The sequence below is a fragment of the Dermacentor variabilis genome, chromosome 7 (assembly GCF_050947875.1).
Source record: "Dermacentor variabilis isolate Ectoservices chromosome 7, ASM5094787v1, whole genome shotgun sequence".
Taxonomy (NCBI): Eukaryota; Metazoa; Arthropoda; class Arachnida; order Ixodida; family Ixodidae; genus Dermacentor; species Dermacentor variabilis.
In genome coordinates this window covers 121,582,479-121,654,567 of record NC_134574.1, presented here as the reverse complement: position 1 = coordinate 121,654,567, position 72,089 = coordinate 121,582,479, and the positions used below count along the sequence as shown (strand labels likewise).

Below are 72,089 nucleotides of genomic sequence, written 5' to 3'. Positions count from 1 at the left end.
CAGAAAAGGCAGTATTGATTGAATACTGATGTATTTGTTTTGCAAGCTTATTTACTTATATGCTTTGCACTAAAACAGCTTCCGTTGCCCCCACTGGTGAAGCATTCACAAAAAGAGTAAATTTTATGACGCTTACTTCAAATATAAAACGCTCACCGCATTTGCAGACACATCCTTCGGCAGTTTTGTTGCATTTGCGTTGAAGTAAGTTCCCGCAGGTATCTTTTTCACGTTCATCAGGACAAGGACCTGTGCTTGTAACTAGAAGATAATTGATATAATGAAAATGTGAAGAGAGAAAACATGAAAGGTGAAAGTAAAATGTTCTAATCGTATGAGACAAAATTTGGACAACACATCTAATAGACAGGTGCTTTTTAGCGTACTTTAATTATCTCTTTCGGCCATTTTTCGCGCCAATGCTCCCGTATTTTACGAGGCAATGTCAATGACCAATTAGGGAGAGCAAAATAAAAAAATGTATACGGCCAGGAAATACACTGCTGAACGAACTGTCGCAGCTGCGCAGGAATCGGTAGCAAAAATTGAATGGAGAGTTGCGCTCACAAGGCCGGCAAAAAAGTGGATTTTTTTTTTATTTTAAAGTTAACCACAGCATTTAGTAGCACCAAGGCAGAGCATACGTACAAATGAATAACACACGCGTAGTTCATGCATAGTTGTATAGTGGTTGCACTTTAAAATGTTTTGTTCTTGCTTCGAATCACGTGCGGTATACTTTTCCTCAGGGCTATACAGCATTCTGGCCGAATGATATATTGCCTTCTATCGATTCATTAGAGTGCGGGTCAGTACTACGCAACTACTCCTGGACAAATACAAAGGTTTCACAATTCCTATAAAGTAAGGACTGCACGTAAACCAAGCTATGGGTATAAATTCCGTGTTATTATATCTTTTGTTTTCATTAGAAAATGTTTGTTTAAAAATTCGGAACCACCTGCTTCTTTTCCAAGCATTCATCAAATTTCTCTTTGATGATCTATAACGTTTTTCGTGTGGTAATGGGGGAAGAAGTGTACAAGAACTTCATTTTGTCTCCAAGATGGCTTTCTGCTGTAGATTACACTATGAGAGATGAAATATATCACATTTTATCTCCTTTTTTATTTCCAAGTAACTGTACCACATCTGGCTTCGTACAGCTAAATAGCCTTAATCTTGTCGCTCCGCAGTTCAAGTTCAAGGTTATTGTTTGATTACACGTACATATAGACAGAATATATACAGTAAGAGGTCCCACAGTTTTGAACTGGAACGGGGCCTCTTTTTCTTAGTTGCATAATAATATATAATTGTATGGTAACGTTCCTAGTAACCACACCTCATTTATTAATCTATTTTGCATTGTTGAGATGCCATGGATGGATGGATGCAAAACTTTAATGAAGGTCCTGAGGTACGCGACTCAGCGCGCTGCGGGCCGCTCCCACGTTGGGACAGTCAGGCCATGCCCGACCACCGCATCGTGGGCCCTCTGGACAACCCATAGTTGCGCCCCGGCATCGGGGCTCTTGATAGCGGAGAACCACTTGTCCTCATTAATTTGTTCTGTGCCTCGTAACGAGGGGCAACGCCAGAGCATGTTGTCTAGGCTAGCGATGTCATTGCAGTGCCTGCAAGAATCAGTGGCATAGGTGTCGGGATAAAGCTTGTGGAATAAAGCTGGGCTGGGATACGAGCCTGTTTGCAATAATCTGAGGGTCAATGCGTGCGCTCTATTTAACTTCTTGTGTGGAAGGGGAAAGTCTCTCCCGCCGTGATAAAAGTGCTGCGCAATTTCATTGTATGTGGTCGGTTGATCTCTGTTCTCCACCACTGCGGGCCGGCGTTGGAGTTCTCCATGGTCGCGGAAAGGGAGACCTCGCGCCTTGGAGTGGGCCAGCTCGTTGAGGTTTGTGGGGCCTCACACGATCGATCCCATGTGAGCGGGGAACCACGTGAGAGTGTGGGTAGCGATGCTTTTGCCGTCGAGGATGCGACAGGCTTCCTTACACACAGCGCCAACGCTGAAGGCACGGATGGCTGCCCTGGAGTCGCTGAAGATATGGGCATGTTTGTCGTCCAAGAGGGCTAAGGCAATGGGCACTTTGCTCGGCCGCACGCGATGACGTGCTTCGTACCGAAGCGGCGTTAACGGTCGAACCCCTGTGGTTGATTGACACTACCGTGAAATTGTTGCTGTTGCCATACTGGGCCGCGTCAACGAAGCAGCTGCCGCCAGGGAGTTCTGTCGCGCGGCGTAGGAACGCCACCGCCCTGGCCTTCCTTCTTTCTACGTTGCGTTGGGGATGCATATTGCGCGGGGCAGGCGATATGAGGATGCTATCTTTCTGCTCTTTCGGAAGGCCCTGATAGGCGTCTTCGACAGTGGCCGGGGAGACGCCCATCTCTGTTAGGAGTCGTCTGCCTGCCCTGGTGCCGGGGAGCCTGAGAATCTGTGCCCTTTCTTGTGCTTCTGCAATTTCTTCCAGGGTATTATGAATACCCAACTGCAGGAGTCCGTCGGTGCGTGTGTAGTTTGGTAGTCCGAGCGCGCTCTTGATCCGCCTCCTTGTCATGGCATTTAGCTTGTCTCGCTCGGCCCTCTTCCAGACGTGCATGGCCGCTACGTACGTGAAATGGCATAACAAGAAAGCGTGGACCAGCCTTATCAGATTCTCTTCGCTCAGGCCTCTCCTTCTGTTAGCCACCCACCTGATTAGACCGATTATGCTATACGTCTTCTTTGCTAGTTTGTGAATGGTGATGCTATTCGTGCCCGCCCCTTCGAGTGTCATTCCCAAGATTCGAATGGACGCGACTTTGGGAATGGGATCTCCGCACTTGGTGTAGAGATTGATGTCAATTTCAGTGGGGGGTTTCCAGTTATGTGGCTTGCGGCCCTTTCTAGTTGGGCTGTAGAGAAGGAGCTCCGATTTCTTTGGGGAGCACCGGAGTCCCGTGTCGGTTAGAAAGCGCTCTTTAGTGTCAACAGCTTCCTGGAGAGCGGCTTCGACTTGTCCGTCACTGCCACCCGTGCACCAGACAGTGATGTCGTCTGCGAAGATCGTGTGACCGATGCCCTGGACCTTGCCTAGGTACCTTGAGAGGTCGACCATTGCAATGTTAAAGAGGAGCGGTGAGATGAATGACCCCTGATGGGTGCCTCTTCTGCTCAGCTCCATTTTCTCCGATTCCAAATCTCCAGCCTTGAGGATGGCGCATTGTTTGCTCAAGAAAGGTCTGACGAAGGCATGGAAGGACGAGCCTTGGTCGAGTTTGGAGATGGCGTCGAGAACGAACTCGTGACGGATGTTATCAAAGGCCTTCTCCAGGTCCAAACCAAGGATGGCTCTCGTGTCCCGAGTGCAGCGTTCCAGGATTTGTATCTTGATAAGCTGCATGGCGTCCTGGGTGGAGAGGCCTGGCCTGAAGCCTATCATGTTGTGAGGGAAAAGGTCGTTGGTCTCGATATGCTCGGCAATTCTGTTATGGATGGCGTGCTCGGCAACCTTTCCTACACATGACGTCAGTGAGATGGGGCGGAGATTGTCCAAGCTCGGCGGTTTACCGGGCTTTGGGATTAGTATGACCTTCGCCAACTTCCATTCTTCCGGTACAATTCCCTCCTCCCAAATCCGATTTATCTCATCTGTGAGAAACTCGATCGATGCGTCCTCTAGGTTTCTGAGAGCCTTGTTGTTAATTTGATCCGGGCCGGGCGCTGACCTGCCATTGAGGTCGTGTAGGGCACGACGGATTTCACTGGCTTTGAAAGGCTCGTCCAGCGCGGAGTTCGGCTTCCCTTTGTATACTGGGTATGCCGCATCACCGGCCACAGTTTTGAGCGGCAGGTACTTCTTAGCTAGCATCTACAGCACGTCCTTTTCCGAAGACGACTTCTTGGCTTCGCGGAGTGCTTTGGCGAGGACACTTCTCAGGTTTGACTTGGTGCCGGAGTCGTCGAGCAAGTGTTTGAGAAGATTCCACTTGCCTCCCGTGCGCATCTGCCCGTCGGTTGAATTGCAAATGTCGCCCCATTGCTGCCTAGACAGGGCTTGGCAGTGCTCGTCGATCTGCTTGTTGATCTCGGCCATCTTTTTTCTGAGCTTGCGATTGAGGCGTTGGCTTTTCCCCCTCTCGAGAAGTGATTGCTAGGCTTCGAGAAGGTGTGCTAGCCTGCTATCCATTTTGTCTATCTGTAGAGCCGTGTCTATGGTTTTGGTGGTGGAGCAGAAATCTTGGAGAATTAATGCGCATCACTGGACGAGACTCTCCGGCTTTTCCCCACGGGCGGCGCGGGCCCTACGAACCGCATGGAATTTGTCCCAGTCAGGGACCGAGAAGGCCTTCTTTCTTTTCTGCTCCACTTGTAAGCTGGTGACCGTGATGTAGTGATCGCTACCGAGGTCTATGAGCAGATTCGACCACACGGCTGAGCCAGCGTGTTTAACAAAGGCGAGATCTGGGACAGAGTCCCTGGTCGAGGAGGTGCCACGTCTGGTGGGAAAACTGTGTCCGTCAATAGAGAGAGTCCCGCATCTCCCGCCTCCTGCCACAGGCTTCTGCCCTTGACCGTGTCGTGCGTGTAGTTCCACGCGTGAAATGGGGCGTTGAAATCGCCGGCCACAACCAGTGGCCTAACTAAATTTCTTGTAAAAGATGAAGTTAAACAGCCTTCAAAGATAAAGCCGCGAACAGCTACGTAAATTTTCACCGCCAAATTTAGCCTCTCCTTAAAAAATAAATTTCCAACATCTGCAACTCCCTTGTCATTAGTGGTCCAGCAATGTATTCATAGGCAGTACTAGTTGACTACGGTTATCGACGCTTCGCAGTAAATCACGGACCGACGATTTCAATTGTCTCGTCCAGTTGCGCTGTAACGTAAATCTGTTCGAAACTTTTCTAATCCATTTCTGCTATCCGCCCTCCACCATTGTTCAAATACTTTCGGGCAACCTCAGTTCGATTATCTGTCATACGAAGTCAGGAAAACCATGAAAACACCTGATATGATAAGCCTTGTACAGTACCCATTTATTATGCATGATTGGAGAAAAAAATCTTACTTCCGATTTTAGGCCTTCACCAACAGCCCTCCGCAATTGGTCAAAATCTTTTGGTTGGCGCCCACTTCGCCTGTCCGTGGCACGACGTCACGAAACCGCGAAAGTTAAGGGCTTCAAATGGACATGTGAACATTCAAGATGCACTAATATGCCGAACAAAACTGAATTTTTTTTCGGAATAACCGGCGACTGCCCTATTCTGAAATGAAGGGAAGGTGGCTGCCTACCAATCGCTCTGGCCCTAGCTGCTTGGAGCTGCGGGGGAAAACTGATTTTTTTTTTGCGTATTAGTAAAATTTTTGCCTGGGAGCATAACGCTGTCGACCTCTTTGGGCAAGCACACGACATCGCTATGCAACGTTTATCTTCCCTGAGGGTTCGTTTTGGCTGCAACATTTAGCCTTGCTTTGCACGCAGCCGCGACTTTCAACATCACACCGACCAGGAATTAAGAAGTGGGCCAACAGCAAGTACCTGCACGACGCTCCTCATGAGGTTATTTGCTGTTGTGACGCCTGCCCGGCTGCGCCGAAATTCTTTCGCCTTCTGCATGCTTTTTACCTCTGGTCAGCCAATCAGATAATAAAATCCGCTCATGTAAGGCGATTCTATTCTCTTTGAAAGTGACCTAATATAACCTCCTACAAACGAGGAGAGCGTTTCACTGGCTTGTGTCGTCTGCGTGTCGCTGCGTGTCGCCGCCGGATGTTTGCTGGGGCGGGTGCGAAAATTACTTGAGGAGATCGGAACTAAGAAATATTGGAATCGGCTAGCGCGATATAACCCGAGTTCATAAAAAAGGTGATTTCATGCGTTCGTGTGAACAACTTAAAATAAAGTGTCTTTCATATATAGCACAATTATTTCTCAACATTTTGTTTCCAAAGAAATAATTCGTTCATCAAAAACAGGTCTAGAGAATACCTGGTCTTGTGAACACGCTGTTCAAGGGCACTGTGTAGTGCCCCTTCGGTAGACCTGTTAAATAAGAAAACAGCTTTTTTGAATGCGTCAAATTTGGATGAGGTGGTGTCACTGTGCTTGGGTTAAACAGGTGGCTGTTTCCTGAAAATGAAGTTGTTGAAGTTAGCGCATTCTGGTGTAGTCTCCGTGCTGCCTTTGTCCGCTGGCGCTAAATATGCTTCCCAAATATTAGGTATACTTTTCATTTATTTTGCAAGGAAAGACAATATACATTATGAGATTTTGGTTCTAATGTACAAAAACAGGAATCTAATTTCGAGAATGTGGCGAAGCTTCGATCAAAATAAATTATAGCTGCATGAAATATGTAAAATAGAGATAAACAGCCTGAAATAGACGTCAGTGCTTCAAGATACCTGTGAACAACTTTCCTGTATTCATCACTTAGTAAAAGAGGAGATTTAACCCCCTAAGTGCAGAACTTTTTATAACAAGCCTCTCCATCAATATTTACGTGGAAAATAATTGTTACGCTATTTCAAGTCACAACAGAAGTGTGATGTAATGAACGGGACCATTGATGGCTTTTGTCAAACATAGAATGCCGCGTTGGGATTGATCAAGATTGGACCATTTAATGATCAGTTCAGCCTGTCTACGTAATCAAAACGCTTGGCAGGCAGCAGAGGGCTGTGAGAATTTCTTTTACATTGTTGCAGATAATTTGGACATGCTAAATTCGTAGCGGGCATATAACGCTTCGCCTGAAGTTTTTTTGCAAACAACTCGTAAGTTTGATGTCTCACAGTTGACACCTAATGTGTATTGTTTTACAGAACGTACAGATCTTTAACATGCTCAAAGGTTGCGAAGATGACAAGAACGCAGCGTCGAAGGGACGAGGTTGTAGTCTGCATTCAGGTGGGGTGCATCGGATCCTTCAGAGCTGTTACCTTGATGAAGGATGAAACTGGGAGCTACGGGATAGTATGCAGTCAAGCGAGAGTTGTGAACCTTATTTAAGATAGACACGAAGCCGTGTTTTGTAGGCGAGGCATTGTACTTTAAGTGACACAGCATTGTTTACGCGTCAATCATGACTCTTTGGACTCATGAGTCTTTGGAAGTTCTGTGCAAGTGTTTTGCTCGAGTAGTCATAGTTTGCAAACGTTTAGAATGCAGATAGGTATTCGTACCACAGTACTGGATAAAAATAGGCGACACATTATAAATTGTGCTTTTCTCGGAAATTGTTTAAATTACACTGTGGCGTTACTTTGCGAGTAAAATACGATGCCAGTAAGCCAACAATCTACAAAACAGGCACGGTTATTCTACTTGATGGGACACAGCCTATTCGAAATAGGTGCCTCTGGCTGGCGCTTAAATATGTTATGAGATACATTTGCACATGTGAATGTGCTTTCGAGGGGCAACTGATGACCTGTAGAGGCAAATCAATAAAGCTTAACGATGGGTGTCAAAAAAAACATATAGCTGCAGCGTTGAGCCTTCCTCAACAGCAAGTTTCTACGTTTTATGGAAGGCTGCGATTAAACATTGCCTTTTGTTTTTAAGTCATTTACCTTGAGCGGCAGTGTCACTTCGTCTTTGGCGAGAAAGTTGCCTACAATGTAGACCCGTCAAGCCTGAAATGCCACGACATATACCAGGAACTACGTAAGGTATTTATCAGATAAAAAAAAGCAAGCATTACTTGGCGTGTTTGAAATTAGTAGTCGTATTTTGTCGGTATGGAGAAAGTGGCGCACTTTGCTGCATCGACAAAACATTCGAGGCCATGGCTTATTCCAGTGTACACTGTAAGTTATTTAAGCAAATATTCAGGGAAGCAAGTATTAATTGGCATGTGTCATGGTAGCGGAGCAAAATTGTCATCATTGAGAGAATGTCTACAAGGACTACGAGAGAATGGGATAAATACATTGCCAAGCTCCTACGTTCAGAACACAAAGTCCAAACGGGCATTCTAGAGAAAAAAATTGGAGGACTCTTAAGCTTCGCCTTCAAGAGTGGAACGCGACAGCGTTCCCGTTGACCCGCCAAGGGGTGTAAGACAATGGGCTACGGCGCAGCGACTACGCGCCCCGCATCGGACGCGGTGAGCGTCGAGCAACGCAGCGTTCGGCGTGACAACGAAATGTGCGCCTGAGCAAGCGAAGCACGCCTGAGCCTTAGAAACAGCTCGTTTCTAAGGCAACACCGCGTTTACTAGAGGCGCTTTTGTACCCCTTTGAAGCATCGAACTCGTGGCTCAGTGAAAAAAACTGTACAGGGACCTGTGTGATGTTGTTCTTCCCGTGCCTTTATATCGGTCTCTCTACAGAGGTAGCCATGGGCACAATGTTCTGACGCGCGTTAAGGCGATGCTAGTACCGTCAGGCGCTAAGACGTTCTTTTTTGAATTGCACTCCGGAACGCTGACTGTCAAACCGTGGCTGGCTGAAAGAGGTTTCTTTGTTCCTTGGGGCACTCATTGTACAATTTGCAGGCAGGAGGAGACAATTGAACATGTTTTTCTGCATTGTTGGGATGCCGTTTTCCTCTGGGATGTGCTCCAGCGCACAATCAAAAAGGATTTCCCCCTAGATGCGTATGGGATTCGCTACTTGCCAATAGAAAGTGATGATGGTACCCCATTCGATGTGATCATGCTTATGGCCCTGCATAGCATTTGGAAATGTAGAATTGCGGTAAGGCATGCCGATCTCGATGCAAGAGCGGCTCGAGAGTATTTCAAAGAAAGCATACGGGACTTTGTAGAGGAACAAAAGTTGCTGGAGTGCATCCCAGAGTGGTTGCCACGAGTGGAATTATTATTGGCGATAAGGGAATTTTAGCACAAGCGCAGCCGCACAAGTTCTGCGGTCGTTTTCAATATATTGTGAGTGTGCCTTTTGATTATTTGTGAATGTGTAATTTTTATCCGGGCCAACGACCGGCAATAAAGAAAAAAAAAACTCGTGGCTCAGTGGTAACGTCTCCGTCTCACACTCCGGAGACCCTGGTTCGATTCCCACCCAGCCCATCTTGGAATTTGCTTTTTATTTATGAAGTGCCTGCCGTGATTTATCGCTCACGGCCGACACCGACACTGACGCCGACGACACCGGCTTTTCTGCAACACGAGCTCCTTAACGCTATCGCGTTAAAACAATGCGTTCGGTATCCGGGGCTGTTGAGCCGTATCTAGAGGTGTTATCGTCTTGAATGTTTGGTTTGCGTTAAGTGACATGGCGACGTGACCGTGTTGGTATTTTGCATCTTTCTCTTGCTTTTGGTTGTTGTTAGTCATGCATGTAGGTATTCTCTTTCTGCGATAACTGAGGTTATCGTGCCTGGTTTCGCGTGCTTGGTTTATTTTAATAATATAATAATAATAATAATAATAATCTTTATTCAGTATAGTTAAAACAGTATACAAAACGGAAGCGCCGAAGCCACAAGAGGGCTTGTGCGGCGACAACCGGCAGCCGCGGCAATTTACGCGCCACACCAGAACTCCATCAGAAGCTGGTTGTGCATTTGGCACAACCATCACACATTATCAAAGATGCACTGATAATATCAGTACATATTAAAGGTTCTATAACGCTTGAAAAGCAACTCTCAGTGTTTTGCGGGTGGACAAAGAAAATACATCGTCCGGTAGTTCATTGAAGATAGCAGGAACATAATAGCGTCTTGTTGCTTTACCGTAGTGGGTGCGCACTCTCGGTTTAAGAAAACGAGGAACATGCCCCAACGGTACCGGTTTCGTATTTATGTGCCTGTATGCACTGCTCCAAAAATATTTAACTACTACGATTTGTTTAAAAAGATTCTCAAAAGAAGGCAAACCGGCTGTTCTAAAGACACTGCTGGGCAAATTCTCCTGTGGCATGTAGAGGACGCTTGTAGCGATGTTTTTCAAAATCCTATCAACTCGACATTTCCATGTGAAAGAGCAGTTAAAGAAACAACACATACCGTACCTTAAAACACTATACCCCAGAGCCTGGGCGATTAGTTTTCTGATAGAAAAAGGCATCATGGTTTTTAAACTAAACAACAAACATGCAACACTTCTAAGTTTCTTACAAATGTGGGTCAAATGAGTATTCCACGTCAGATCACTGTCTATGTGCACACCAAGATACTTAACCGACTGGACGCTAGCTATAGGTTGACAAGAGCACAAAGAGCAATATGAAGGGTGTAAATATATGGAAGCGACGCTTGGTACATCTTTGTGCGGGTTACGAAAACAGACAAGTCTGGATTTGGTGCTATTTATAACGGCGTCATAACCATTATTCCCATGCTGGCTGAACAGCCATAGATGCAGCACCCGTAGACACTAGTGCCGGAGTTACGTCTAGTAAATTTTGTAGAAAATTATGTATGCACCACCGTCATTGCCTGCCTACCTCTTATCTTTTAGAATCACGGTTGGTTTGTTCCCCACAACTCAGGCCCTGACGCACGGCAGGGTGCAGGCTGCAACCAAAAATGTTTTTTTTTTTTGCAGTAGCATTCTCAGGCTACTTCATAAACGTTGTGATTTGCATCGTGTTTCTAGCCTGTTTACTCCGGCGGTCTTTCTAATAAAATTTCTGCAGGAACGTATGTTGTAAAATTGTCAGCTATTGCATAGACAGTGTTTCCAGTCACTCATTCGCACGAGGCGCGTGCTCAGTGTTTCAAATAGCTGGCTGGCTTTGGAACAAGAAAAGCGTGCATGCGATTGTGGCCTACAGGTTCATTCACAGGTGGTGGTAAGGACTTTATTTCGCCAACAGAAAAGATTTTGTTGACTTTAGTAGGCTTCCAAGGTACGTGAGGCATTCACAGCGACTCGTTACTGAGGTCGCGCTAGAATTTGAATATGGTGACCAAAAATCGAATAAAGGTGACGAATGCTCACACCGCCGGCAACTGTGACCAGCAAGGCCACCTTTGCTCACATCGCCGGGCAAAATGAGTATCGGTGTTTATTGACGTCCGGTTCCTGCGCATCTGATTGGCTAAGCAGTTTCACGGCTGTGCCCGCGCGACTGTAAAAGCGAGCAAACAACGACTGGCCTAAAATGGGCGCTTTCCCAGGAACCAACCATTTCCGACTGGTTTCTTAGTGACTACGTAGGTGGCGCGACCACTGTCAGTCACCGGTGTGAATGAAGCTTGTTCATCCTGCTTTGGGTCATGAATGCATCCGGACACAGGATGATTTGCTCCGATTGTGCTGCGAGGACTGTCGTCAACGACAGTGATAGCCCGTCTTTACCCTGAACACAGACTGCAGGATTATTCTGCCCAATGGTTCATCACGTGCAGCTATCAATCATGCAGTCATGTTTTTTCGGTGACGTCACACGTCGTCCATGTCTCATCAAAGACTTTCGGAAGCCCTTGGAAGACGCCGGCGTCATCAAGAACATTGCTGTAATAGGGGCCTTCAACGTGCCAAACATCTGGCTCGTTAGCATGAAAACGCATGGCGTGAGAAAGTTTCTAGAAGCTTGAGCCTTGATTTTTTAAGCACTACCTTTGCACTGTCATCCACCCCAACAGGCAAGAGCTGAGCTGCGTATGAAGTGGCATTGGGTGCTTTTGAAGGTCACGATTTTTAACATTTGGAGGGCTGTCAGTCAATGCGGTGAAGTGCATGAGATTACCAAGTACACGTGAAAAGGGGAGCGCTCCGAACTTACTGACTCTCTAACAATGAAGGTACCACCGTGGACCGCATACCGCACCAGGTCTGTCTCGGTAGCGATACAGTGCTGATGATGAGGCCAGGTGGAACCCCTTTGTGCCTTCGCTACAAGCGAAGTTCGTGGTTTTATATCTGTGTCAGTGTTTGTTGCTTAGCTCCTTCGCTGGTACCTAAACACGCGTATGGATTTTCTGGATGAGCACAAAATCGAGATGATGGCGTCCCTTTTGCGTTCATGGGGAGAGCTGCACGGAACAGAGTAACCTTCCCTTGGTCAATGTGCTTGAGTCATCAGAGCGAGTGGTCAGAGCACGGCCACCGCACAAGAGCTAGTGTGAAACTTGACTGAACGTATTTCTGTTCGCTTCAAATGAAAGAAATGAAACGAAAACTTGCCGAACGGGACCCTTTGTCCGTTCCACCACCTGGCTAGATCTCTTGATGCCAAATTCAAAGCTGTAGTGAACGTTGATGCTGATGTTTAGTAGAGTGATATGAAAGTGCGTCCGAGCTGCTCGACTCAGCCTGATGGAGCCCCCACGCCTCCGGCGAAATATCGGTATAGCTTGGCGCTCATGCCGCCATTGATGGCGCATCATGGCCTGAGGCAAGCGCGAGGGTGGAGCCCAGCTGAAGTGCGCGGCTCACACGCGAGGCGCTTTAGCGGTGTCTTCTTCAGATTCATTTAGTGACCTTTAAACCGCATCCCAGCGGATTATACCTTAACACGAATAAAGGAGCTCCTATCTAGACACGTACGAGGGCATTACGTAATTTTTCGTACTTCGCGGGCTCTGGAGCGGCTTATCACGATCCACTTTAATAAATGCTTAGAAAGACCTATTGTATTGGTTGTTTCGGAGCCGGCCCAAATATTATCGAAAAAAATAACTTACGTACAAAACAATTATGTGAAATATTGCATGAATAACCCTATGTACTAGCGAACTAATCGCACTTCAAAAAAATATTATGAGCAACTCAAAATGACTACAAGTTCCGGGCACAATTTGTTTCAATTTTCTAACGTTTATCAGTGCAATTTCGATGAGAATGAGTCCAATTGCTCATTCAGCGAGAAAGCAGGCGTCCTGCGTCTGCAGAAGCCTAAATTTGCATTGGCTGCGCACACCATGGCACGAGAGTTCCTCAACGGTGCAGAGCAGATGACGCGGACAATCAGCGCGCCAGATGTTGCGCGAGGGGAGAGGGCATCACCGCAACGCTACATCTTCCTCGCTTTCGCTTGTCCGTACGTTCCTTGTCCGCGCAAGCGGTGGCTTGCATTCCAACTGCGCATTGGTAAGGTCAAATCAAAACGCGTTTGCTTGCTCTTGAGGAGTTGATCAACTCGAATGACCATTCAGCGGCATAAAATCGGTCAACAGTGATTTCGCATTAGCAACCCATAAGAAGTGCTTAGATGTCCTCGGATATCTTAAAGCTTTGGTGTAGTTACAGGAAACACCCGTTACGTCGGTGTCTCCAACACTACGAGAAAAGCTGTAATGACCAAGCGAAATATTCAGACCCGACTGAATGCGGCCACTCGGATTGACGTAAATATTGTATATGAATTTACTAATTTTTTTAGTATGATCTTGTACTTGCCTAAAGTTACCAAGAGAAAACTTGTAACCACCAGACGAAGGAACATTGGCGACTTTGGTGCCATATGTACCTGAAAAGAAATACAGTTACATTATAATGCCTTTTTAGCGTTAGACTCAAACATCGACCATTTAGGCGGATCAATTAATAAGTAGCCGATCAATTAATCACTAAGCTTGATTGTAGATGAAGACATAATTTCAGGTGGTTTTTACTACGAACCTGTTAGCCTATCGGCGATCGGCAGTTTTAGTGTCCGCGTCCGTTAGCAAAAATTTGGGCCTATCACGGCGCTCGACAAAGTGAAGCGAACAGTGCATACATTGTTGGGAATCACGCATACAACATTTAGAACAGCACACGTGGCAATAAAGAACAAGCACAAATGAAGCATCTGAACCACATAATTGATGATAGGGAGTTCCTGGTAAAAATGCGAAACACGTAGCGCTCGCCGCATACGTTTCCTGGTAAAGATTCATGTTGCGCAAGCTGGAGCGGCGACGGCAGTTTGCGACGTGGAGAAAGACGTCCCTAGCCTTTGTTATAGAAAATGAGCAGCCTAGTAAGTGATTTCAAGGTTGTTACAGCACTGCTATGGGCGGCCGCGTGCTGTCAAAACTATTATTACTTGTATTGCTGCCATTAGTCTAAATTACAATTACTATCATTACTCTCAAGCAATAAAGCAGGGCATACTGCCCTCAGCAGCTGTAGTTGTGGTTTTTAACAGGTTCGCTTGACATCCACTTCTGCAGGGCCGGGATGGCGAGCCAAAATTTTTCATGGTGTATCTAATCTAAGAATATTTTTTTCTATTGATACGTAAACTTCGAAGATCTCACTGATAGCTGTTTCACTGACAGAGAGGGAGAGAAAAAAAGAGTGCGTGGTCTTCGTCCAAAGAGCAGTCATGCCACACAGTCATATGTGCAGCTATTAGTAAATTCCTTGGAATTTTATCTTACTATGCAGTTAGTGGAATACTTGGTTTAAACTGGCACTTCTAATGCTATGTACCGCATGGTTAACAAGGTGTTACATTACCTGCATTCATATAAAAGCTACCATGGAAATACCTTAAGAACTTAGTGTTGTTTTTTGTATAAAATACCAGTAATACATTTCAATTTCTTGAGGTATGTGTACTTACTTGATTCAGTGTAAACGGACTCGTGGGATTTCTGACAGTACACCTAGTACGACGAAGATGTCCGTGGTATTCGTGCAGGTCTAGGAATATCTGAGGAAACGAGGCTATATAAGAGTACCTCAACTTCTCAGAAGCTAGAAATATGAACTTCTTAGAAGTCGGGCAGCAATGAATTTGCAGAATTCAAAATGTGATAGAACAATGTAGCAGAAATGGCATTGTTATATAAAAAAACATGTTTCCTCCGGAAGTCCTTCAAATGTGCTAACACGTGTTTTTGTATACAATAACTTCATAACGTGCGTCTGCTTGAAATAAATAAATATGCCGAGCTCAAATTCTCAGTTTGCTATGGTTGACGCTTTAAAGGCCATGTGTGATATGTTGCACGTTGAAATAAAGAACGGTAAGCACCGAAACTTCTGCAGAGGTACTCTAAAGAGCGACATAAAATACAACAGACATACGTCCTCGTGCAAAGTTAAAAACACAGTACATTGGTCTCCTGCTGTCACTACTTGCTATCTTTTCAGAGCTTTTGTTGCTTGGCAAGTAAAGACGTTTCTACTTGCACATTAACCTTTGTTTCAGAGTGCGAGTGGTCAACGAATACGGCCGCTGATTTAGATCGTTGATATATCTTGTCACTAGACAACACTTTCGAACGTTTTCAAAAAACCTGTAAAATATAAAGAAACTTATGCAGGAGGAAAATTTTAGTGTGAGTGTTTTGGTACCGAATCCTACTTTATGATGCGCTAAAATTCGGACATGACACATCTGCGATGACCATTCAAGTATGAAAACAGCCAAAACGCGTCATGAGGCTTGTACTGTAACCAGGTTCCTCTTTCGCGATTTCTTCTGGGCACGCAGTGCCTCTTACCCACCCCACCGTGATGTCCTGGTACATGCTCAGTGAATGAATTTGGCGACAAAAAAGGTTCATTCGAGAGCGGCACACACTGAGTGCCGCATATTCTCTGGCAAATACGCAGCGTCGAGTATCCAGCGACACTTGCCCAATGTAAGAAAAATGAGAGCCGAGGCCAGAGGTCAGACACTGAGTCATTTTCCATTGCCTTCTCCACACTCTCTTTATTTCGCTCAATACCAGCCTGCACACGTTGACTCATTTTCTAAGTCCTCCCACCCCAAAGTGTTGTAGGCGAACCCGAGTTTCTAGAGTTTTTGCGTAGTGTCTCCGCACGAACTTGCCATCATGTGTCTTGACTCGACAAGTCCGCACTATGCCGTCTTGACCAGGAAAATCTACTGCCCAACCAAGAAGGCAAAGACACCTTCAAATACTGGGTTGTTCGAAAAGAACCACGTCATTCACTTTTGGGTCACATGTGGCACCCGATGGGTAGCGATGCAGTAAACAGAGCTCGAGGAAGTTTCTTTCATCACATCCATAGCCGGTCAAGCAGTTCCTGGTGGTACCGCAACTTCGTCAGATCATCCGTTGTTGCTTGCGCACACGGAGTTCTAAACTCGGAGCTGTGTGTTGCTGGAAAAACAATCAATATACGAACAACAAGAAAATCGGCTGGGTATATTGCGGAAGCTTCCGTCGCGTAAGTATACGTGAAGGTCGCGTGCCGTGAATTGATCTGTGCTTTCCTTTCAAGAAGCACTGTCTCAGTCTGTTCACTTTTGAGGTAGCTCTGTCGAAGCAATATGGGTCGAGCGGACTTGATTGAGAGCATCAACCGCTTCCACCCTCCCACCCCTACTTCGCTCCTAGTTAATTGCGCTCCTAGCACAATTAACTTCCCCTGCAGGTAACGTGTGGCAGAGAAGCACGCAAAAGGAGAGCTTTTCGTGACATCACATAAACATATTAGGTTTGCGATGCCTTTTTCAAGGCCAATGCATATTCTGAGTATTGTTTTAGCGGCACAATATTAGCGCGTGCTGGCTAGAAATATTCAGAACGCCATGAGCAAAACTTCCGCTGAGAGCCGACTCGTCAATTCCAGGTGTTATCTCGAGTGGTTGTGCATGTGAATTGCAAAATATATCTTTTGCGGCTGTTGACAGTCAGGGCTGTTTGTTTTATATGGGGTAGTGCTCCAAAGTCAACGCCAACAAGATCGAATGGCCTCAAAGAAAGAAGCCAATCGAGCGACAAGTGCGCAGACTGACCTTTGGTGGATTCGCTGATACTTTCTTTCACAGAAAACAGGCAATTATAACGCGTTCGTTTTATCTGCTGAGCACGAATAATCTAGCAGTGCTTGTGAACTTGAAGCATGCTGCTCGCAACACTATTTCAACGCCCTGCACAGTGCCTCGATGGTTACTAACATCACTAAGTGCTGGGGTCCCGGTGTGATAATGTGATGCTTCTCCTCTTATGTCGTGCACATTTCCGTCAACTAAACCTTCCCGTCGAACTTCTTTTCTCTGGCGAATGAAAGGGTGAATTTATTTCACGACGCAGCATTTCCGTTCGAAAGACCCTGTGCGTCCAGAAGGAATGCATCTTGTTGGGTGTCAGTAATGCAAACCGTTTCGGCGTTAATGCGCACCGTCTGATATTGTATTCTCAGTCACTGAACTTCGAAATATCAATTGTCGTCGCGGTGTGGCTAAAGAAGAACGCTTGCGAATTCATGCCTCGAAGTAGTGGCCAACTTTAGCAATCGCGTCGAGTAGCCCGTGCTGCGCTGGGCTGGTACAGCCATCTGGGACTATTCCACTGGGTGCTACTCTCCCGTAAGGCTCTTGCGAATATTCCCCGAGTCAATAATTCGGACTAGCTATAATCGTCTGGACAGTAACGCCAGGTCTCCCGGCAATGCCATTTCTAATATCTTTCACATTATATTTGATTAATTGGCCTAACTTATCGTGTCGCCAATAGATCCAGCTCACTGGTGACACGTATCGTTCTTTATCATTTTATCGGGAACTGCGTTTCAAGCATTACTAACTTGAAGTTATTGCTCAGCGCAAGACGCGGCTGCATGATAGGAACTTAATGGAATGTCACTGAATCTCTTGTGATCTGATTGTGTACGCGTCGCGAATGGGTGGAGTATTTTCTGGAAGACGGCGGGCACCAGTAATAACTATGGAAACCTCGATGACTCCGTATAAAAGCCAACGCGCTTGAAACCTGCAGATGAGATTTTTGACGACCGCTGACTTTGTTCATCGCTATCGCTGTACTTTGAGTGTAACCATACTTCGTTCCAAACATAACAGTCAACGCTGTGGAGGCTAGAGAGAATTCTTGCAGTGGCTGCTTTCGCACTTGCATAGAGTCTGACGTTTTTTTACCGTATTTGTGCGCAACAGTTTCTTTATCTAGGCTCAGTAATCAAATGAAACACGTGTTAATCCTTAGAAGCAAACACATTGTGGTGTATGACTGCCAATGTGTTGTTCTAGATTATCTTTATCTTGGTTGTTCTTATCGCATTCTTTTTATTTGTAACCCGTCACGAGGAATCTCAGGGGCATGCTCGCGCGAGCGAACGCTGATGGCGCGCAGCCAAGCATGGACGGAACCCCTGGATGGGTAATTTTTCTTGTCCAAACTTCTTGCGTAGCTTTCGCAGCGTTCACTGGTATGTGTGGAACTGATTATAGCTTTCGTTGCCACAGGTTTGCCCAATAAAAGTTTTGAAGCTATAGACAGTTTTGCTGCTGTGCTTTTTCAGTCACTACTACGTGACAATACGATTGTCAAGTGAGAACATTCAAACAGGGCGGAAACTCTGACTTTCGTGATGGCAGCATGTATTTCACTAGCGCTGCTCTTACGACGTCTGCCGTGAGCGCTGCCGGGATTGTTTGTGGCCTACTCACCCACAACACGACAGCTGTAAAAGGTAGTTTATGTTTGAGTTTCCATACAACATAATTATATTTTCTCGTATATTTCAATTACAACGCGATGTTATCATGTCTGCAGGTTGTGTGCAAGTGATACTTTACCAATTTTGCGACAAAGTTTACTTTGACAAGTTCAATTAGTTCAATAATGACTTGCGCCATGCAGAGGGCCTACCAGGATGAGGATGCATGCAGGAGATCTGCGGACACGCGTGCGCGCGTGATGAACGTGTGCGCACTGTTTATTTGTCCTGTATGCGGGAGAAATCTGTCTGTTGCATCTGTCGTACAGCGTGTGCTGCGACCGTAATCGACATTACGGCTAACACTGTCCAAAAACAGTACCGCGACCCTTCCTGGAAATGGAGTTTGTGTTTGAGAAAAATAGGGTTCTGGCTCGAAGTCACTTCATCTTCGTCCGTGTTAGGAAAGAAAAGTTTTCAAAAATAAAAGGGAAGAAAATTTTAAGTAACTTTAATATTTAGAGGCTATAGCTGTTGGGCTGCCTTTCCTGTTTGTTTTCATGACACCAGCCGCCTGCTGTTAAATATAAACTAAAGCGATTGTTTTACCGATAAAATAGACACACTGTTAGCAAAATACCAATTAAGGCGTTGTTATTCACACTTGCAACAATCATATTGGCCTGTGCAAGATTACACTTCCTAGACACTTTTCATGGCTCAAAAACGTATGCTCTCGAGGGCGAATTTGATTTGGAAACATGCTTTTAGCATCCTTACTTTCTCTGAACATTACGGAAACAGGCGCAATTGTTAGCAGAACACGCTTAGTGTACTCTGACGTCATATCATAGAAGTTAACATGGGGCTTTTCCCAAAACATAAAGCTTGCATAACTGAGGGATGCTATGGCTCTTCAACACTCCAAGCCTGTAAAAAGCCATGATGTCTATTTTCAGGCTGTTGGCGCAACGTCTGTGTTCGAGCACGTCATATAGTCGTAATAAGCAACGGATGTCAACCTCCTTATTTATGTTTAAAATTATTTAATTAAATTATGGGGTTTTACGTGACAAAACCACTTTCTGATTATGAGGCACGACGTAGTGGAGGACTCTGGGAATTTTTACCACCTGCGGTTCTTTAACGTGCACCTGCTGCTGTCTAGTGCTTCCAAGTTTTTCACATATAGTATTATAGATTCTACAATACCTGCCATGTAAGAAAAAGAAGGCTGAGCGTTGGAAAGGTAGCACTTTCAACTAGCTATCTGTAGTATCGCGATTCGAATCTAACCTCCTTGATTTGTTTTATTTTCTTTACTTTTAAAATCATCTGAAATATAGTTCTCAGTTGCTTCCGTGGAAGCACGAAATGCTAGGGCCGTGATATAACAAATGATATTGTTGCGAAAATAGAATGTGGTGTGCATTAGAGCCAAAAGCAGATTGGTTGAAACGGCTGAATTGTAAAATATCACGTTTTCATATGGGGGTATTAATTTGCCTAAAGACCCTTCTTTGTTGGTGTAGCGAGGTGAGTTATAGGCATGAAAAAACACTCTTAGCTTGCAAAGTGCCTCAATGGTCGCTTCTCACTATCGTTAACCCCTTTGAACATCTCGCTGCTCAGTGATAAGGACTGCCAGCGTCGCTGAGGAGGCATTAGGGTCCCAGGTCGCTTCTCTGACTATGACATTTTCTCGCAATGCAGCCCGTTCATTGTCTCTAGAGGTACCGTGGAACTATCCTCATCCCGCGGTGATGAGCCACTCGAACCTGCAGGTGGTCCAACGGTGGGACAACAGGAAGCGCTTCCATTTTGTCCAACACGGGCTCTCCGTCCACCTCTAGGACTTTTTGTCCAGGGCATGTGTGGCGGAGGTGGCTGTCATGTCTCTCTCGGCGTTCTTATGTAACGTCCCTCAGCTTGGGATTGAGAGCAGTGATGCATATCTTCAACTCGTGCGTGGCGGAAAAAACATGCGATCACTCCAGACAAACCCGGTGCATCTTTTCCAGACAGTTGTATTGCGTCTTGGTAGGGCCACACTACACTGCGCACTAGCGAGATGTCCTTGTACCAAGTCAAATCGCAATCAGTATGGGTATCAGGTCATTAACACTTCTGCTATATGTGTTTGGAGACATGCAGTTGTTCCTTCCATCTATGTTCTATCTACTTGGTCCAAGTAACCGTACGTTTCTACTCGTGAACTGGAATTTCGAGTACTCCGACGTGGCGTGCATGGGAATTTTGAAGTTTCGCGCCAGCGAGGCGCAGCTATAATTTTTTTTCCTTTTTATTGCGGTGTGCAACCATGAAGGACGTATTTTGTCTTGTTTAGACCTGTCTTCGTACGGATTCGATTATGATATATTGTCAATGTGTGAAGAGAATCTTATATTGACATTGTTGCTCCTTTTGAAATCTTTAGAAGGCCGCCAGGCACCGCTCATAATCTCCTCACATGTCTCTACGGAAGAGCGTACGCAAGACAATGGAGCACTAAGAACTACCTACATTGTTGATAAATGTCCGTCAATTGCTTTTGCCGCGAAGTATGTTGAATCTTCAGTGCTCGTTGAATATTTCTTTAACATTCACAATTTTCAATTAAATGAGCGTTCCTGGCAATTGTTCTAATGAGGCGCGATCATTATCGTGAAAAATGTAATCTCTCAGTTCTGATCAATCGCAAATAATTTTCCTCCTCTTTCTAGGTCCAAGAGGAGCAGATAACATGTAGCAATCGATAACCAAAATGGGAGTAATGATACATTCGCTACACAGTTGTAAGAGTTCCAGTGGAACATATGTCAAAGTTGGGCGGGACTTGACTTTTGAAAGTGAGCCCTGACGCTTACCACCATTGGCAGTCCCCTACATTATCTAGGCCAGCATCACTACCCAGAATGGTCAACGCTGCTGGGCTCGCTCCTTGGGAAAGTGTATTAATTGTTTTCTCGCGATGAGAACGCGAACTACTAAAAGCACCTAGCAGATATACGAAGCGGTCATAGTTACCATGGTGTTCAAGACTTTAAAGAACCGCAATAACCGTCAGCCCTCCTGCGTGCTTCGATAGAAAAAAAAGATTGCAGTTTCGCCCGAAAGGCGAAGCACAGATTGCGTAAGGAAATTATTAGAGAGCCACAAAAAGTAAGGATAGTTGTCCTATAATCTGTATGAACTTGTAAGCATTCACTTATTATCTAAATCAACAAGCGTGGTGTCAGCGTGCACAGGTAAACATCAACACATCACATTCGATGACTGCGGACATTCGCTTTCATAATGCAGGCGGGAGGAAGCGCGGCAGCAGCAGCGACCGAATTTACCTTCATGCTGTCTGTCGCTTAAACGCAAACTGAGCAGTGAGAACAGAGCATGCGCAATGGTATCAGCCCTCGGCGCATCTCGACTTGCCACAGCAAAGGCTTTACCACGTGTGGCCACTCAGTAAGCATTTGCTGCCAGAGTACAACGTCACCCCCATTCCTTCCCCTCACCCCGACGCCTGGCGCGCAAGGGAAGACAGTGTGCTCCCTGCCCAACGTCCTCCCTTGCGCGCATATGATCTAGCCGCGATCGTCAGCTCTCCTCGCACGCTTTCTCTGGCAAACACACAGTATACACCGCGCAGCGACGGTGATAAACTTATCAAAAGGCTCTTAATTTTATTTTAATTGATGTCCTATGACCTGGTTCTTCCCAACCAGATGGTCTTTCGTCATAAGCTTGACCTATATTAATATATAATGGCGATATTCTGAATTACATCATTGCAATCATACTAGCTATGCACCCTACTTTCCTGTCGTTGGTTAGAGGAAACATGCAATTACATCATAAAACCTAGGTTACGTGAACAAATGGTGCCGTTGTCGCACCCTGCAAAACGCAGTCGGCACTAAAATTTTGCTCGTCGTTCACAGCGGCATGGCTCCGCAGTTCTTTCATCTATCCGAGCTGTAGTGGTCGCCTATGAGAGAGCTCACTGAACCATAGTATATATATATATATATATTTATATATAGTTCACCGCACTCAGTGCTGTGCATACAAGGAGCTATAAGGCTTGCAAGAGCGCAGTTTGTAGCAGAAATTTGGTAGTTTCTCAGCTATAGTGTCCCCGGGTTGAACAGATAGAGTTCAGAAATGACAATAAGAGTTTCGGGCACGAAGGTAGTGAGAGGCCAATAAGCGCCCATCAATTCAGAGAACTACAGACCCACTACAATTATGAAGCATGTACAACTAGAAGATTAGACAGCTGAACCCACGGTATCTGATTATCAGTGAAGTATATTTGTTTTGTAATGCGTGAAAAAATGTCCCTTATGTATCTTGATATGTTATTTTTGTACCCCAGAGGGAATACGCCCTCAGCTTCACCCACAATACACCACACTACTGCTGCTTCCTCGTTTCAGCATACTCAATATTTTTCTTAGCTTTCTGGTATTAGAGCGATGGTGAACTTGGCTTCAGCCTCAGATTCCTTCATTGTTGACTCCTTGAGGCAGAATAGCGCGCTGTCTGTTTAGTCTAGTTCTTTATTTTTGCATTTTCTTCATTTGCCGGTTGCTTTATATGAAGACGTTCATTAAATCGTGTACGACCTATTCATTCACTACTTGTCTATTCTAATTAACTTACAATTATTGTTTATTCTAGCGCGCACTCGGTAATTCATGTAATAATGCTTCATTCATTATACATGTATCATCATATGCACTTGTTATGTGATTACAACAAAACCCTTTTCTAGTTACTCCAAACTACTATTTGTGGTAGGTTCAGCCATTTTAGACAAGTGTAATATGCTTATATGTATGCCCTTCCTGCCAAAATCCCCGCTGGGATTTGCAGTATGTCTGAAATCAATAAATAAAATAGAAATGTGTAGTACATTATGACAATCAAATGCAAGAAAGGTAAAGTTTCACTTGCATAATAAGACAAATATTACAGTCACTGTATAAGAATTCCTGCATGCACAACATGCAATAAAAACATATAAAAGGAGGAACTCGAACTTAAAGTTTATTATGGACATGGCATATCCATGAAGACCTTCGAGCAGTACGTGCGTAGAAATAAGCCACTGTTCCAGAAGCATTCATCCACTTGGCGTGGCAACTGTAAATAAAATGTAGAATACCCACACTGTTATTTGAAGGAACAGGTGAAAGTGAAATTTATTTGCCTTGCCACTAGTTTACATTCAAAACGTGTATCATTCGCAAGAAAATGCATTTGAAAGGCCTAAATCCGTTAAAAAGAATGTCCATGTTCAGGAAAGTACAACATTAGGCTACTTTAGATGTCTTTTTTGCAAAGTGAACACTACATTCACGTTTCAAAAGCAAATACGTCATGGTACATCTGTCGATTTTGCTGAAGGTTAGGGATACCTCAGATTTCTGGGTAAATTACGGCAACGTGAAAAAAAATACCACCGCTCTGATGAGCCGTGTAAAGGCGAGTTTCATAGCATTGGTGTGAGACGCTCCTACTTCCCACCCTTAGTCGCAAACTGCGCTACAGGAGTGGAATGAATTCTGCAGGGCGACTTTACGATGGTCAATAAAACGTGTATTGGGATAGTTGTTTCGTAAACAGCCGACTGCGCTGTGGCAGCTTGGGCGGTTTTGTATTACCTAACATTGAGGCTGAGGAAATGAACAATAATGATTCCGCTTTCTAAGAGCACCCTAATGTAAGCACGTTTATTTTGAACGGTGCTCGCACGCTACCAGTCTAGATTGAAGCTTCCTTGGATCCATTACGTTCCTTCTGATTTTCCTAATGTTAAAGGCAAAGTGCCGACGTAAGAGAAACAGCCTTGCTTTCGTATGGTCTCTCAGCCACTGACCTAATGTCAGGAACGTCATTAAAAGCTGTGTCTAAGAAGCTCATCTTGATCTTGTTGGTTAATGCTGATAGAGCACTTCGTCCCAATCCTGTCGCCTTGACGAGATTGAGTGTTGATTCTGCCTATGATGAACCTAGTAGTATTAGTACTGGCGCACAGGATTGCAATGGTATGCTAGGCATACGCAGATATACATACATCGACAAACATTACTACAAAAGTGATCACTCTATTTAATCGGTGTTTGTAATAAATAACATATACCAAACAACACGACATACAAAACTTAGCATAACAAGACTTCCCGTAACAGTGCATAACATGTGCCATACGAAAAACTATATTGACTGATCTTTCTGGAAGTCGGAACACCAAGTTGATGTTAACCGCCACATGGAACAAATAGAACACACACACACTAATAAGAACGAATAATGGGTACCCATGCCATGCACCAAGAGTCCACCACGTAGCACAAAAAAAACATTGACATCTCTCGAAAATAATTATGAAATGGGTTTGAGTGCTGCTTGCAGAGTGGGCAAATGTCTTTGTAACATGTGGATCTAGCGTAGCCCCGTGTTCTTTCTTTACTATCTGTCTTCTTAGCCTAGTAATAACCACTTATTATGCTCGTTACCAAGTAGCCAAATTTCTGCCTTAACTATGTCAATTTCGAGTGAGCGCTCGTTGCAGGTCCACAGAATGCAGGCGAAAGGAATCTTTGAGAAGCCACAAGTAGATGCGTGAAGTCGTCTAGACACCCTAGATAATTTTGTTGGATTCTTGTGCTACTGTCAAATTATATCTTTTTTTCAGTTCGTTATAAAAAAGCAAAAGCAATAGTTCACCAAAGCTACAATTAGGCTTGTGGGATGACCCGGGCAGTGGTAGCACTGTAAACAATGTTTAAATTTGACATTGTAGTGGACAAAGCTTCGATACACACAAAACAGAAAACAAGTTCGAAAAAGCAAGCACGCGCAAAGGCCACCAGACCACGCTATATCGCCGCAGGCCGCTGGCATCATATCCGCAGACGAATAGACCATCTGGCAATTGTTGTAGTTAGCAGCCCAAGTCGGGAATTGAAGCCACAACGCGGCAAGGGAAAAACATCAGCGAAGTTTATCGGTAGCTGATGCTGCTGGCCAAGGCATGGTTAGCATGTCTACATAGTGTTCACTATTCTAACATACGGTACTTTGTCGGTAACTGTGTTGATGGGATTGCGGGCGTGACATCATCGGTACTCTTCGTATCTGCAGTGGCAGCATTTCTCCATATTTCAGTGCAATTGCGTTTGTGTTAGCGTTTTGGTGCCCCCTGAAGGACTGTAGGCGATCAAGATTATTACTTATTCCACACTTTGACATTTGAACAATTTTCAGTTGCTCTAATATCAGAAATTTTACAACTATGCATTTAGGTTAATTTGCACAAGCCACTCCGCATATTAACCTGTTTTGGGACAGCATACATATTTTTTCAGTACAATTGAAATTGCACCGTCCTATAAATAACTGAAGTGGTCAGAAATTGTCTACAGCACATTTCACTTGTCTAGTTAAGCCATTTGTGTTAATAACGTGTTACGTGTTGTAAAACGCACACTACAATCTGTTATAAAAAGTATGATGTATACTTAATAATATTGTCCCCCTAGGGTCTGGGCATCAAATTATTTTTGGGCACTTCCCTCGTGAAACAAGACTAATGACTTTTTTGTCGAAGGAAATGAAGTGCTTAGAAGTAGTTCGCAACATTTAACCCTTCTGTACCACAGTCCATTTAGTTTTGAAAACGTAGATTGTCCAACCAACGTTTGAGTGTCTCACTGAAAACTTATATGGTCCCCACTTCCCCGCAAAACGAACAGAAGCAGGAAGTATAAAGGGGCCCCGTGGAGGCCATGAATAATTATTTGGCTGCATTTTTCGCCACAGCATCGAACACCAATGGCATAGGCAGTATTTGGCCCGTGCAATCATAAGGGCAGGGTCTGCGGACCATAACCTCGAGGTACAGAAATTGGATTTATTGTGAACTAAATGGGTAAATCTATATGCAGAAAAGAGGAATAATGAGCAGTAATCTAGCTAGCTTTTCTTCACGAACTCTATTGAGCGATATTCAGGAAGCATTCCACAATAAAATTAAGCTCGCTTATCGCCAGTTAGTGCGCATTCCCAGAACTCTTCTCGCTTGAGGCGTTGAAACCTTTAGATAGAAGGCAGCACCAAAGAAATGAGATAAATACACCCCTTTGCTGGTGAGAAGTCTTTTCGCGCACAAAATAAAGTAAGAGGCATATGTCACATTGTCCTAAAAATGGCAGGCCCAAACAACGGAGCCACGACCGCCGTGTGACTATCGTCTAGAGCCACCGTTATATTTAGCGGTATGACAAGGAGTCCTTTCATTCATTGAAATCCTTACGTTACTTTGAAGAATAAATTTACCATAATTAATGAATCTCATCTAGCGCCACGCCATGGCGACAGCTTCCACGCTGACGATTCGATGGCATTGGCTGGTGGAGACTTCAAGTGACCTCACAACACCGCGCATGACAAAGCCATGATTACCCATCAGCCAACGTTGAAGTGGTAGGGAATGCGCAAAACGGATCGCCAAAGGTATTCCAGAAACATCAGGTCATCAGAACCTTGAAGGGGCTATTTTCCAAGGACAACGTCAGGTCCCCGTGCCTCACGTCAATAAGGAATGAGGCCCAAGCATGGACAGGCAAATAAAGCCACGTACTGACATTAGGGAGGAAATGTCTTTGCGAACCCTCCTAGACATACTATAGCGTGGTCGCTGGGGCCATCTGCCGTCTTGCCGAATAAGTTATACTTAATGAAATCACCATCATCAGCCTGGTTACGCCCACTGCAGGGCAAAGGCCTCTCCCATACTTCTCCAACAACCCCGGTCATGTACTAATTGTGGTCATGTCGTCCCTGCAAACTTCTTAATCTCATCCGCCCACCTAACTTCCTGCGGCCCCCTGCTACGCTTCCCTTCCCTAGGAATCCAGTCCGTAACCCTTAATGACCACCGGTAATCTTCCCTCCTCATTACATGTCCTGCCCATGCCCCCCCCCTTTTTCTTTTTCTTGGTTTCAACTAAGATGTCATTAACTCGAGTTTGTTCCCTCACCCAATCTGCTCTTTTCTTATCCCTTAACGTTACATCCATCATTCTTAAAAAAAGTACGCAGATTTAACGCACGTGCCGAAATCTATTTAAAACGTAGCTTTTGTGAACTGGTTTGTTAGGTACAATAAAGTTGCCCATTTTGTTAATGTATATGTGGCGTTGGCTTGTGCTTTCGCGCGTTTGTTCAAGGCTGTGTGAGAAATGCAATATTATAGTGCTTACTTTAAGTGTACCAATCGGTTCTTCGGCGATTCGTCGTGGTGGGTATGTTTTAAGTAAGAAAATTAAAATGATTATTACGGCGCTATGATTATCTCAAATTTCTAGCTGTCGTTGACATGATATGTATCGCCCACTAGTTGGACAATCCCCTGCACTGGATATGCACCATAGTTTGTAAATCATCGTCATAACGGACATGTGAACACGAATACTCGCCGATGCTTCGTTGTGGGCATGTGCTATAGCAGGGAAATTATCACGTACTAAACACGGCAACACACGGTTTGGCCGATCCCAGTTGTTCTTGGCACAAGAGAAGTAGGCATGCGATTGTGCCGCAATGGTTAGAGCATCAGGATGGTGATCTATTGGCTGACGTGCGGACACCGCCACCGGCCGCAAAATATTTTTTTTATTATTGAAGAGGACTATACTTGGCGAAAACCCTAATACCTACCGACCAACCAACCCAGGCGAAACCATGGGATTGCAGTCAAAGAAGCTTCACAATCAAAGTGAAATACTTGCATGATGGTGGGATCAAACTTCTGTCTTCCAGGAGGAATTACCGATGGCTTATTAGGCCACAATCGCACGCAGACTTCTGTTGCGCCAAGGCCAACTAGCTCTTGGAAATGATCGCCGCGTGTCACACAGCGTGACACTGTAGCTCGTGGGCACATTTGTGGGCGCCACCTTCCTTTACACTACACAGTGAGGAATGAAGCGGGTCAATTTCTAGCATTTTATTACCCACTTCACGAAAGTTAGCTTCACACTTATTTCACATGTGTTGGTTCTGGACTATACTATTGTCACACTGCAAGCGTACTGGCCACTGATTTTGATGCCGCGCAGGTAACTGAAGAACCGGGTATGAAGAATTCAGATCTGGACTATCTGCATAAGCTGCAGAATTTTTTGTTCAACTAGAGAAATAATAAATTGGTACTTGCAGGAGATTTCAATCTGCCAACCATAAACTGGTCTAACGAAAACCTTGGATGTTCTGAAAATGCTGACGCTATCTATGATATAATGTTGTCCCACAAGCCTCAGCAAATAGTCACCGAACCAACTACACTACATGGTTCTACTGAGTCAATCTTAGATTTAGTATTCATAAAACGCTCTTTTTGTGATTACACAGTATCTGTTCATGACGGGATATCTGATCACAAGTTAGTAGTAGTATCTTTACCTGTAGTCCACGGACGTATAGAAAAAGCAAAGCATAAGAACGTAAAAGAATATTCAAAAGCACTGGATGAATCCATCCTTGATTCCTTGGAATTGGCTTATGAAAGCTTTGAGGGAACCAGTGTCACACAGTTATAGAACACGTTCAAGGAACACTGTAAATATTGTATCAACAGCTTCATACCCGATAAGAAGAAGCGCTTAAAGAAAGCAAATCCCTGGATAAATCGGCACATTATTCACCTAAAACGAAGGCTTAAACGGCTGAAAAAAGCTAAGAACGCCAGTTCTAGTCAGTTAGCTATTTTAGCAGACGAGCTTTCTTCTAACATTAAATCAGCAAAAGAACATTACTTTACAGAAAGCCTTCCACAATTTATACGAAATGATCCCCATAAATTTTGGGATCACCTTCGAACTTCCCACAAGCAAATAAATCAAATCACTGTGCATAACAACGTGATTACGTGTCCTCAATCAATTGCTACGCATTTCAATGCCTACTTTCATTCTGTATTTTCTGAAGAAAGTGCCAATGAACATGTCTTTGACCTTCCACCTGAAGAATCAATCACAGTATCCTACGAAGGCGTTGTTGAATCCCTACTCCGGTTAGATACCAAAAGTTCGCATGGTCCAGATGACATACCAAACGCCTTCTTACGCCGTTATGCTGAATCATTAGCTCATTTCTTAGCAAAAATTTTCTGTTTATCCTTATCGTCTTTTTCATTGCCACCCGACTGGCTAACAGCCAGAATTGTGCCTGTGCATAAAAAAGGGGACCGCGCGTGTTTAAGCAATTACCGTCCGATTTCTTTGACGAGCACCTGCTGCAAACTAATCGAACACATTATCGCTAACCAACCCCATACTTGAAATAATAAACTCTAAAGGATGCTTGTCTCCATTCCAACACGGCTTCAGGAAAGGTTTTTCAACTGTCACGCAGTTGGTTACTGCTATCCATAACTTTATTTCCGTATTAGATAAATCTGGACAACTGGACATAATTTTTTTAGACTTCAGCAAAACGTTTGATAAAGTTCCCCATAAGAAACTTCTTAAAAACTGAAATTAATGGGCGTGCCTTTGACTTTAGTAAACTGGATTGCTTCCTACCTACAAAATCGAACACAGTTTGTGGATATTGGTGGCATCTCTTCCACGTTACTCCCAGTGACATCTGGCGTGCCCCAAGGAAGTGTACTCGGTCCACTGTTATTTTTGGTTTATATAAACGACATTGTGTGTTCCATTGATAGAAATGTTAAAATTGGTTTATTTGCCGATGACTGCATGCTGTACACCCCAATAAGTTCTGTGGCTTACCAAATATCACTGAATGATGCTTTCCGCGAAATTGTGGCCTGGTGTGACAGATCAGGAATGGTCTTCAATTCTGATAAGACTGTGCTTTTGCGCATGACAAGAAAGAAACTTCCTATCCCGTTTAGTTACTCTGCTTTCGGCACTACTATCTGGGAAGTCGAAAAATACAAATATTTAGGCGTTTTAATAAATTCACAGCTTAACTGGAACGACCATGTTGATTACATCTGTTCATCTGCGTTAAAAAAACTTGGATTTTTGAAACAGAAGCTCAAAGGAGCACCCACTCATGTTAAACTATTAGCCTATAACTCTCTTCTTGTTTAAACCAAACTTGTTTAAATACTCATACTTTCCGCGCGCAATAAGCCATTGGAATGCACTGCCTGAACAGATTGTCTCAAGTGACAGTTTTGAAAGAAATCTTACAAATGAATTTTGATGTGCTGATTGATGTGCAATGTATTTCCTTTGACTTGTTTCGCTCATTTGTGTCGTGTATCAAACCTTTTGTCTGTGCAATAGCTTCATGGCGTTTGTAAATATGCCTTGTTATCTGCCCTTCCTGCTTGGACCACATGAGGTCTGCAGTATTATGTAAATTAAAGAAACCAGATGTCCGTGGAAGAGCCATCGAGCAACCATGAATATTCATGAGGTTTCGGACGGAGCTCATTTTATCTAGAGAGCCGCGGCTCTCTGAACAATTCACGCAAAATGACGGCAGCAATACATTGAACTTCGGCGTTTCCGCTGCTGCTGCTGCTGACAGTTTCGATTTGTTGTTATCATTCATAAGTTCCTTAGAATAGAATATTGAGGGTGCGTCCTTCCTTTAGAGACTATTGGTGACATTAATGTTATTAGCAATCGATCTTATTGTTAGTGCCTTTTGCAAATGAAACAAATTATGGGGTTTTAGGTGCCAAAACCACGATATGATTATGAGGCACGCCGTAGTGTGCGACTCCGGAAATTTGGACCATCTTGGGTTTTTTAACGTGCGCCTAAATCTAAGTACATGGGTGTTTTCACATTTCGCCGCCATAGAAATGTGGCCGCCATGCCCGGTATGCAATCTCGCGACCTCGTGCTTAGCAGCCCAACATCATTGCCACTAAGCAACCACGGCGTAGTATTTACTGGTGCTATCCTTTATATAATGTATAATGTGAAACGCGCCTCATATACAGTAGCACAAATTCAGAGATCCAAGGCAGCATCAAAGAGGCTTATTGAAGAGCAAAACATACCAAGTGACACATACCTATCGAACGAAATTGGTGCCAATGAAGTTTGGGGAAGAGCACCACATACTCAGTGTCAAATAAGCAGTTATAAAAGGTGGCATTGAAGTGGTTCATTGATCAATAAATAGATGAATAGCCACATCAATTTACCGATACCTGCGAGAAGTTCCCCAAAAATGGCAACAACTACACAATTATCTATAGGGTGGCACGATCCTGAAGCCCAGAACTCCTAGTGTTGGCTTTTACAGAAATAAAACAGTTACTCACCGCAACTACATGTACAGTCATTATGGCCATTTGAGCAACGTACTACATACGGAAACTGACACTTCGTTGCGAATACTTCTTCGCAAGTATTTGTCATTTGTGCTGAAATGAAGAACAATTGTACAAATTTTCCACTGAGGAAATCTAAAGCATAGATGTCTCCAAACACCCTTTTATCACCAGTGAGAGGAAAACGGTGGAAGAAATGGCAGCACAGCTACATCTATAATGCTAACATATTATCTGTATTATGAAAGGCCTTCATTAAATAACGTATTTTTTATTTATGTAGGGGAGACGTTGTAATGCATTGAATAAATGTATTGTAGCGTGTATAGTTTGTCTATCGCCTGATATGGCAAATAATGTTATAAATATTGTAATCGATGTGAACAAATTTCCTAATGCAGCAGTTTCCACTCCCTGTGAAGAAGATTTAATTTGAGATATTTAGATCACAGATGGCTAGAACGTTGGTCAGTGACCCAATCCAAAGTACAGACGAATAATGTAAATTGTCAACAGAAATGCCTGTGCTAGGGGTCGTTAATTACAAGTGTTGTCGCAAATATGAGTGGTAATGTTCCTATCTTTTCTCTTCGACCTTATTGCCCTTCCAACTGTCCCTAAAATTCTTTCATAACTTTAAATTTTAAAGCTAATCTCTGGGCTTCCATTTGAAACCCAAGAAGCGACGGTTCGAAAGTTAGTAACTGGATCCCATTTACGATCTCGTAGCCCATACCGGCCAAAGTGTTTTGCCTAATAGATGGCAACAAAAAGAGGTAAACTCACGATCACAGAAGCATGTGCTAGAGAAGAGCACCATGAATGAATAGTAATTACTGCCCGTTGGGTGATCTTGGTATTGAATCATCTAGAGTTAACACCACAGGCAGGCCAAGTAAACAGAATTTGCTCAGTCTAAATCACAAACTACATTTTTCGCTGAGAACCTTATGTGGTTTCAGACTCACCAAACTTCTACTACTCAACCGGGCTCATGGGGACTCACACTCACAAAAACTCTATTCAACAGGATTCGCTGGAGTTCATATTCGCTATTTTTTTCCTGCTCAACTGGGCCTTACTCGGAATTAGACTCACCGAAATTTGACCTAGCCGGGCTCACTCCACCTCCCTCACAAGAATCAGTCTCATTCAGGCCTAATTGGCCTACACACTCTAGTATGTTCGAGCTTTCTCTTGAACTAAGCACCCCAATGAATGAAACACCTTCGTATGAGGCGAATATGTAGTATAGGTAGAGCAAATACAAAAAGTTGCAGTCTGACAAGTACAAGAAAGTTTGTTATTTCCAATTCGTCGTGATGTCGTGTAAGAAACAATTAAGTGTTACGCGCAATCTTGGCAGTGCTGGAAGTATTTTGTTTAAAGATAAAATTGAAAAAAGTGATATTCAAAAAATTTGAAAATAACATTTGTGTTTGTGCTTGTGCGTGTAGATATCTGAGGTGTGCAGGTTCCATTGTTTTAGTGGCCCATGTGTGCGTTTTCCACAGTACAGGAGAGAACCCATTCCTTTGTTTCTGTAACTGTGCTGTATGAATGCCTGCCATGTACAGAGAAGCGGACGCTGCAAAGGTTGCGCACTAAAAATTTGACTTTAAGTAAAGCCCCTACGTAGCTACAATTCCCGATAGCACCCTCGAAAAGTCCAGATCACTGTTTAGCTTCTTGAGTTGTCGGACATTGTGTTAGACACTGTGAATTTAGCAAGTAGTACTCGGTTTAAAAAATCCTTAGGAGTTTTTTATATGACGTAACCTAACATGAGTGCAGATGCTAAGTTCGAGTAGTGACACTGCCGACGTTCACATTTGTTGACAATCGCACTGAAAGCAGCACCAAACAGAGGAAAGAACTTGCTGCCACCACGTTATGCTTAAGTGGTATTTTTCGTCGCTTAGCGAGCTGCGTTCATGTGAGAGAATAGACCACATAGAGCCAGACGAGGGTGGGTTGCAGCAAGGGTGGCACTGAGAGCTACCACATATCAAACAGTTTTCAAAACACCTGGCAATCATTGTCATGAACTCCATGACAAATTCCCTGGGCAATATTTTCGTAGAACATGTTTTGGGTTAGAATGTGAACAAGCCAGAGAATAAATAATGGAGTGCAATTTCCCCTAGTGAAGGTCAAAGAACTGTTGTGAATAAGAATCCTGGGGCCCTATAACATAAAACTATTCCAATATGTTTTTATTCCAATCTTCTGACGTCAAATTTGCGTAACCGCTGACGAAAGCACCTGGCGGTTACCCGCAGGGTAGTCTGCGCAAACCAATCAAACGCTCTCCTCGTTCATAGGAGGTCACTTTTGTTTGCTTGAAAAAGGAATATCATTGCCTACACTGAGCGGCTTGTCTTAATTGGCTGACAAGAGGCGAGAAGCACGCTCAAGTGGAGAGGGACTCGATAGGGCCCAGCAACTGCACTGAAAGTCGATAACCGGATGAAGAAGGTGGTGCCGGCGTCTGCGTTTGTTCAGCTTTCCCTTGCTTAGCTTGCGGTGGTTGGTCGGAAATCGCGGCGGCATGCAACGGAAACTTAAGAATGAAGCTAAAACGGATCCACAGCAAAGAAGAGTTGGCAGAATGAGGTCTCAAAGTGCCGAAAGTGCTCCAAAACGTTACACGACTACGGAAAAACTTTTATTATACGCAAATAAACCCATGCTATCCGACAGGTGCGAGTACCCAGCGCTTGAGCGATCGGCGGCAGCCATATTCTATTTTTTTCGCAACGGGGCAGCTTGCGGCTATCCAGAAAAAAAATCTGTTTTGTTCGGTATATTAATGCATTTTTAATGCGTACACGTCGCTGTAACGCGCTGAGTTTTTTGGGTTTTGTGACGTCGCGTGCCGGCAGCTGAAGTGGGTGCAGCCCGAAAACTTTTGACCAATAGCCGGTGGCTAATGGCTAAAAGGCGTCGAATCAGAAATTTCTTTTTTTCGGCCAAATCATGTATAATCAGTGTGTTGACGTCATCTGAGATGGGGAGCTGTCGCAGTTTTCGTGACGTCGTGTGACAGACAGATGAAGTGGGGGTGGTCCAAAAAAGTTTTTGACTGATCGCGGAGGGCTGATTGCAGAATTGGAATAGAAAAGTTTGTAACAGTTTTACGTTAGAGCGCCCCTGTATGTTATAGTCATATTGGCACTCCTCTACCTTAGATATAGGTAGTTTAGATTCAGCCTATTGGCGGCGAGGAGTTACGGAGTCGCCATCTATCGGAAGCGCCTCGCTGGCGTAGTATGAGGGATCATGCGGCGCGCTCCTCATAGGTTTTGCTGTCAGCGCTCACTGAAAACACCACGCGCGAACTTTCCCGGACATTTCTATAAGTACTTTCGAAATGAGAGAAGTTTCTTACTGTCTAAACAATAATCTTGGGCAAACTGAAAGCACACAATCGTTTACAGGCGCTATCTCCTTACCGAATACGTACAGTGAACGCCACTGCGCGCGGTCGCCGCGATGGAGTCTCCCGAACCGGCTTCTTGCGTGAAAGGTAGGTAAACGCTGAGAGAAAACTATGTGAAATAGGTTCTTATAGTGTTTGTATAACTAAATGGAGCGTAATAGAACGAAGCCTCAATGCAGCGATCGCGCAGATTCGCAGCGACCGACTGCGCGTCTGCATGCTTGTCTGCGCACTGTTTCGCTTTCTCCGCGCGCGCGTTTTCGCACCGTGCCATGAGCTTTAGGCCGCAGAATATGAACATTTGACAGTATGCAAGCAACCATTGTTGCGTGGGCGCTATCAGAGCTGTTCAAAAATAATTTCATTGTAGAGACTTCGACGCCTGTGATATCCCGTCGCGACGATTCAATCTTCTTTTTCTTCTAAATTCTTTGACCTTTGAATATTATTTTTCGAGTTGCGTCGCACTGTATGTTTATCGGTGTTCTCAGCGTGCAATTTCCCGCCGCTCCTTTCTTGTAATCCAGTGCACTAATTCATAACACAAACGTGACCATATGCTATGCTTTTTTTAAATGTGCTTCTTACCGCTGCCTTTCCACTCCACTGAACTTCCGAGTATCTATAGCATCGACAAGTTCATAGACCAAACCGTCATGACATTAGTCGGGCAGCGGACTCGGGCGAGCGTCTCAGTGCGCGTTTTCAGAACATCGCAGACCGGGCGCCGTAGCAGAAATCTTCCTCGCGTCTGTGCTTCCTGCATACCCGAGTTGTAGCCGATGACTGTTTGCCGGTTTTATGTTTCGCGAACCAAGCTTCACGCAGCTTCTTGTCCTGCGGCTACGTGTGAATAAGGCTGACACCGGCCTCCGGTACGTGCGTCCGGCCCTGCGGAGCCGAGCAGTAGCCTACCATATATGTTGCCCGCCTTCAAAGGCAGCCACTACCTATTGTAGTGCTTTGAAGCGTTGTAACGGAGACACTCGAAGCGAGAAAATTTCGCCACTAAATGAGGACCGCAGCGTGCGAGGGAATTTAAACTCGTTTTCAGCTCGCTTCGGCGCGCCCGAAGCAGCCGACGCGGCCGCTATGTCCACGTGATCCCTCCTAGCACGTCACGCCGACGGTGGCGCCAGCTTTTCCAGTGGTGGAGCTCGAGGCCAATAGTAGTAAAAAAGCCCTGATATGTACTGTTGATTTTTCACTGTTTTGCATTTGGCAGTGGTTCTGCGTTTTTGTCGACACTGGAATAAGGCAGGCATGCATGACAATGCCTGCCAGACACTTTGGGGGACTTAGTCTGGCCTTGCTTGTGCCAGCACCATGCGTCATCGAGACGCCGCCATTTTTGGTTCCTGCAATGGGAACGGCGTGGCTGATTGGTTACCATTTTAAGAACGATCGGGCACTAACAATCAGCAATTTTCGCAAATTTTCGCCGAAAGCTAGTCTTTAACTGAAGTTTCACTTATGTCTTTCGCCAATTTTCGCTTGCATGCATCACTCAAAACAACGCATGCGCAGACGGCTCCAATAACTGATGAGGCGTTTGTTAGCTATATGGAGGACATATTAACCAGTGCAAGCGTGTTCCTTTGTCTATGACAGATGCAGGACACACACGAAAAATCATTGACGGAATCGTCACCGACTTGGGAAGTATAATGCTAAACAATAAGCCTAATGCTACTGTTGATGTTATCAGCCGTTGCTTAAGGTACAACGATCTGTGCAGACAGCGTTCCCTAAGGCCGCAAGCTTCAGAGTCAGCGCAGTATTTTCGAGCATCCACAACGCTCCAAACTTTGGGCTCCTGCGCTGTCTGTTTAAACAGTTCGAGTTCCCTGATGTCATTTTAAGATCTTAAGCATTTTATTGGCTACCCGATGAGGAAACCTGTCCATCACGTAAGAGAAATAACTATAAAGAAAATAATGAATTATTTATTGTTTATATGAACGCTTTGTTAAAATATCTGGTGACGTTGGAATTAAAACCATTCCTAGAGTCACATGTAGACATCAGGGAAATTTTGATCTTGTGAAAATTTAATGCCAAGCAAGCCGCATGCCCGTTACGTTTCTATGGGCGTTCGTTCACAGATCAGAATTCCGCAGACCTATCAAGGTTCACGTGCTTCACGTCGCGCCACACAGAAAAATTAGCAGCTAATGACTTGATGCGAATGATAAAGAGTGGTGAGGAGTAATACGGGTCTCATCACGTTTAGTAGTGGTTCGACGCAGATGTTATATTTGCTAAAAAGCCACCAGGGTTTGTATTACTCGTATCAATTCTTATAATGGTAATAAGTACCGATAATGGTCGATAATGGTCAGAGCAAGTTCAATAAGGCTGATAAGGTAAGATAAGTGTTGATAAGGATCACATCATGTCCAATAATAGTTGATAAGGATACTTAAGGATTGGTAGTGATCGGATCAAGTGGGGTTAAGTTTGATACCTACCGGTAACGCTTCATAAGGGTCTGATTGTGTCTGATAATGTTAGTAACAACTGACAAGTGTTGATAATGGTCGGATCAAGTTTCATAACTTTGATAAGTGCACTGGGCTGCTTGTAGATGATCAAGTGGCGCAATGCTTACACATGCTTAGACAACTCCTAGAGAAGTTTGTGCGCGAACTTTTTTTTACTTCCTGCTATCAAAGGCTCTGCAGCCGGTCTCATTTTATCTGCACATATTCGGTATACAATTCACGTCGATGTATCTGAAGCTCTGCTTTTTGAGTGCGAGCCACCACCTGATACGGGTTCTTCTGCCCTATACCTGTATGTAGGTAACTTCACCTGTCATCCATGTCAAGGCTACCACACAGGCACTACCGCAAATTTTCTTGCCGTCGCTGTCACTTACGCCTATGCATCCAGATGCTTGTTGCCATTAAGGTGAATAACTACCTTGAAGTTTATAGTGGTACACTCTTTACACTATCCCAATATATTGAACTTCCTAGCGGAGACACCATCACGCCTCTCTTTAAATCGCAATTTGATGGTACTCTTTTGTTCTTTTCTACAGCGTTCTCAGATATTGATTCGGCTGTAAGCGGACTTTTTGCACCATCTCAGAGGCTTACTCAAGGTAACTGTCCTCCGGGGCCTGTTTAACGTTTTTATACATGAAGAAACTAAGTCGCGCAAAACAAATGTTGGCAGAGGAACACATACATCATGATGGGTGCCAACTACCAACTGAAATTACTTGTACACGTCCTGTTGTATCTAATCCTTCGTCCGCGCCAGTACTGAGCTCTTTACTTTTCTTCAAGTACGACACACCAACTAGGTTTAACCAAGATTAGGCTTGAGAACGTTTAGATGTTAACGACGGTTCATAACAATACTCGTCTTCAACAATCTCCAGTCTTTTTTTTATCTTTTTCCCTGGCAAGTGTGCTAACCGAATCCAGAGCATTGACACTTTTGCCAGTTTTAGACTTCTCTATCAAGAAATGTAATGTCAGCAGTCGTATTTGATAACGTCCTTCGCATCACCATGAATTGTGACTACCGTCTGAGCAACAGATGATGATGTTTTCCTTCCTGAAATCCCGAACTCACACAATTGCTCCTGTTTCATGGATGTTAAATGAAAGTGACGACATAGACTGCAAATGTTGTATATGGTAGTACGTACTTCAGTCTTTATGAAACGAGGTTAGGAAGGTGTGAGAAACTGACAAATGTTACTTCTGAAAGGTTTGATAAATCTTGCTACTGAAAGGTTGGGTACATTCTCAAAAAGCGCCTGTGTTAGATCCACGTCAGGTTGCAACAACAGCCGACCGTTCCTATACCTGAAGAAGAGAAAGCTTCTATGGCAATACATATAATGGGAATTTTCAACGTTGTTTTAGCTGTGACATTCTTACCACATGTGCACATGCAATGAGTAGCATTACGGAAGCAGGCATGCCGTTGTCCACCGTCACAGCGAGTTGATGAGCAGAACGGCTTATCTGAAGATATAAAAACATAGGAAGAAATAAACAATTGAAAAGCCAAAGGTTCATAAGGAATTTGTTCCATAACTGACATGAGAAAAAAACACAGACACGAGAAAGGTGGACAAAAACAAGCGCTACTCGCAACTGTTTAATGGAAGGAAAAAATTGTACAGTTATATTCTTTTGTCACACATGGGCATACCAAGTAATCAGAGCGGGTAGAAGTACATTAAAAGTGGTTGCGATTTTAATGTACATGCAATGGAAGTGACAAGAGGATATATATGTACAGTTCTTTCCTTCCATTAAAGAGTTGTGAGCAGCGTTTCTCTTTGTCGGCCTTTTTTGTCTGTGTGGTTTTATTGGATTAAGTTACTAGTTCAGTTATGGAAAACCAACTAGCGCAACAATCAACCCTTCTAATTGATTTCAACCGCATCAGAGCAGAATATATGTAAGACAGGGGTTTCGGGTGCTAGAAAACTGCACGCCAACAGAGATAAAACCTGCGAAAATTTTTCATTTGAAGACGCTGAAGTAAGGTGAGAAAAAATTTTCGTAGAACACATGTGACCATGAATGACAAGGTAAATACGCATACATCAAACCAATGTAGTGACACCGCACTGCCACATCGAAACGCGCCATGTATTAGGCGTCTATAGAGTCTGGCTCCTCATTACCGCTTCCAGTATGGGCGGAACCCGTTATTTTCTGAATATGCCTGAAACATCGCATGACTATATTTAATGCGGGTTCAATATCACCCAAACCTGAGATATTTTGAAGGATTTGTTATGTCATTAAAGAAAACAAATACCAAGCGGCGCATAACCAGTGAGAAAAGTTGCTGCAAAGAGGTTCATTCAAGAGTTACACACTCCCAGTGGCAGATACCCTGTGGCTCAGGTCGGTGCCAGAGATGTTAAATGAAGAGCGGCACCTAACCAATTGCACGTACCCAGGGAACTAAGTTCAGCGCGAAGCACGTTCATCGAGAAGTGGCGCACACGGAACGGCCCATACCTAGCGACATAAGTTGGCGTGTACTGGGCTTACTAAACAATAGCGCATGGCCATTTGCACATATCCAATGGACCAGGTTGGAGAGCGATGAGACCACCAAAGTGTAATGTGACGCCGCAGACCATCTTTGCTACTCACTAGGAGAGCTCAGGTCTGAGGGGAGATCGAAAGTCCAGCAGCACTATACTGGCTGATGTGAAACTCAATGGCCCGCCTGAGGATAAGCAGCAAGCGCTTCTTTCACCTGTCGTACCGCCTCTCGACCATGCCGTTGGATGACCCTAATTAGCAGCGTTACGGGCGCGTACAGAGTCCAGGTTAGATTTTAGGAATGTGGAAAGGACAGAAATGAACTTTCCGCCGCAGTATTACTCACCGTCGACGGCCCACCAAACCGGCTGGTGCACGTAGACTGTAAAGTATGGGCAAATTTCTCGGCCGTGGCGAGAGGCATGGGAGCCGCTTCAAGCCACCGGGTGTACCGATGAGTGCATGCAAGCAAGCGCGTATAACCACATGATGGTGGCAAAGGTCCGACGAAGTCCAGATGAATAGTATCGACGCGTGTATCGGGGAGCGGGAATTGTCCCTGTGGAGGCTTGGTGCGTCGTTGCACCTTTAAACAAGCAAGAAAAAAGCCATGCACTTCGGTGCGAACACGAGTTCAGACGTAACGCTCGGTCTTCCGTGGCCCATACGGCTCTAGGGCAGCGCGGGTGCATCGATTGAAAAAGAGCACGAGCAAAAAGAGCAGGGACGTAGATGCAAGTGCGGCTAGCTGAAAATCACACCAAAGCGTGAAGCTATGGTCTAGGTAGGCGACCTGCTCCAGGCGGAGTGATAGAGAAGACCAAAGGCGGGGAAACTTGGCGTGGGATGGCTTTCGCTGCGAGCACGGACAGGGAGAGATCACAAGACGATGCGACTCAGAGCGTAAGCTGCATTCTTGAGCTGCTTTTGGTATATCGTATGTCAACGGTGAGCTCGACGAGGAAAGCAAGATGACGGATCTGTCGAGGTGAGCAGTTGTCGGGGAAGGAACGTGAAGCGGAAGTGAGAGGCCTGTGGTAGGTAAGCATGAAGATTTCTCAACCTTGAACGAAGTACTTGAAGCCTTTCTGCGCAATGTAGGCGGCGAGCAGCTGCGATCCGAAAGAGCTAAAAGTGTAGCGCAACTTTTGAGACAAGAAGGAGATGGGGACCCATACACCAATGAGCCACTGATGAAGAGCGGCCCCCAAGGCTTCTGATGCAGTGTCCAACATGAGACTAGGAGGAGCAATTTGTGAAGAGCTGTTTAGGAGTGTGGCTTGGGCAGTCTGGTCTTAAAACGTGTGGCGGCTTCGCCTTTCGAAGTGCAAAGGAGCTGTACCTTGTTGGCTGCGGAGTCACGCCTTGCGTGGTAATGCGACGTCCTAGAATATAGATCTCCGATACGCCAAACTGACATTTCTTATCACTGATTACGATATCCTAATCATGCAGACGAGCAAACAATTGACGGAGATGTGCTTTGTGCGTCTTGGCACCCTTACTAGTGATGAGGAAATTATCACTGTATGAAAAGCAAGACGATATACCGCTCGTGACTCCATCTATAAAACTGTGGAATGTTCGGGCCGCATTTCGCAAACGAAAAGGCATGCACAAGAATTAAAAGGGGTGAGACTAGGTATCAATAGCTGTTTCGGGTGCCTTAAATAGTTCAACAGGGATCCGGTGATTAGCCTTCACGAGATCTACCTTGGAATAAATCGTGGTCCCTGGTAAAAAAGTAGTGCACTTCTAAATGTTGGGTAGGAGGTAGCGGTCAGGAACATTCACCGCGTTCATAACAGAGTCATTAATCCTTGTTTCCTTTAGGCACCATGTGGAGCGCTGACAAGCACGAGCTTTATGATGGATGGATCATTTTAGTTGCAACATACATATAGGCTTGATCTCTTTGTGAGCAACACGGAGCTTGTCAGGACCAAGTCGGCGCGGGCGGCACAGCACAGAGGGGCCTGTTGGGATAATTCGATGCATCACGGTATGTTTAGGAGGCTTGTCCATTAGAGCCTGTGTAATGATCTTAAGAAACTCGGTGAGAAGAGCCGTGATACTGGAGGTTGCTTGCTCTGATTGCGGAATGAATTTTACCACTGCGGTCAGTAATGAATTTCTCAATCGCCCCTGCTGTTGGCCTCGTTTTCACACACCTGACCACCCGGAAGCACCTGAGCGGTGGAGCGGCGCGACAGGGCGTTCAAAAACATGTTATTCCAAGTGATCAGCGAACATCGTAGTCAATGCGATTAGTGTGTACTCTTCTAGTTGCGGACATACAAAGAAGTCCCGCACGAAAGTATGGGTGTATCCTGTTTCGTATGATATGTCCTTCTTCGTACGAGAAAAGTTTGTACCCGCGTAGGTCGCAGACAGTTCATCTGTGTACATGAGTAAACTAAAAATACAGTGAGAGTTTGACTACTCCATACGAGCATAGGGTCTACGCCACTCAGTTTATTCTGCACACGAAAGAAAGGACGTTCTACCGAGAGAACGAGGTGCTTTAGTTCGTAGTAAGCTCTACGGTAATATGTACACAAAGTGCCTGGGGCCATGCGCGATCAAGGGAAAGTGCACAAAACACACTTATTGCGTCGATACTACAGAAGGAAGGCATATCGTGGCATATGCAAACCACCTGAAGCCGTATTTGCACCACGTAGCTGCCATAGGCGCAATATATCGCGACAACCGCGAGGCTCACAAACTTTTGTGCAGGGCGCGTCCAGGCAAGGTCTACAGCAGACAATTCATTTTACTTACGGACCTTATATAACAGTTGGAAGCGCCGGCGAGAGTATTAGTGAACGCTCTATTTGAGACAGCTGCCCCTTTTTACAGGCGAAATGGGGATAATGCGGGTGGGCGAGCACAAGTAAAACTGGTTGAGGGGGTCGTGCTGAAGTGCTGCCACCTCTATCGAATTTCTGCAGCCTTGGAGAGCGAGGTCTCAATAAATATGTCGGAGCTACAAGAACTAGGAATGATAGGTAGGTGCGAACGCGTCTTTGTTCATCACCGGGTGAGCGTGCGCCAGGGAAGAAGTCCGGGAGGAAGCGCGCCGTCTTCCATCGTGCGCAAGGCACCGGGGGAGGGCGGGAGGGGCGGGTGTCGAACTCTGTAGGCGGCTGTGTATGGCGTGGTTGAGCGCTGCGGCGTGGACCCTACTTTAAAAGCTATGTACGATGGATACAGAGCCTAGGCGCACCGAGAGAGGTTTTCTTCGTGTCCGCTTAGTTCGCGTTGAAGCGACAGGTAGCCCGAAGCTCGATTCACTCGCCGCTCCTGCAGCCTTTCCTCACGCCAGCGCTTGGACAGTGACTTTTCGTGGTAATTGAATCAAATTTGTTCATGTTTGCCTGAGTGATCGTGCACCATGCTTGTTAATTGAGTTAGTAATTGAATACTTACAATTTTATACGGCCGATCCTTGCTATCCTTACTTCGTATAGCTGTGCAATAATGCTATCGCAATCTATGCTTTGCCATTTGGCTGAAACTGCGACATTTCTTTCATCTACTTTTATTTCCCTTTAACTTATATTTTTCTACGCTTCAATTAAAAATTACAAATACCTTCCTCAGTGTTTACGTTGGCATCGTTATCTGTTCGCCATCTTTATTGTGATTAACAAAAGTCGCGCCCCTCGGTTCCTGTTGTCGTTCTTTTCATATCGGGGGTCCTGAATTCGGCAGTTTGATACCCTGAAGTAGAATAAGATGGTTTACTGATCAAGGGCTGGTTCATAAAGTTCACGCGCTAGGTGGCGCTGTTGGTGAAAGGATTCATACGCGACTACCAAAATTGCCTAAGTGGCCGTCGCTAGCACTCCGAGGGGTAGACACGTAATAAATATCCAAAATTACACTCATTGAAACAGCCCATGCCATAGCGCAATTTCTTGAGCATTGCATGCATCATGCAGAAATTGTATTTGCGGCTCCTGCGAGCAGCAAGTTCTTTTTATTGGCCAATTCCAGTTCTATAAAATTTTATTTATTATTTGTGCACTTCAAATAAGCTCTTCAAATAACAGTTCTGTTGCTTTTCGGTGCTTCATTATTCGTTGGCTTGGTTGTGAACAACTAAAATAGGTGACCATTGGTTCTCCTTTTTTTCGATGTATTAGGATAGCATTTATTAATGACAGGCGTCGAGTTCAGGACGGATATATCTTAAGAAGCGTTGTCGGTTCACCATAATTTTTGGTGATGCAGTATAGCATCAGGTGTATAGCAGTAAATTACAGTGCTCAGGAAATATACTTGCAATTGCTCTCGTGAGATGCCATAATTGTAGGGACCATGTGGCCTTGTTTCCTTTTGACAAGCGAAAAAAGAACAGCGATAGTCGAAACTATCTGCGGTTTATTAGTGAATATCTGAATATTGCTGAATATCAAACTTGTTAGTGAAATGGCAGTCCTATGGTCATTGAATATTCTGCTACTGACTGCTTGATCTTATAGATGACCCGAACAAGAAATATTAGTGGCACATCTGTTGCTACATGCCTTTCGATAGTAGCTCAGATGAATGTTCTAAATTATATCTGCAATGAAGGCAATGTGCACTGTAGATAATGAATGGATATTGCTAAGGACGCATGCTCAAAAACACCTTTTGTTGTTACTGCACTGATCTTTCCAGGCATTCCCGATACCCTCTGTGTTATATTCCTTTGTTTTTTCATTGTTTTACTGCAACTTCTTGCTTCATTTTTCCAGTTTTAACTTTGCGGCAATTTAGTGTAGTAAACTAGAAGAATATTTTCGCATTTTCCATCTGGACCTCATTTAAGCATACCCTGCGCGGACATAACTTTATATTAAACTTAACGACTGAAGTCCCCGAGTGCTGATCGCGATCGCCTGATTATTGGCAACCCACCTATTTTTTCATATAAACTGATATTCTAGGTGCGTCGATACTACTCCAGCTACGCATTACGCAGCATCACGACGGCTATTACGAAGTGGGCATTGCATCAAAGTTCACGATAACCAGAACTCGCAAAACATATTTCAAGTAGTCGCTACTGCAAGTCATCTAGGCTTCATGCCAACTGGCAGTTTGAATTATATAGTGGCAGATTGTATATTGTCAGAAACTGAGACACTATCACAATTTCGTGCCACGAATACTCACGATCCTATATTCATTAGGTAAAGAATCTCACTGCTTAAATGCCCATGTATTCCTTCACACAGGTGATATATGGATAAGGTTGTTAAGCTGGCCTTGTTTATGATAAACGAACAAATATTTTTGCTACTTACCTGATGCACGTGAATTATTGTAACCAAGCACGCAGGAATTGAAGCCAAGGAAGAGAAAACCCAGGGCCAGGTAAAGTGAAAACATGGTTAGCTGCAAATACCCATGCGAGAAGCAGATGCAAATAAAAGTGACGCTCTGATAAATATATCTCGTACTATTTTTAAGAATTTAACAGCAACATTTTATTCCTGTTCTTTGTGGCTGCGTCAGTAGCGCTGCAGCTACTATTTTTGTGTGTGTGATTCAATAATAAAATATTCTGTATATGGAATCTACCAACATGAACAGTTTCTAAAACAAGCGGTACAATTTTGCGAGCCAAGAATCAAGAGGGAAGCTCTAAGAATAGGCTCCAATAGGCAACATTTACAAACAAAGGCCTAACACTGAATAACGCAGCTCTGAAAGTGGCCACTCGAACGAATTGTAATTTCTACGAGCGCTCAAATAACTTGAACATGTCACACAAACTAGCACTGCTAAATACTGCAGCCCTGCTCAACAGCACTCTTCTATAAAACCCTGTATTTTCGCTCGCACTTTCATTGTTAAGTGGCAAGTTGACAAGAAAAGGATATATAGTTTTATACATTGCAGGGAACAGGTGCGCCTCCAGCAAAAAGAAGAAAAAGAAGAGAATAAACTGACGGGTAGTAGTTGGGCTTAACGCACAATGTCGAACCACATACGCGACGAGGGCTAATTCCATCTAGATAGCTGCATTTTATTTAGCATATTCAATTTCGTAGGCGCCTCTAGTCGCGGAGATATTACAAAGGAGAGTGTGGTAACAATAAGGCAGACCATTGCTACAGTATGCGGGAAAATGAAGCGGTAATAGCGCAATTTATAAACACGTGGCACTTGTTCACTGCTATAAAATGTGAAAGAACAACAACATAAACAGATACATTAGTTTAAAAAATAAACATTGAAACACTAACAAAGAAAACACACGCAGTGTTCTCTGAAAAGAAGCAATGCGATGCAAATGTAATATCGCTTTGAAGGTTCTTCTAGTGGAAGATGGCTGCCGAGTACATGACAAAATCTGCAATCCTTCATTGCTATGCGCACACTCAAGCGACACCGAGAGTGTAATATTTCAATTGTGAAACATGTTTGCTAGGTAGAATTCAATTCATGTGTCAAAAGAAACATACGGGAGAACTTTCTGAGCAACGCAAAAACACACAGATCTGTTTCATAGATGTCTTAAAACAACGGTGAGCTGGTATCGCAAAAGACTTTGAAATAAATGTTTCTCAGAATAAACAAAATTTACGAATTACCATTTTTAACATATTGGCTCCGAGATCAGGCTATAGGTTGCAGCACTGTTTCAGCGACCGAGCAAATGGGTGGTCGGTGGCGCAAATTGAAATGCACACGGTGGTGCCTCGCTGTGAGCGGATGGCCCAATGTTTACAGCGAAGCTGTCAGCCTTTAGTTGATCGGCATTTCTCATGTCCGCGTTCATGAGGAAAAACATGGGCAGAAGCCGGTGGAAGTGCACGGCCCACCGCAGTGACTCGTACCTTCTTAAGGCAGAGGTTTCACGCAGTCAGCAAAGTAAAGCGAACAATGCATACACTCTTTGCAATCACGCATAGAACACACAGAAAGCAAACGTTTCAATAAAAAACAAGCACAAAACTTTCCTCAAAACAATATAATTGATAAGAAGACACTCCCGATAACAATGCGAAGCACGAAGCGCTCTGCGCATACGTTTCCTAGTAGATATTGTTGTTGTGCAAGCTGCCGCCCCGACGGCAGCTTGCGACGTGGGGAGAGACATCCCTGGGATTTCATATATAAGAGAACCAGTCTAGCAACTGATTCAAATGTTCTTGCAGCAAATCTATGGAAGGCAGCTTGCTGTCAAGATTACCAATACTCCGATTACTGCGATCACTCTAAAACAGTAAAGCTTTGCATACTTACCTCCGCAGTTTTCGTGGTGGCTTTCAACAGCTTAGCTTGACATCCACTTTTGCAGGGCCGGGATGGCGAGTAACCTTTCTTTCTTGGCAAGGAAACATGCCGACTTCAGCAAACTGATGATATATTGCCTCCGAGTGCCAGATTTTTAAACAAAGCGCACTGAAAATTCTAAGAATACGAGAAAGGGTTGCAAAACGCAGTTCACGTTGCTTTACGTCCATGGTGCGTTTTGTTCGGGTTGGGCTTGCGCTCGCCCTATTCTTTTAGCGTTGCTGTTAGGCAACTAAACTGTCTCCTATTCTTCAAATGGCTATAAAACTGCGTGTAGCAGGCATAATAAAGTTTAACCCACTGGTTATGGTGATCTTATTTCACTGTTTGTGCGCACGCTAAAGTATCGTTTCCTTCTTTTTCGATTCTCTGTCAAATACAAGATAGTTAGCTTAAATTAGGTAGGCCACACAGGGGACAGTGCAGGGACTGGATCGCCACGTTACTTAAGCACGTTTCATATTTGTATTTCGCTATAATAGCGAAATCGCATCATTTGAGCGCAATTATGTTTTGCATGATTGCATGCATGAGAACGATGCCAATCATTTTCACTTGTAAAAGCCAACCTTATTAGGTTTATTTTTTGTGTGAAAGCAATATCGCCATTACTTCGTCAAGCTAACGTTACGGTAAAGACCGCGTTATATGAGGCGCCAGCAACCTAGTTATGAGATGGCCTGTGTCTAGCAACTGCAATGCCACACTTGGTTGTGTAGTAATAAATTATTCCTTTCCTTTTGCATCAGATAAAAAATGTGCGAAAGGGAGAAAATACGCTTACGAGGCAAAATGATTTTTGCGTAGTGGATTAGCCACATAAAGAAGCAACACCTGAAGAACTGCTAAGGAAGCTAACCTAACAACGACAGTCATGCACTTGTACGCCTAAGATCAATTGTATCCGGCGAGGATATACGCGCTTAGGATTTTGTTTCGTTCTGCCAAGTCATCTTACGCCACCTCGTTCATGTTTCGTGCTATCGCAAGCATTGCAGAGTGATCAGCACGTCACTGCAGAGAACTGCAAAAGCGGTGCGTCCAGGTAACTCGGCGACCATTCCATTTCTTTAAAACGATTGCAATTGTTCTTGAGAAGTGTTTGAATAACAATTCAGCAATAACATGTGAATTGAATTGAATTTTATGTTTCGTTCATTCAAACGAGGGTATACAGTGAGACTAAAGGCACAAAGCCTGAGGAAAGTCTTAGCCACCGCGAACGACAAGTATGACAGCAGATACCGAACACAGGCACAATTTTGCGCGATATAACAGCGTTGGCTACTCTGAAAATTTATGGTAGCAATGTCCATGGCCATTAGATTCTTCAATCTTATAGTGCAATGTACAGCAACGGGTAAGCACAAATAAGCATTTGAAATTCTAATGGTGTGCTAAAATTGTACATGTATACACGAAATAAACGTCAGCGAACTTAAAGAGCAATATACAGCAACATGCGCAAAAAAATATCCTAATTGTGTGCTAATAATAATAATAATAATAATAATATTAATAATATAAAATCATAATAATCAAAATAATAATATTAATAATTGGGACGAACGAATGGGCGCAACAATCACAATTTGCTCTGTAGACACGTGGGGTCACTTATTTTGCTGCAGCTTAGAGAGTACAGTTCAAATCCCAATGAGCCTCTATCATCAGAAAATGCCTGTAACTATTCGCGACAACGACGGAATAGTCTTTAAAGAATATGTGCGTCGCACGCACGCGGGTAAAAATTTGCGGATCGCAGACTACGATGAGCATTACTCACACTATTGTGGGTCAGCCAGTGTTTTGGCTGCTAGATCTCGCGGCCAAAATCTTGCAGAGGCACTTAAACCTACTTTTGTGCATTGAATGCGAAAGCAGTGTGACACTCCCCGCGATAAAGCTCACTTTGTCAAGTGGTCAAATTTCGCGAATTCAATTTTGAGGATGGGCCACGTCAATTTTCGGAGTGGGTAAGGTCAGTTCATGAATGTGGGCCATCTAAATTTCTGGGGTTAAAAAAGGCCACTCAAATTGTGCGGATGGGACAAGTCAGTTTGGAAAGTGTATCAACCCTGGCTGTTGAACGTGGGCTCTTGCAGTGCGAGCCGCCGCAGGTGCAGTGCCGGGAACGGGACATCATCACTTGGTAACGTGTTTTTTGGTACCGTGATATGTTAACGCCGGACGCTCGCCGGATTTTGCGCTTCATGCGGCATATCAGCTTGGAGAGCACGAGAGAGCAGCCCAGCTGTATACACCCGTCAGCGTTGACAATACGGTGTGTCACTGCATTGGTTCAATGCTTATCGCATTACCGTTCACACAAATCGTGAGGCAGGTTCTTACAGTTCATTAAAATTTCTTTCTTGGCGAGTTGGTGCATACTTGACATAGAAATTGTAACAGCGCAAACACATGCAACCACAAAGTATCAAGGACGAGACACAAGCGCTTGTGTCTAGTCCTTGATACTTTGTGGTTGCATGTGTTTACGGTGTTACAATTATTATGTCAAAGGTTCTTACAGATTTTTAATGCCACACGAAATCCAGCTTTCTTCCTTCGAATGTAAACAAGAAGTTATAATGAAATGTCCTCTTGATACAATTTCGCTGTTACGGCTTTTGGAATTACAATATGTTACCGCTTTAGAAGAGAATATTTCATTTCAAAGTGCTATTCTACACTTGTTTTATTTGTCCACAGTGAAGATTGCCTAAGTTGATCCCCACGATAGAATAAATCTGTCTTGTTCGTGCCGGAAGGCGCATCGCGTGACTAGATGTCTTGAATGGTTATGTCTGCATCTCATGGGTGGTACATATGTTCATAAAATGCCGAGCACTTTCTCATAACAGAATAGTGGCTGTCGAGCGCCGTATATTTAGCGAAGAATGTTTCCTGTGCCGAGCAACAGGGCCGTGTTTATCGCGGCAAACCTCAGGCCACACCTTCTTTTTCGCATTTGACCCGGTAATGTTCAGATGCGTGAGTAGTGCGAGAGATATCTGGCGATTTGAGCTTTAGGCGTCTGTATTTCCCTTAGCGCTACAGTACTAGTACGGAGGAAACGTTTTGCTCTTTTAGTCCCAAGAGACAGTGGATAACTGCGCGATGGGGGGACGAGGGGTAGCGCTAAGTACTCACCGTAGTCTTATGAATATTGAAACTGTGTTATTTTGACTGATTGAAAAATACTATTTGGCCGATTCTTCTTTGGAGAGGTCTACTCCTTAAAGCTCAGAACACACGATGAAGAGCGATCAGGAGTAAGTACAGGAGGATTCTTCAGAAAAGAACAAGAAATGGCGAACGACACCCGTCTTTGAGATATTTCACAGTTAATCACTTTAGGAACGCTACATTTTAGCCAAGCTGCCGAATCGTATTTGAGTAACATTCTTCGCTGATCCAACGTCATGACCGAACATACCCTTTAGCCGTTACCAAGTGCAAGGTGAGCCAGGGAAAGATCTTGCCGGGGTGGCACAATGGGCAACCTCATTGAAGTGGTGCTGGAAGAAGCTGCATGGAGTTGCGAAGAACTTCTGCCAACAGGATCCGTTAAGGTTGACCTGCAGCTGCAGGAGCTTCTGGATTTGGTGCTGGAGCCTCCGCACCTACGCGCCCTTAAAGGGGCTCTGAGTGGTGTTTCACGGCCCTTTAAGAGGAAGCTTTAGCTCGGGTGCGCCTATCTAACTACATGCAAAAGGAGAATTCGTTTTTCTCGGCAACCACTGCAGAGAATTTCACGAGATTTGTTACATTTGAAAGGAAAACGTAAAATGTAGTGACTGTTGGCTTCGAATTATCGATTTAAGTCCTAAATGTTTTATGCAAAACTGGCTAAAATGGAAAATTTGCATAAAACGAAACTATCAAGTTTACAACTCTCTAACTCAGCAAGCGATAACGAAATCACAATTCTGTTCATTGCATCTGATAGTAAATCTAAAGCGGACAAAATTCATACGTTACACATGAATATAAAAAAATTGATTATTATGGAAATACACCTTTTGCCGAACACTTGTACACAACGAAACAAATTCACATAAGATATAAATTGACATATCGAGTTTGTCTGCTTCGAATGATCTAATGGATGCCGTTTACAGAACCGCAATATCTGTTATTGATGCACAGCTAATAATTTATCAACTTCGCGCGTCTATTTTTTTTTTCAAACTTCCGATAGTTTTAAAATCCTTTTCATATAATTCAGGCCCTAAATCAAAACTCCGCTTCCAACTGTCACTACAATTAAACTTTCTCTTTCATATAAAACACCTTTCATTAAAATCGGTAAAAGGACTATCTCAGACAAGTGTTTTTGCGTTTTACTTTTATTTGAATAGGCGGAGTCGGAGTTGGGCCCGAGCTAAGGCTTCCTCTTAAGAGGAAGCTTTAGATTGGGCCCAACTATTCAAATACATGTGCACGCGTCAACAGAGTTCGGACCAGTACTTGTTAAAGTTCAGATAAGGTTACGACGAAGAGGCAGCAGTTACAACTGGTTGCCAAGCATAGATACCGTTTACTTGTCGTAAAAAATCTTTGATCCTAAAGGACGCTTGAGCGAAATTTATATAAAATAATTTGTACCATTTTCTCAACGCTCACGTACTTACCTCCGATAACGCCAAGGCAATTCAACGCCAAGCGACCACGTCAAGTGCTTTTGTCTAGAATGACATAAATTTTCATGCGGGAAAGACATTGCGTTTTTTTTTTTCACGGTTCCTTTAGGGCAAGAACAAAAGCACGCGGTAACCGTTCGCCCATACCCACATTGTGAACTCGCAAAAATACAAGTGTTCAGTTTGAATTCTTTATCTTTCACTTTACTGAGACATCCATATTCCACTCTTTTCAATGTGCACTGTCTACAGTGTCATATTTCTTCATGCGCAGACATGAACGTGTTTTGACGAGCAGGCATTGTTGCCAGCTGCAAAAGTGGGATCTGCGCAGGAATATATCGAGTTTCTTTTGTTTAGCACGTACCCAAAGATATTTTAGGGGCACACAAGCCGGGCCCTATAGCCAGTTCTTGCCTATTTCACGGCAGAAAAGAACACAATAAAGCGGTGGGACACTTGATAATAAAATTTTCTAAAATGAGATATCTCAATGTTCTCAGCAACGCTTTCACGAAGGTTAACTCATAAATTATAAATAAAGATGTGAGTTTACAGGTGACGGTGCTCCCTGAAGGGACGTCGTTGTTATGATGATGGTCAATTCTAGATCATGTGAAGAGAGGATGCTTAACTAAGTGTCAAGGAAGGTGATTGCTGTTCTAGGAAAGTGTAAGAGAAACAATGTGTCGTGCGGTTTGACACGTAATAGTAAGGTCGAGAGCCTTATTGTGCAATTTTTCTTTAAACCTGGTTGTGTAGTCAAGGTATTTGTATGAGACAAGCGAGTGGCATGATTTTTCTCTACTTCTTGTGTGTTTCTAATCGCGTGGCCACTGTGGTCCGTGATGGATGATGCATATTCAAGTGATAGACAGATGTAAGTGTAGTAGATAATAGCGCTATAACGAAGGCTTTTCGAGACACCTCGGCATGAGGTAATCTTTTACTGTCGCGTTCCAATCACAATGCTACATATGTGTGCAGAAATATATCTGTAAGTTGACGACTCGGCAGGCATATGCTTAATATAACAGTGTGGACAAGAAATGGGGTTCGACAAATGAGCGCTGATTTGTAATAAAAATGTTTATTGCGAATTATTGTACGCAGTCGCAGTCTTGGGCAAAATAACTTTGCCTGCCATCCAGTCATCCGGTGGTCAACAACGCTGCAGAGTGAAAAAAAAAACAAGCGTGTCACAACGCAGGAAGGATTTTTTTTAATTCGATATGCCCTTGATCACATGGCTGAGAAGATAAGGGCAAAGAGCCGCTACGCTACGCTTCGTCAGAGCTCTCGTCTCTCAAATCTAGTGATTCACCAGCATGCAACACAGTTGAAACACAGTTTTAAACAAATTGCGGTGATCCTTCTCCCGACGGATAACCCCGGATATTTAGCGTTCCTGATGACGGCATGAATTCCGACAGTAGTAATAAAGAAATGATGTCCAAGCGTAAGTAATCAGCGAAGGGCAGTAAATGTTGTTCTACGGTACCTATCAGACGAGAAAAGATTTCTATATTTGGATCATTTAAGAAAAGCCTGCCCACTCTACATCTACCTTGTGTGCTTCTGTTGCAAGAAGTGTTTAGATGCTTTTCTTGAATAGTTGGATACGTTAAAATTGCTGAATGGCATAACTGAATGAGAACGTATAAATAAAGAGAGAAAACATCAGCGATTCCTTCAGCTCTTAACTCACTCACTGCGAAAGTACACATTCTCCCAGAACCCGCCGTGGTTACTCAGTGGCTATGGAGTTGGCCTGCTGAGCACGAGGTCGCGGGATCGAATCCCGACCACAGCGGCCACATTTCGATGCGGGCGAAGTGCGAAAACACCTGTGTACTTAGATTTAGGTGCATGCTAAAGAACCCCAGTGGTCGAAATTTCCGGAGGCTCCACTACGGCGTGTCTCATAATCAGAAAGTAGTTACGGCACGTTAAACCCCATAATTTATTTTTGACCATTCTCCCTGAAAACATGTTTTCTCTTCGTGCTCACTTTTTCTTAAGCTGTTCGCAAGCGCACTTTATAGGCGCGAAACGCTCAAGACGGAAACGCTTGTGTATATAGAATTGTTGGTTGGGAGGTAGGAATCGCGGTCAAAAAAAGATGTGATAATTTAATGTAATAATAAAAATGAGATATCCTCAGAAATAACAAACCGATGAACGTAAATCCTTTGATATTAAAGAAAGGAAAGTCTTGCATGATACATATTTCTCACTTTGTCTTCCTTTTACCTACACAACTTTCTTTCTACAAGATGCTGTTACGCATGTCGTGAAATTAGAATTACACGCCCAGCCATTAGCAATTTTAGGTTTTCTGTGGTCAAGCGTCCGACGGAAATGCGAAACATGTTTAATTAAGCAAAATGAAGTCACCGACCATTTAAAAAAATTCAAACATGACGTTTAGGAACGCCTGCAGAATCCTTGTTCGTATGAGGTGGGCAAGACGCCGTTGTTTCTTTATCAGCCGAGATTTGCCCTAAGGAGCATGGATGAACGAATGACATACTTCCTTCGGCCCTACTGAGGTTATCAGGCGTTTTCTCAATCAGGATCGATTCTATGGAAGATGCCGAGTAGCTCACTTCTTTGCGAATTTTCGATGCGTTATCTCAGCCTGCGCGATGATCACATGCCTTCGTGGTGTCTACAATCACACTGGAGAGATTTTCGTTTCTTACGTCTCGGTGGCTCTCTTTTGTTTCTCAGGTAAACATTCCTGTGTTTCTCTGATATAGATGCTATTTTAGTCACCACCGTACAATGCGCGTAAGTCTCACGTGTAATAAATGTATAACACGTCGTTTACACGTATAATAAGGAAAACTGTACGGTATCCAGCAGACTTGAATGATCATTGAGCTATTGATGATTGGCTTAAAAAACCAAACGCATATGACGAAGTGTCCATTCGCATTTAATCATAAAAAGAAATTGGGTTATGAATGGTTATCAGGTCTCCCAGTCCTCCACAAAATTTACTTCCTCCAAATACGTGTAATTTGTACTGAAGTTAGATTCCGTTAACATCACATGCATATTCTAAGCAGTAGTGTGGCCTAAAATTCCACTGATCAGCAGAGGAAGATCACGCAAAAGTAAAGGCCAGAAGAGTACTAGGTAATCTCTCCTGGCTCCAAACTGTGTACCAGTACACTGCGAAAAAGTTTTGCTTGGATGAGACTTTAAGCAGCCATCCTTTATTTTGTTCTTTGCATCACTCAGTCTGTGAAGCAAATTATTTTTGAAGAACTGACAAACTTTAGCTGCATATTTGAATAGAACAAACACGAAGCTCAAGTCATGCGACCAAAGCGCCGTAGTCGATTTACTTTACGCAATATGGTTGAATAGCGCCGTTCGCACTGTTGCGTCAGTTTTGTCATACACAATAATACGAGCAACGCAAATATGCCTCGTTAAATGTCTGTATGTCACTTTGCACTTTGGGCTTAACCGAAACAACAGTCACCAAACACGTTAATAATTTTGGAAAGGCGCAGCATACAAGAAACGCGTGAAAAAAGAAGTTACAGCGAGAAGGGATAATGCGCGTTGTTTCATTTTATGTTCCGCCCTCCCATGTTGCACTGTGCGTTAGTTATTCAATAAGAACCAACTAGTTCACAAAAGAGTACTTGCACAAGAGAGTATACTGGGGCACCAAACTCTGCAGCCGTACGCCAACTCGTAGGCGGTGCGCCACAGAAATTTTCAAATTTAAATGTTTATGCTAACGCAGAAGACATAAATCTGGGCACGTACTTCGGCCGTACACAGGTCTGGAGCACCTGAACTTTACTCAATGCCTTCTGAAACGTTGTTTTCACAATTTATGAGCCAGGTTCATGGAGGACACACTGAGATTGGAACAGCAGCGACTTCAGCTGCTCGCCGATTTGCAAGCGGAATAGAAAAAAATGCACGCGTGGTGCTCACTGTAACCAGGAACATAATAAAATATTCCAGTTAAACGATGTCAAAATCTGGAAAGTACAAGGCTTAGAAAGATATTTGCCCAAAATAATTATATCCAAGTGGCTGCCATTTTAATGAACTAATCATGCCGCCTCAATGCTGCACAATTCGTGCAAATTCGAATGTGTAACTTCGAAGAAGTTAAAAGTTTTCATGATGTTTATAATTAAAAACATGAACTGATTAGCTATCTACCTCATCTAGACTCCTGACGAGCGACACACCGTGCTAATTTATCTGTTTTCATCGAAAGAACAAATAAAGAATGATTTTCACTCAATCAAACTGTTTCCTTGAAATGGTGGGATGATAGCATTCTTGGTATTTCTATACGACGGGTAATATTGTTGCACAGCTGCAAATAAACGTTTGTAGCAACTACTATGCAAACATAAGTTTTGTTGCATTTAACGTAATCGTGCTTCTACAAGAGGGGAAAACACGGACAAAGCATGCAGGAATAAGAGGAATATTAATCAGTACGGGTGATATAATGAGACATATTTAATACATCTCTATTAATGAAGTAAATCTTCGTTAAACCTCTCGGAAAATACCAAATACTAAGAGTTACAGGATCAATGAACCCATACTGTTAATTTTCTTCCTTATGTTAAGTATAATGGTAGACATATTATGCTGAGTTTCCATGCATATATTTAGGTTGTGTATTCAATTTTATTTCTTATGTCACTTTAGAATTACTTGCGGTCTGAACCTACATGTCGCTGTGTTCTTTGTATATAGGTAAAACAAGCTTGCTTACCACAACGACACATTCCTTGGCCAGCTTTATTGTCGCATTGGACAAAATGTGGTGGTTTGCACAGCGCTTTCCACGGGTCTGAGCAGCTCATTTGGTGCAGCACTGTAAGTGGCAAAAAAACATAATTCCCGCAGATCCCATAAGTCATTCTACCTTGATGCCTACAGCCAGAAATTGTTAGAGGATAATTTTTTTTCTCTACTCTACTGGTTTGACTTACCTTCTCTCAGGATGCTCCATTGCCTTCTGTTTAGGAATATTTATTTGATACTTGCATTCTTAGCCTACATCAGCTAAATTGTTTTGTTCTATCTTTCTATATATGCCTTTTGTGGCGTCACTGTTAACGTGAAAAATAATTTTAAATTTGTCCTGTTCTTACCAGATTCCAAGCCACGTCACATGGGGGCCTTAGCCCGATGCTTACAAGCGGCACCATGAATGCCCACGGGCAGTGAGATAATTATATACAGAGTTTCTAGTTCACACGTCCGCCACTGGAAGGCACAACGTGTCCACAGGGAAGCACGAGAAAGAAGCCCGGCTGTAGCACAGGCTTTTCACATGCAACACATGACACGTTTCGGTGGTGGCAATACCGTATTTCGCTGCTTTGTTTGAGTGCTAATCGCAATAACGTCGACAGTTGTCCTGAGATTGTTCATGTCGAACTTTTAAGCCGTGAAAAAGCGGTGAACTGCGGCTACAAATATTTAGAAAGAGACCTGCCTCTACTCAATGATATATCCTTCTCACCGCAATCTCGTTGCTTCTCTTTAGAACTGTCGCTTTCCTTACCAATAGGTAGCCTTACCCTACTTGCACGAGGAAAACTTTGCAATAATAACGTATCCTTTCCACAGCGCAAGGCTGAAGCTACAACACTCAGTTCCCTCATGTTATATTGAAACCGGTAGAAAGTGTGGTGGTAAAATTATACAAAATTTGCATCTGTAATTTTTTCTTCACTTATGTGCAAAAGGTACTGTAAATAACACTTTAAGTACGTAGCAAAAGGGACTAGCCTGCGTTCTTTCATAGTTAATAACGCGCGAAGGGACACACACGAAAAAAGAACACAAGATAAAGATGTGTTTTCATCAATCACCCTTCTCTCTTCGTGCTTTTTAAAAAAATTTTTTTAATGTACCAATAAGAATACAGACATAGGAGATACAGGTGTTCCTCTGCAGGGTGTTGTTTCGTGGTTCAGTGTGGTCAACTAATCATTTATGCTCAACTCCAAGCCCAGCCCACAGCTTAACCTTGAGCGCTGAAACGTGTACATCTCAATTTAACTAACCTTATCGCACATTATAAATAGGCGCAGGGGTGGAGTGTGTTCTTTCTGTAGTGGATGCTGTGCAGCATTCGCAAGCTTACTTATACTATTGTGATTGGCAAATGAACTAAACGGTTGAAACTAGCTAAGTTGTCGGTTATATATCATGTACAGAACAACGCTGTCCTAAAGGAATGTGCATACCGAAAGTCGGAAAGGGTTCCGTAGCAGTAAGGAAAGAACGAGCACGTCCTTGATTACAACAGAGAGAATTTAAGCACTGTTCGCTTCCCTTTGCTGAGTTCTTGTAACCTCTGCCTTACGGGGCTATGAGCCATTGCATTTTTGCTTGCGTACGGGAGTATGAATGCTTACGGGGGTGTGAGCTATTGATGATGATAGTTTTTGTTCACGGAGAGCAAAAATGCACGTAACCCTAGCCATATGCAGATTCGCTGTAGAACTTGTCCGTCCTGCATAGCTTACCATGATGAACCTCTGTTGAGCCTTCCCCTACGACCCTCTCACTCATCTGCATGCAATGACGCATCTTTGAAGACTGCGCTAGATCTAACCTTAGAATAAGTACTCTGAAATGCTTACCACACTTGCACTGGCATTGGGGGTACATCATAAAGCAGCACACCTTGCTGGTGGTGACGTTGCATGGAGTCGATGGCGAGGAACATGAACGTTGAGCAGGTCCTACTGTGTTTATATACATGCGAAAACACAAGAATCAATTTCATTTTGTAGAATACTCTCGTTCACATATTAGCAGCCGTAAGAACGTTGAGCGTATTTCCTACTGCACTCCCTCTATTGGAGAACAAACCTAAGAAAAAGTATTTACTCATACGGTTCCAAAAGTCTTATTACATGGCACCTCGTGTAATGTCAGGGTTAGATTTAACACCATCTTTAATATAGAATAATCTAATGTCCAGCAAACCCAATTGTTGTAATAAAGCAACAATGCACAATTATCTACACTATAAAAAAAGGGGGGGGGACAATAGTGCAACTCACCCTGTGCCTTTCCTGTTCCTGTTGGCCCACTGACAGTCGCACTTGGTGGAAGGCTTTGCAGTTGCGGTCCTTGAACTGCGGCAAACGGTCAGGCAGACAATTCTGTTTTATTAGGTATATCTCTAAAGCTAAGTGTGCCACTGTTTCTGGTGTATTTTTACCATATAATTTCTGCATGCCATCATAGATAACAGCTTTCGATAACGGCAATCGTTGCGGAACCTTGGCCAGGCACTTAGTAAGTAGTACGGTACGCTTACTCGGAAAAGCCCACTTGCACTCCTACCATTAAACACACACAAGAAAGGGGGCGCTCTGCGAAACACTGAGTGAGATAAACAGGGGCAGACAAAGAAATAGAAAAAGTACTAATTGAATACTGCCCTATTTTCTTCCGGAACATCTGTGAAAATTTGCGCGCTTTGCCCCGTACGTTTCAAGTGCGAAGTGCACCATTCGAAAGGCCGACGCATAACTGAAGAAGATGTTTACGGCGAAAAGTAGTCGCATTGGCTGCACCAGGCCTTATGGACTACGTTATTAATCTGACAAAAGATTGTAATTCTTTTTTGATTGAAACGGAGCGACTGCTGCCGTTTGCTATTGTGAATAACTAGAGTGCTCATTATGAACGGTATTGTTCATGTAAACATTGGCGTATGTCAACTTTGGCACGAAACTGAGGGAGTTCCAGACGCTTGGAAGGTCACCCATCTATCGGGAAGCTGGTGGCATAGACCTTCTAGACTCTTTTATTTTACCAGCTTAACTACCAAAAACATCTATATTTGGAAGTTTTTCATAACGCGTCTCCTCGGCATTTCAAACATCAATTTTACCCAGTGGCTTCTCTCTTTCTGCGCTGTCTGAAACTTAGCTTTCTGCATGGTCCGAAATTTATTTGCGGGTTGCAATATATCACACATACACAACAATACAGAATTTATAAAGGTTTTCGAATGTAACTACTACGACTTAGAAACAACGTGAGAAGGTCCATGAGAAACACGCGGCTGATATTGCAGTATAATTTGGAACCACAGATATTTGCGGGAATGTAAAATATGTTTAAGCAGTTTCGTGTTCCGGTCTCTTAGAAATTGCTAGTCATAACGACTAGTGAGCATTGAACATCTTCATGTATATCTTCAAGATCTGAGAGCAATGTGCTTACCACAGCGACATACTCGTTGGGCTGGGTCCTTCTCGCAACTCATTACCTGAGGCGGCTTACACTGATCTCCCCATGTATGTGCGCAGGTGATATGATGGTGTACTGTAAGAAAGTACAAAAGAAAAAGTTATTTAACAATGACCTAGTTTCTAATCATATTGACCCATGTGCATTTATGCCAGTCGTCATAAAGTGTTTTGTAAAGCTCTGCTCTCTACTCAAAGAGTGATTTTGTTGTGCAGCCTTCTGCGAACCATCTTTATTACCATAAATACACGAGCGTGCTTCTGCAATCAAAGATTTCAAACTAGCGTAGCTTCAGCTAACCATTACTTCCGGGTCATACAATTCTACGCGCTGATTTCAGAATTCTCTTTCCTAAATGATAGGTAGGGAGAGCTTATAACAACAAGACAAACTTCGCAATATGCAAACTGTTTTTCGTAAGTGTAGTATATGTAGCAGGAGTGCGAGTGCCAAAAATTAATTTTTAGAAGCTTGTATAGTTCTATAGAGAAGACCAGTGTCCACGTGCAGCCTTCTCAGAATATTCTTTGCAGCGAATGCTGACCTGCGCTGTACGATGCACTAAGCGCTGAAATGCAAGCCTCAGCTGCCCCGTCCCAAGCGCAAGCGTGGTTGTGCGAGGGACGATAATGATTATTCAACAGAATCATGAGAAAACCTGATTAACATTACTACACCTAATTCTAAAAAGCTCGAGGTACTCGCAGTATTGCAATGCTGACACAATTCCTGCAAAAAGAATTTAGCACGGCTTTCGTGGAATATTTCAGGTCATTTTGCACGATACTTACTTGCACTTATACTAATATCGAATTTATCAACAAGCTCACTAGTATTTCAAATGCTTAAGACTTGGAGTTGCTGATCAAGAATTCATTCAGCAATACGTACATTCCAAGTGCTATTGAGATACAAGATTTCCACTTCCTAATGCTTCAAGAATCACTCACTTAGATTTGCGGAACCAACTACAGTTCGAGGCTGACCAATGCGATAAAAGTCTTACCACACTTGCAGCGGCATTCAGGGTGCTTCAGCAAGCAGCACAACTTTGTGGCACTCACGTCGCATGGAGCTGAAGGCAAGGAGCATGAGCGACGATTCATTCCTCCTGTGTTAGAAGTTGGGATGTAAGTCCGAGAACCTCAAACGTTACCCCAAATATTTAATGCACGTAAAAAACTAGCGTGGGAAAAATGAAACAAAAATATTTTATCTGTAGCCCCTAAGCTGGGGAGCAATACTTGTATAAGGAGTTGGTATGGTGGTCTAAGCCATATGAGTAGGGTGAGGCGCAACAGGCTTTACTGCAGATTGTCTCATTGTTCAGTGGCAAACGTTTATTGGAATATAATTTAACGCAGAGTAAACCCACTTGCTATAACGAAACAACCCTGACAAATTGGTTCTCATAATATACGGGAGACGAAAATTAATGCACTTGCCTTGTGCGATTCCTGTTCCTGTTTGGCCTCCGGAACTACTACTTGGTGGTAGGCGTTGAAGTTGTGGTCCTTGAACTGTAGTATAGAATGTTGAGACAGCGTAATTAAAGCGAAGCTGTTTGTGGCTAGGCTTGAGTGCATATTTGTGTTGCCTCCACAACAGTCACTATCAGCTATGGCTAAGCCTTCTCGTAAAGCAGATGCTATATATATATATATATATATATATATATATATATATGTGTGTGTGTGTGTGCGTGCGTGCGTGTGTGTGTGTGTGTGTGTGTGTGTGTGCGTGCGCGCGCGCGCGCGCGCGTGTGTGTGTGTGTGTGTGTGTGTGTGTGTGTGTGTGTGTGTGTGTGTGTGTGTGTGTGTGTGTGTGTGTGTGTGTGTGTGTGTGTGTGTGTGTGTGTGTGTGTGTGTGTGTGTGTGTGTGTGTGTGTGTGTGTGTGTGTGTGTGTGCGTTTACGAAATTTCTGCATGAAAACTGAGCTTTTAGACGTCCCAACTGAGGCAATCTTGCGCCACTCTGTTGAACAGCCCCACATGCCGCCACCACTCATCCACGAAAATGTACGCTTGTCTTCTTCCTTGACCTTCGCATGTGAAGATGAACACTGTCAGACATGTGAACAGGTACATCACTTGTGCTATGTGCTATGCCATGTGTGAATGTTCGGCTTCGTGAGCATGAGCTATCTCTTCAAGGGGTTGCGCCACTTCATCTCCCGGAGCATTGCAAGTCGTGCGGTTGTGGCCCAGAATTTAAAAAAAGATTGTGTCATTTTTAAACACGCAAGCAAATCAACAAAGGAAATCGCCGAGGCTCACAATATAAACATTAGGGACAAAGCGTGTATCAGCGAACCGTCTATCGCTCTTCATGACAAGGAACTGCATTACCAATGTCAATTTTGAATATGCGTAAGATTGTCAAAGTTGCCTCGATACAGCTCTGTCTCGTGCATGTCATGGTTATCAACTGGCACCTATATATATATATGTTATATATATCTTCAATACTGTATCAGTGTAGAGTCAGCGCCGTGTCGCCGTTTTACAACTTCTTGTGTCCTTGTCTTGTATTGCGCTGTAATGAACCTTACTATGAAAAATGGTGACGTGACCTTGTGGCAGGACGCCTTACGTTCATTGGTCTACCTCGCACCGCGACGCTCAACTCTTTCTCCTAGTGACGTAACCCAGATGTACAAGGCAGACCGCACCGTTTCCAAAGCGAACCGTTACAGAATACGGCCACTGGCTTTTTCTTTTCTTGTTTGATTTTTTATAAAGGCGTTACAAATGAAAACGGAAGCGTGCGATGAAGTTCTTTGGTATTCCAGTTCCTTCTGAGCTTCGGTGCAAATAAAGGCACATTGTAAAGTGAATCGAAATACGAGGCATATTTACTGCAAGTGTGACGGTGCTTATCTCGAAACACGTGCTATCTTTATTGCTTGTTCGGTGAAGATCATCATCATCATCATCATCATCACCATCATCATCATCATCATCAGCCTAGTTACGCCCACTGCAGGGCAAAGGCCTCTCCCATACTTCTCCAACTACCCCGGCCATGTACTAATTGTGGCCATGTTGTCCCTGCAAACGTCTTAATGTCATCCGCCCACCTAACTTTCTGCCGCCCCCTGCTACGCATCCCTTCCCTTGGAATCCAGTCCGTAACCCTTAGTGACCATCGGTTATCTTCCCTCCTCATTACATGTCCGGCCCATGCCCATTTCTTTTTCTTGATTTCAACTAAGATGTCGTTTACCCGCGTTTGTTGCCTCACCCAATCTGCTCTTTTCTTATCGCTTAACGTTACACCCATCATTCTTCTTTCCATAGCTCGTTGCGTCGTCCTCAATTTCAGCAGAACCCTTTTCGTAAGCCTCCAGGTTTCTGCCCCATATGTGAGTACTGGTAACACACAGCTGTTATACACTTTCCTTTTGAGGGATAGTGGCAACCTGCTGTTCATGATTTGAGAATGCCTGCCAAACGCACCCCAGCCCATTCTTATTCTTCTGCTTACTTCAGTCTCATGATCCGGATCCGTGGTCACTACCTGCCCTAAGTAGATGTATTCCCTTACCACTTCCAGTGCTTCGCTACCTATTGTAAACTGCTGTTCCCTTCCGAGACTGTTAAATAATACTTTAGTTTTCTGCAGATTAATTTCCAGACCCACCCCTCTGCTTTGCCTCTCCAGGTCAGTGAGCATGCATTGCAATTGGTCTCCTGAGTTACTAAGCAAGGCAATATCATCAGCGAATCGCAAGTTGCTAAGGTATTCTCCATCAACTTTTATCCCCAATTCTTCCCACTCCAGGCCTCTGAATACCTCCTGTAAACATGCTGTGAATAGCATTGGAGATATCGTATCTCCCTGTCTGACGCCTTTCTTTATAGGGATTTTGTTGCTTTCTTTGTGGAGGACTACGGTGGCTGTGGAGCCGCTATAGATATCTTCCAGTATCTTTACATATGGCTCATCTACACCCTGATTCCGTAATGCCTCCACGAATGCTGAGGTTTCGACTGAATCAAACGCTTTCTCGTAATCAATGAAAGCTATATATAAGGGTTGGTTATATTCTGCACATTTCTCTATCACTTGATTGATAGTGTGAATATGGTCTATTGTTGAGTAGCCTTTACGGAATCCTGCCTGGTCCTTTGGTTGACAGAAGTCTAAGGCGTTCCTGATCCTATTTGCGATTACCTTAGTAAATACTTTGTAGGCAACGGACAGTAAGCTGATCGGTCTATAGCTTTTCAAGTCTTTGGCGTCCCCTTTCTTATGGATTAGGATTATGTTAGCGTTCTTCCAAGACTCCGGTACGCTCGAGGTTATGAGGCATTGCGTGTACAGGGTGGCCAGTTTCTCTAGAACAATCTGACCACCATCCTTCAACAGATCTGCTGTTACCTGATCCTCCCCAGCTGCCTTCCCCCTTTGCATAGCTCCCAAGGCTTTCTTTACTTCTTCCGGCGTTACCTGTGGGATTTCGAATTCCTCTAGGCTATTCTCTCTTCCACTATCGTCGTGGGTGCCACTGGTACTGTATAAACCTCTATAGAACTCCTCAGCAGGCCTTGTCAAATCACTTGGTATTCCTTCATGCCTTCAAAAATTTCGCTAAATCAATTAGAGGGTAATCGGTGAAATTTGAGCGGATATTGATTTATACATGATTACCTTGTAAAAGGGATATCCACCTTTTCAGATGATAAAGCCCAATGATTAAATTTGCTTCTAGACGCCACAGGTTATTGAAAGAAAATAACCTTAAGATAAACCGAACAGAAAGGTTGCTTTTATTGCTTTTAGTTTACCTTTTTCGTTAGGGAATACACACGAAGTATAAGCGTATAGGGTCAAAAAGGATTGGGCTTACCACATCGGCAAATTCGCTGTCCAGCTGCCTTCTCGCAATCTAGGATATGGGGTGGCTTACACTTATCTCCCCACGACAGTGAGCAGTTTGCAGCATACGGAGCTGAAAAAAAATGTTTAATTCATGCCATTTGTTCTGAAATTTGCGGGTTTATACCTATAACTGCACCTATACATAACTTTAAAAAAATGAGTGCTTTCGCCATCACCTTGTTCTAAAATAGCCATTACATATTTTAACCTCCAGTCACCGGTAATGTAAAGGCCTCATAAACCCAGTAAACTAAAGCAATGAAACTTCAACGTAGTCTCACCTCACTGGTTCATGAGGGTTGTTTTTGCCTCTCTGCTTGTATTGTAACTAGCTCATGAAAATTATATTCTTGAATTTTACTTGCTGAAACCTCGATATATTTAGAAAGCGCATCACAGTGAAACACTAAAGAATAATTTGCACTACCTGGCATATTTAATGAGCTCCTAAATACGTGAGGATTATTGTTTCTCACTCCCATCTAAATAGATATGACGTTACTATGGCGCGCAAGCGCTACTGTACAAACATTATTTAGTGGTCCATTCTTCGTCAATACAAATGTTGCGATATGAATCTTTTCTTTTTCTTCATCTGCAGCATGCTACAGAGTGTTCGCTGTCCGTTCTATTAAGAGGCAGCATTAGATAGCGTGTGACTCCAATGCCGCTTGTTAAAGTACATGAAAAATGCATAAAAGCTTTTCAGAGACAATCCCTTGGCCTATTTGATGACATTTGTTACATTGCAATTAAGAGAAAAAGCTAAATTCTTGTGAACACTGTGAGCGAAGTTCTCATTTAAAGTTTACATATTGTACAGATACATATGAAAGTTGGTAAGCTTGAATGAAACCGAACCACGATTATACAAATCCGTGAATCTGGACAGAAAAGAGATATTGCAGTTCTGTAAAGGTCATCCATTAAAACATTTCAGCAGGCATATTTTATATAAGAATCGATAATTTACGCATTGTGTTACAATGTGAACATGGGTTTAGCGAAAGTCCTACTCGTATAATAGCGGTGCACTTGGTAGCCTTCTCATCATCATCGTCATCATCAGCAGCGTGTTTTTATGTGCCCTGCCAGACGATCTCCAAGCTACTTGCGATCTCCAATAATCCGTCTTGCTCTAAGGCATTCCTACATGTGCCTCCAAATTTTTCTAATTAAATCACCCCATCTAGTTTTCTGCCGTCCTCCACAAACCCATTGTGTAACTGTAATCGTTAACCAGGAATATACCGTACGCATTACATGGCCTGCCCAGCTCTATTTTTTAAAGTTAATTTAATCCAGAATATCGGCTATCCCCGTTTGGTCTCTGATCAACACTCCTCCATTGCTGGCTCTTCATGTTACGCCTAGAAATTTTCGTTGAATCGTTCTTTGCGTAGTCATCAACTTGTTCTCCTGTTTCTTTGTTAACTTCCAAAGTTGTACCCCATATGTTAGCGCCTGCATAGGATGAAGTGAATGCATACTGATCTTTTCAATTACAGTGCTAAGCTCCCAGTCAGGATCTGACAATGTATGCCATGTGCGCTCCAACCCGTATTTGTTCTTCTGTAAATTACCTTCTCATAATCAGAGTCCCCTGCGATTTGTCGATCTAGATAAACGTACTCCTGTACAGAATCTAGAGATTGACTGGTGATTCTAAATTCATGTTTTCTTGCCAGGCTATTGCACATTACTTCTGTCTTCTGCATATTCTTCTTCCACCTTACTCTTACACTCTTCTAGTTAAGGTTCACAATTATTCATTGTAATTCGTCCGCAGTGTTGCTTAACTGGGCAATGTCAACTGAAAACCAAAGTTTGCTGAGATGTTCGCCGTTGATCGTGACTCCTAAAGGTTCCCTGCTTAATAACCTAAATACTTCTTCTAAGCATGCAGTCTGTAATGCTTATTTTCTTGTGGAGAACCAAAGTAGCTGTGAAATATTTGTAGATATTTCTCAAGATATTCACGAATGCCTTCTGTAAGCGTTGCTTGAACAATGCATGTATGACTTCTGGTATATCTACTGATTGAACTTACTTTTCATAATATATGAAAGCCATATAGAGAGGTTTATTGTACTCCTAAGATGTGTCAGTTATCTGATTGGGGACAGGGATGCGATCCATTGTAGAATATTCCTTCGTGAAGTCATACTGTTTATTGGTTAATTGAACTGTAGCCATGATTCTATTCCTACAATTGCCAAAGTCATGAGAGAGGCAGTGGGCTCATTGTAAACAGGTGAGGCCAATTCCTATTTCTTGAAGGAGTGTCTTCATTGACGCTTCAGGGAAAATACATTGCGATTATTTTCCTTATTAGCCTCGGTTTCAGTTGCACTTTTAAAGCCTCTCCTAAATACAGGCGTCGAGAACTGTAGCCGGATAGGATAGTACCCAAATTTACCATGGAGCAGGTATAAAACGGGTCTTTCAGCGGCTCTCATTCTCGAATTCTGCCAAGCGTGCCGGCTGCCGTCTCGGCCACAAAAGTACAAACAGCCTTCTGATTACGCCTCGTTGGCTTTTAACTAATTTGTCGTCTCATGTTCTCCTCAACTTATCCGAACAGATAGGCAGCGGCCTCTTGCTTCCAGTAGATCTGGGGTCAGGTTTAGCCGAAGGATCACGAAATCTAGCTAGGAGGACGCACACGCAGTGAAAGAAAACAAAAACTGCTGCGTCCGCTGCGATGAGCCGCACCACACACAAACAAATTATGCAGAATTTCGACTGGAGTTATCCAAGTATGTGTAAGCATTGTATCAATACTGAAGTCTACGCAGCCTGTTTTCCCAATCAGTCTTATCACAATCGATCCTATTCTTGTAAGCCCTTATTGGTTCTTATCAACCTTGTGGGACTAGATCCGACCCCCTTATTATAACCATTTCGTTTTTATCAGCCTTATCAGAAATGACCCGACGATTATAAGCCCTCATCGCTCTTTAGACCTCATCCGCGCCTAACCATTATAAAGCGTGACTCAACCCTTGTGACTCTTAATCACTCCTAGTCGTCATTATCAATTCATTGACTGCTTATCAACCTGTGTGGCTCGATGGAAAGCTCATGAACCCTCAGAGATTGGCGGCATTTTGATCGGTGAGGGAAGCTGTTCGCTGGCGATGCGTTACGTTGCAACACCAAATCATGTGCCCATTGTCTGTTTAATCTCGGAGCAATTGAAAACGTTTCTGAGATTTTACTGTTACGGGAACTTATAAAACATCATAAACACATATCACAGCGAATGGTGTCCTCAATCTAGACGAAGCTCTATAGACTTCACAAGCGTATTGTTTTACTAGCAGTAATGATTGGAAAATGATTCCAGTGAACGTCATAGATGATGCAGAGCCCACCTCTACCTTTTGGAATTTTGTGTACCACCAAGGAGAATAGATTTCTAAAGCAGTAGAGCGATAACGAAAACTTCCTGCATTTCCACTGACCTGCATGCACAAAGACTACATCAATAAATACACAAGCACTTATTTGCATTTAGTGCAAGACGTGCTCACAGCAGGGTTGCAGTTATTCAGCGCAAGTCTGTACTTCTCTGTCAAATTCTATAAATGGCACGGGAATGTTCGCGTGCCGCCTCCTGGACCTAATTCTCGAAAAAGCTCAGTTGTGAAGCTCTTTTCAGTGAACCTGTCCTGTACCCTTGCCATAAATAGGCATTGCTTTCCCAGAGAGAGTAATACCTTTAACGTTACTACAGCAGTAATGTAGAACATACTTCGGTGTCTCTCGCCTCCATTTAGTGACATTAAGTTTGGTAGGTGCACTCAGCGAATAAGCCTTATGAAGCAAATTGTGACCTTTCACTGCGAGATGCTGCAACATTACTCCTCGAGCTTCTCAGAGATTCAAGCCCTAAATATATAACATCTTTTTGCGAGGTTACGAGTATTTGAAATGTTCGAAATTTCTCATTTGTAATTCAAAATTTAATTCTTTCTGATAAACTCACCTGCGGAATTGTGCTATTCACCTATGGGATGCATTTTTGCTGACAGACGGAGCTTCAGTAAATAAAATTTAGAGAAATACAGGCAGTAAGTGCTTTGAATTCGTACCACACTTGCAGTGGCACTCGGGGTACTTGAGCAGGCAGCACGATTTGGTGGTCTTGACATCACATGGAGTTGGCGGCAAAGAACATGAAGGACGACCAGATCCCACTGTGTTTGAAATGGCCGCAAAAGCACAGCAATATCAATTATTTTTCATGGAATGTTTTTGTTAACGTAAATTATTAACGTTAAAACACTGAACGACTCTTGTTTTAGCCCTCTCTGAAATAGAAAATAAAAATAGCCTAAATTTTTCACCCATATCACCACGAGGGAGAAAACGCTTCATTGCATTTAATATGAATGCATATTGACTCGTACCATTTTATTAACAGTCATAATTAGATGCAATGAGTTTACATCTTGGAATTGGACAACAGTGAGAAGATACTTGCAGGGAAAAGAGGATAGAAATAGTACTTGCCCTGTGCGTTCCCTGTTCCGGTTCGTCCTCCGGAACTAAGACTTGTTGGGGGGCCTTGCAGGGGTGCTAGAATTGGTGACATGAACCGGTTGAACGTTGTACGTGGAGTTGTACGTGGAGTTCCAGAAGTTGAAGTATGATGGCCAACAAGTTCTTCTCAAACATATATCATCAAAAGTTTACCAACGAGGGTATTGTGTAAAGCACTTGTTGCAATTAAGAGCTAGGAAGAACTCTTCTTCAGTTATGCTGTTAAACAGAAAAGGCTCACTACAGCTAAAACATAGAAATATAGAAAATAATAACTATAGTTAATCATTCTCAGTAATGTCAATAACAGCAGCATCAATAGAAGGTTTCAGTAAACCTTTTTACCCGTATTTTTCCGCAGTAATTCTTCCTTCAAGTTGCTCCTTTCGTACTTGTTGCTTAAGTAGGGCGGCGGATACCCTTTAACTGCAGTCACTTTTTAATGCGTATTCTTTCGCGAGGTCCCCAGCCCTGTCGCACAAAAGGTGTAATGCCCAGAATCGGCACAAATACTGCGTAAGTTGCAAAGCTAAGAGATATCATCATTATGATAGTATAAATGTAGATGATTGGTAGCTTTTAAGCGATACGGAATAATTTAAAGCCAAAAAATGAGAAGACGGTACCAACAGATATACATAAACTTGAAATTTGGGCATGGGCCAAATTAAACTTGCAGTGGGACAACTTGAAGTTTGAACGTGTGTTAACTGAAATTCAGGGGCAGCTTAAGTTGAAATCTGTGGGTGCGTGAACTAGAATTAGGGGTTGCCTAGTTTGCAATCTTTGGGTGGACCAAATTAAATCGGCGTGGGTGACGGGAAGGCACGATGTGCGCGAGCTTGACCTTGGGAGCGGTTCAACCTGAACTTGGGCATGCACCAACTTTAGGGATGGGCCAACTCGAAATTTCGGTGTGGGCCAACATGTGATTTTGGGGTGACCCAATGTCCAATTGAACGCTGGTGAGCGTCCTTTGTGTTACGAACATCTTGTGGGCAAGTGAGCGCGTTGAGACGCTTGGCGCGCTTTCACATCGCCTTATGAAACGCAGGCGAGGACTAGGAGCGCGTGCATAACACAGGATTGCCAAAGCGAAAGCTAGCGGAACATGGCCTCGCGGCGATGCCCTCTATCCTCACGCAATGTCTGATGTCCTACTGCGGCAGCTAGTGTTTCGAACGCTCGGCTTCTTCGGTGCGCGCTCGTGCCCGGCTTTCCGGGTCAATAGGTACGATTGAACAGGCCGGATGAGGCAAGAAAATCTGACAATTATCTACTAAAGCCTAAGCATTCTTTGCCGCCGGAAAGGCCATGAATAGACGCGCATAAGCTAGCAAAAGCGAGTAAGCAAAACTATGCAAACACGAAGTCGCAAAAATACCGAACAATGCTGATGCATTAGCGGACAATTCACACAATTTCTGTAGGTTTTTCACTAAGTTAACTATATAAGTCGTAATAAAGCATATATGTTTATCGCGTAGTTTGCATAACACGTGAACGAGAATAGTGGTATGGAGAGGGAGAAGTTGTTGGGTTAGCTACAACTACATGAAGCGAACAGGCAGTCAAACCGTAAAAGCATTGTCTGGTTAAGCATAGCTTTTAACGAGACTCCTGAGAAATAGCACTATAATAATAATAATAATAATAATAATAATAATAATAATAATAATAATAATAATAATAATAATAATAATAATAATAATAATAATAATAATAATAATCACTTACTGTGTTTATTATTAACACAGGAACGCTTCGCAGACGGGAAGGGGGGGAACAAAAGGGGAGGGGGGTTGTTGACGCCACCTCCCGTGCTCCCCCTTCCTTTCTTTACAAAAACCCTTTAAAAGCTGCGCACCGCCACCCTTCGAAGAACAACTCCCTGAAGAAGGAGCCGAATGGGTTCCGAAACGCCGGGCTAATAAAATTCAGTTATTTGGTTGGAGTCAGTCTCAAGTCCTAATCAATTTCCTAACCAGACAGGCAATTCTGTCGAAATGTTTAGCTTCAGAGCTAGCATGTCTGTAGGCTGTGTGTAAGTCATAGTTTACGATTTTCCCACGTCTTTTAGCTTGAGAAATTCAATTAGTTCAGTGAGTTCCTTGCGTCACATGAACGGCCTGGGTATGTGGGGTAAAAAAGAAGCTCTGCCGGACGCCGGCAACGCTGCATTTTCTGCGACACGGGCTCCTTAATGCTATCGCATCAACACGCGGTTCCTGTCCGATCCCAACTGGCTCCCTCCCCTTCTCTCCCATGGTCCCGCGGCCCTTCGCGCGACGGAAGACAGCGCCTTTGCTCTCCGTTTTTCTCGCTCGCAAGCGCCA

At 43.6% G+C, this 72,089-nt stretch overlaps 1 protein-coding gene and 1 long non-coding RNA gene across 2 annotated transcripts; both read right to left on the bottom strand.

Moving 5' to 3' along the window:
• Nucleotides 1-53,136: 53,136 nt before the first annotated feature.
• Nucleotides 53,137-60,385, bottom strand: LOC142587092 (uncharacterized). Its single transcript, XM_075697977.1, has 5 exons — nt 60,295-60,385; nt 59,121-59,195; nt 58,695-58,799; nt 56,810-56,911; nt 53,137-53,212 (listed from the first exon to the last, which is right to left on the bottom strand). The coding sequence occupies exons 1-5, from the start codon at nt 60,335-60,337 to the stop codon at nt 53,193-53,195; spliced, it is 345 nt and encodes a 114-aa protein (XP_075554092.1). The 5' UTR covers nt 60,338-60,385; the 3' UTR covers nt 53,137-53,192.
• A 1,380-nt stretch (nt 60,386-61,765) lies between these two features.
• LOC142587091 (uncharacterized) lies at nt 61,766-69,549 on the bottom strand. The gene is made up of 3 exons (XR_012829355.1): nt 69,303-69,549; nt 65,174-65,275; nt 61,766-61,841 (listed from the first exon to the last, which is right to left on the bottom strand). It is a non-coding gene; the product is annotated as an uncharacterized LOC142587091 (long non-coding RNA).
• Between the last annotated feature and the right edge of the window lie 2,540 nt (nt 69,550-72,089).

Excerpts from the sequence above, each read along its gene's own strand:
- LOC142587092 (XM_075697977.1), bottom strand. The coding sequence starts at position 60,337 with ATGAGTTGCGAGAAGGACCCAGCCCAACGAGTATGTCGCTGTG. Across the intron at positions 58,800-59,120 it reads AGGAACAGGAAAGGCACAGG|TAGGACCTGCTCAACGTTCA; the intron begins GTGAGTTGCACT and ends ATATAAACACAG. Across the intron at positions 53,213-56,809 it reads CCAAGGAATGTGTCGTTGTG|CGTTGTTGACCACCGGATGA; the intron begins GTAAGCAAGCTT and ends TTCACTCTGCAG.